We start from the raw sequence: 60,948 nt of genomic DNA on the forward strand, positions 1-60,948 counted from the left end.
AGAACATATCTGTTTGAACAAGAAATCCACGAGCATTCGCGAAGAGGCAACAACACTCCAGGCCGAGTTAAAGAGATTGAGTACCCTGGTAGTTTCACTGGTAGCTTCGCAGTTCCAGCAAGGGCTCGAACGACAATATCAACAGCCTCGACAACAGGCTCCAAGGATGCAGTTTGACCCAATCCAAATGACATATGCGGAGCTGCTTCCCATCTTGCTCATGAAGAACCTTGTCCAAACTAGAGCGCCTCCTCAGGTGCCTAACGTGTTGCCGGTTTGGTATCAACCTGACCTATCCTGTGCTTTCCATCAAGGGGCACCAGGTCATGATATCGAGCACTGTTTTGCGTTGCAGAAGATAGTTCAGAAGTTGATCCAAAAAAACCTTATACCTTTCGAAGAGTTTGAATTTGAATGTGCAAGTTAATTCCCTATCAGATCTTGGTATCTAAGGTTGACACATGAAATGTTTAATCTGCAATCGGGTCGTTGCTGATGTTTATTTCTATTACTCATCTGTTCAATTAATATGTTTGTTTGTTGCTTTATGTTTTTCAAAAAAAATCCTTTCGTCCCACCCGAGATGGAAGTGAACTTGTTTAGGGCTTTTTGCTTTATGTATTTTCATCATTAAAAAAGTCGCTTTGATCCCGACTTTGTTTTTATTTTGTGCTTTTTTTCTTGGAAAAAATGGTAATACAAAAAACCAAAAAATTATTTTTTTCCTTTAATCATTTCCACGTATCTGCATAATCATAATGTTTATATCAATAATCAAATCATGCATTAATAAACCCGTTGAACACATTAACCATGTACTCTCTTCCAACTGTGAGTTCCCTGTGTCCGAAGCTGAAGAAGGAGAATGAAGAGATTCCCGATGAGATCTCTCACATACTGGGGCATCTTAGCCATTGAAGCTGCAAACAAAAGGAGATTGTCCAGAAGATGACTTTCGATTACAAATACTGGCTCGGGGTGCTACCATTCGCTTTTCTCAGATATCGTACTTCAGTACACATTTCAACAGGGGCAGCCCCCCCTCCTTCCCCAATATGCAACATGGAGGTCGTGCTTCCCGTGAAGATCGAAGTCCCGTCAATAGGAGTTCTGATAAAGTCCAAGCTTGATCGAATTTAAACGCATGACGACCTTGTACAAATATATCAAAAGAGGTTTGAAACAAGCTTCTAACAAAAAGGTCCGTCCCCATGAATTTCAAGAAGGGAACTTTGTACTACTTTCCAACCAGACTCCAGGGGCAAGTGGATGCCTAGTTATGAAGGCCCATGTGCAATGACTTTTACAATTATGGACGGCAACAAACTCACACGTCCTATGAATGCCAGTGCAGTCAAGAAATACTCTGTCAAAAATATGAGCTCGATAAGTCGCGAATCTAAAAAGGCGACTTAGGAAAAAATGAGCGTCTCGGTGGACTGAAAACCCAAAAGGGCGGTCCAGGCAAAAATTAGAGAAAAAAAATGATGATTTATCCTGATAGATTGAAAACCCGAAAAGGGCGATCTATGCAAAAGTTAAGGATAATGACAAAGTAACTGCATCAGTCAGGCACAATCCACTTGGGGCATACATGTTATCAAAGAACCTCCGATTCGAAGCATCTGCAAATCAAAGACTCGAAACAGGGGCATTCAAAGTTGTTTGGGAGTATAACGGTTATTGTGTTCAATGTACCTTCCAATATATTTACCATTTTCCAAATTTTTCAAAGATCCGTGGAGCCATGCCATTGGCAGGTCCCCACTCAATTCATCAAATTTGAGCCTGTGCCCATTTATTTGGAACTCCCGTTTATTCTATTTGCAAAATTTCTTGTATTTTTGATGGCAATACTTGAAGCAAAAATTTTCAAAATATAAAACTTTTTTACATCTTTTGAAAAGTGTGAACAACAAACACGCTCTCTTTGAACTTATGAGTAGGTGAAGCGTACATCAGCATCCGCCTCGAAAACGGTTACACTCCGAAATAGAAACATGGCTAAGCAATGTGGAAAGGACCTCTGCTTTGAGCAAGATGCTATCACAGTCCAAAAATACAAAAATTACAAAAATAAAAGCTCGCTAAGTTGAAAACCTGAAAAGGCGACTTAGGCAATAGAGAGCGTCCCGGTGGACTGAAAACCCGAAAGGGCGGTCCAGGCAAAAATTAGGGGCATAAAAAAGGAATATACTCCCGGTGGACTGAAAACCTGAAAGGGCGGTCCAGGCAAAAGTTAGGGATTTTCAAAAAAAATATACAAAATATGACTGTTGAAGCATACCAGTGGAAGAACACTCCGCGTCAGTTTACAAAATGGCAACTTCTTCCAGATTCTTTTGGTTAACAATGGGCTTTATCCCAGGAGACATCTGTTGCTACCTTGTGCCTGACTTTACCTCGTCAACGGCTCGATTGGTTCACAATAATATCATCTCCAAGGAAGTTTGTCGAGTGTTTGTGCTGCGATGTCAGTCCGCCTCCTGTCTTACCTGTCTTGTCTCGTTTCATCAAGTCACCTGTCATATACACTTCATACAGTCATACGAATTACATTCATACATTTATACATTCAGACATTCATACACTAATACTTTCACATATTCATACATTCATTCATACCCAGCATATACACAACATCATTCATACATAACCGCATTGGTCACCCATAGTCTTGTTTTGTCGTATCCCTTCAGTTCGATCTTCCCTCATGGTGCGTCAAGAAAATAGCTTGCAAACCTATTTTGTTACCTTGGTGTCAAGTGGATAGCTTGCAAACCTATTTTGTTACCTTCGTGTCAAGCGAATAGCTTGCAAACCTCTATTGTTATCTTGGTGTCAAGCGAATAGCTTGCAAACATATTTTGTTACCTATGAGTCAAGTGAATAGCTTGCAAACATCTTTTGTTACCTGCGTGTCAAGCGAATAGCTTGCAAACCTCTTTTGTCATCATGAGTGTCAAGCGAATAACTTGCAAATATCTTTTGTTACCTGTGTGTCAAGCGAATAGCTTGCAAATATCTTTTGTTGCCTTTGTGTCAAGCGAATAGCTTGCAAACATCTTTTGTTACCTGTATGTCAAGCGAATAGCTTGCAACCCTCTTTTGTCATCACGAGTGTCAAGCGAATAGCTTGCAAATATCTTTTGTTACCTTTGTGTCAAGCGAATAGCTTGCATGCGTCTTTTGTTACCTATGTGTCAAGCGAATAGCTTGCAAACATCTTTTGTTACCTGTGTGTCAAGCGAATAGCTTGCAACCCTCTTTTTGTCATCACGAGTGTCAAGCAAATAGCTTGCAAGCCTCTTTTGTCATCACCAGTGTCAAGTGAATAGCTTGCAAAAATTCTTGTCTTATAAAAAGTGTCATCCCCAGCGTTAGCTGTTCTAGTGATGTCACTAATCAAATCAATGTCAAAAGTGTCATCCCCAGCGTAGCTGTTCTAGTGATGTCACTAATCAATTTCAATTTCAATGGTGTCATCCCCAACATTAGTTGTTCTAGTGATGTCACCGGTCAATTTCAATTTCAGAGGTGTCATCCTCAGCGTTAGCTGTTCTAGTGATGTCACCGGTCAATTTCAACTTCAATAGTGTCATCCCCAGCTTAGCTGTTCTAGTGATGTCACTAATCACTTTCAATTTCAATAGTGTCATTCCCAGCTTAGCTGTTCAAGAGATGTCGCTAAAAGTCTTGTAGACAATCTTTTCCCCAGTGAAACTACATTCCCTAGCGGAGTCGGATCCCTTTCTTTAACAAACTTGGGTATCCCGTTGTTGTTTCTCTCCCCAGTCAAATCATCTTTGTCGTCTTGCATTCATACTTATATCATGAGCATTTCACAGCATCTTAGGTCCAAAATTGGTGTACTTTTGTATTTAAGTCTCTTCGTTCCGTCAACTCGAAGATTCCATCTTCAAATCTCCGGACGAAGAAACTTAAATAGGGGCATCTGTCATACCCCAATTTTTGACCTAAGGTCCTACATTCATGTGCCTTTTGACCCTGATTAGTCTCTGACTTTTCAAGGAAATTTCGGTAGAGGGGTACTTTAAAATACCTCATTTTTTGTTCCGATATTGGGCCCTCTTCTCTCCTTTCTTTTTTATTAGTAAAATTTCCATCTTTTATTAATTTTCTTGTAATTTTAATTTTAATTATTAGTTATTTTTATTCTTTTATTTTAGTCACTTTTTTTTTCCTTTTTTAAATGTCCAAAAGAAAATGTCCAAAAAACATAGTACAAGTCTTGTTTACACGCCACTTTCAAAGGCACAATCTCAGAGTCAGAAACTTTTTTTCCTATTATTTTCCATTTTACCTTTTTTATTTTTAGTTTAATTACTTCTATAAGTTTTTTTTATTTTTTATTATATAACTTTTTTTAATGAGTCCAAAAATAAAATGTCCATGGTCCAAAAATTTTCAAGTCAAGTGTCAACTTTCACATTCCTCTTTTAAAATTCACCATTAAACACCATTCAAATCACCATCAAAATCCATTAAACCACTTTTCCATTCTCATCAACCTCCTCACCTATAAATAGAGCCCTCATTCCACACTTCAAAAGACACCAAAAGTTCTCTTGAGTTGTCAAAGAACTTTTCTCTCTTCTCCCTCATTTAGCTTGTGTTGACGAGCTATTCTTTTCTTCTCTCTCTTTTTTCTGTCCCTTCGGAATAAGTCCCTTCGGAATTTTTTCCCTTCGGTAATTTTTGTCCCTTCGGTTCTCCCTTTCTTTTATTTTCTTGCATTTTATTTATTTTTAGCATTTTAATTATTGTCATTTATTTTCCTGCAATTAGAATGTATTTAGGTCCAATGTAAATATAAATAAGAAAAGTGTGTGTGTGTGGGTGTGTGTCTTTTATTTCTTTATCGCTTTATATATATATATATATATATATATATATATATATAAAAATACAAAAAATTAGATTAGGGATTTTGTGGTGACCCAACGTCACCACAAAAATCCACGCGCTTTTAATTTTATTGCTCCGTTAGTTTAATTTTCATTTATTATTCCAAAAACAACAAAAACATTCAAAAAATCAAAAATCACAAAAATATTTTCATAATAAACCTTGATTTTCAATCAAGTGATCGTTCTTTTTTATTTTATTTCTTAATCAAACTTCAATCAATTTAATCATACCTTGAGTCCATTTTTCTTTCAATATAAAAAATACAAACCAATTCTCATTTGCCACTTGGCTTTTTATTTTAAAACCTTTTTTCAAAACCAATAAAAAACACAAAACAAATCAAACGTCATTTGTTTAACCCCGAACTACGAGGTTTTGATCCCTCACGGGTACGTAGGCAGAGGACACTCGTCCTTCCAAATCAATAAAATGTAGATAATTAGGTCTTCCTTTTTTTTTAATCATTTCAAAGTTTCATTTTTTTAAAAATAAAAGCAAGCAAGTTTATAGCACAAAATGTTAAATAAAACCAAAAGGTTCTCGTAGAGTACTACGAATATTTAGGGTGCTAATACCTTCCCTAAATATAACCAACCCCCGGACCCCCCAATTTAAATAAATTTTTTCAAAGTCGTGAAATAAAAAGTGAGTTAAAAGCTAAACAAATAGCCTTGATCTCCAAAAAATGACGCGACAGCATGTAACACCCACGTCGTGGCTTTCGATATCCCGCTAGGTGGATACGAAAGGTTCCCGACCTACGGGGAACGGTTTAAGCCGCAAGGGACCCCCACGACAATAGTAGGAACCGAAACACATCGGAATGAGAGGGATCCGGAGGCCGTGTAGGTATGGGACTACATGGTTGAAGGAAGGCTTATAAGAATTGTTAGGTACTACCTATATCAACAAGATGCATCTTCTTTTCGGGAGCTCAATCCATAGGAACTCCACAGTTAAGCGTGCTTGGCTTGGAATAGTACTAGGATGGGTGACCTACCGGGAAGTTTCCCGGTAAGCATGTGAGTGAGGACAAAGCATGCTGAAAAGACTCGTGTTGGTTTGTAGGGTCAGTCGACAATCCTGTAAGCAGTCTGGGATGTTACACTTCTTCTCCGACGAGCTTCCTTTCTCCGACGCGGTGGTGCTCAGCCCAAACGGGCGGCGCTGCCGCGTCGGAATTTTTTTTTACATTTTTTTAAATTTTGAAAACAGATCCAGACATCCTTTTTTACCTAGAGTTCGAATCCGTTGTTACTTTTTTCAAAATAAAAGTAGAATTTTCTAGATCTATAATTTTAAACTCGGATTCAAACTTACAAAAAAAAATTTCAAAGTGTTTTAAAACAATTATTGCACATACATACTTAAACCAACAGGTGGATGATTGAGAGAAGGGGAATGGATTACCTCTTGTAGGTCGATTCTGACTTGCGAAAATAAGAAAACAAGCTGCTGCTTCCCTCCCTCTAAATCCGATCCGATTTGCTGTTATAGTTGAGAATCTGAAACCGTTTGTTGAAAGAAACCGGAGATTTGTTGTTGTTGAAAGAATCTGAGAATGTGATTGTTGTTTTGCGTATGAGATTCGAAGTTAGAATGGAAACAGTGTTGGATTCGAGTTTATGATATGTTTATGTGACTTTTGGTTGAATGTTCATCATTCTGGAAATTTTGTGTTCATAGTGTTCTTGAAGGATTCTGGAAAATAAATGGTGTTTGATTCAGAAAAAATAGAGAGAGAAATGGTTTTAGGGTTTGTTGATTTGATTGGTGCGGCTGCCAATCATTTGGGTGAACAGTCTCTGACAATTAATGCTGCTATAAATACTGCTATTTTTAGGGTTTTCAACTGATACAATGCAAAGACCATAATATCCCTGCAGCTGAAAGAATAAAACTTGTGCAAGAGGAAACCCTCAGACCTGTAAAAGCAAGACATGTGGACTAAACTTGGACCAAAATTGAAATACCAGGACTTAAAATAAAAATACAAAAGCTAATGATAAAATAAAAATGGAACAAAACTGTCACGTGAGTGACACTAAAAAACAAATAAAATATTAAATACTAAACACAAAAAAAGAAGATAATAACGAAAATACATGTCCCTTCGGTACCAAATGAGGTATTTTAAAATACCTCTCTGCCAAAAATTCGACTGAAACGGATAAAATAACGCGGTGCTTGTAAATGCGAACAAAACTCTTTTAAGGCGATTTGAATATACGGACAAAGAGGAAATTTTAAATTAAAAGCTTTTAAAGGAAATTAAAATAAAAACAAGACACTAAATATTAAAAAAAACGCGTAAAATATTTTAAAATGCCCACAAACAAAAGAAACGATTTAAATTACACAAAGCTTGGACAAAAATGAATCTCACTTCAAACTGTAAAATAAAAAGCCTCAAAAATTTTAAAAGACAACTAAAAGACTCTAAATAGTTAAAGCGAAAAAAGAGTTTGAGACGTTTTAAAAATATGACTAAAAAAAAGAAATGACTGGTCTAAAATTGGGGTATGACAACTGCTCAAGCTGCACATGAGATATCTGTAAAGGAACCCAATACTCAACCAACCTAGAGGAGTCAGACTTGCATCTGTTTGCAATATGACTTGACAATTTCTCCTTCGGTTGAACAACACTTTGACCATCAAGAGCAGCAGTAATATTTTTATCTTTCACAGTGCTATCCTGAAATGAGAGCAGAATTAAATAGGAAACAAAACAAATTTGAGTTTAGGGACAAGGCCAAACCTATACATCAAAACAAACGAACCTTAAGGTGTCCAGTTCCACTTGTGTTGTCACTCTTATCCTTCTGCTGCATGGTGGCCTCAACGTCATCTCTGTCCTGAAGCCAAAGAAAACATACAAAGAAATAAGAGACTTACCACAAATGAACATAAACAAATAAATGCACATGGATACATGTTGCTAATTTTGATTTAAGGGAACAGATTCTCTGCCTGGCCACCAGAGGATTGCTGATTAATTATTAACCAGCAATCCATGATTAGTGTTGCCGTCCCCATATTGATTTGTTTGAGAATCATAGCATTATAAGCTGTTTCGTAACAAATTTTAAGTAAATTGCGAGAGGGGGGACAATGTGGATAAAAGAAATCCAACCAACCTCAGTTGCACATGGGTCACGTGACTCCTTGACAGTAGGATTATAATCCAACCTGCAAAGTAAAGAACCAATCAATTAGATCCGAAAAACGCCTAATACGTTAAAGTGCCAATAAATCATCAGGAACAGATCAACAGATGAAGGGTAAATGGTATTATTCCTAGCAAAATACGAAATATTTTGTCACATTTTTATGTTTTTGTATGTATATATAGTTAATGAGTAGCTCTGGCCATGAAAAGTTACAAAAATTGGCTAACACTTGCCAAAATTATCCAACTTGTTCCATGAGTCATTTCAACTTGGAAAACATTTTTGTAATTCATTACGTAATTGAATCCATAAGTCTCCTTTTTCCTAGGTTCATTATAACATATGTGTGTGTGTCATGGAGACCTAATCATACTGAGTCAACTTTAAGGATCAAATACTTTGTTACATTTATTGTTGAAGAGGGGTAACCTTGGCGCAACGGGTAAAGTTGTTGTCATGTGACTGTAAGGTCATGGGTTCAAGTCCTGGAAACAGCCTCTTGTGTAAAAACAGGGTAAGGCTACGTACAATACACCAAATGGTGGAACCCCTTCCCGGACCCTGCGTATGCGGGAGCTTCAGTGCACCGGGTTGCCCTTTTTTTCTTATTGATGATTGTTGAAGTTATTGTTTTTAAACGAATGGAGAAGAGAAATAATAAGAGCTAGATAACCATTGATCTAAACTTGATAATAGCATGATAAAAAAGACTAAACACTAGTCCTTACTTAAAGTGATAGATAGACTTAATCCTAAATAAGTAAGGAAATCAGGAATCAAATAACAACAACAACAATAACAACAAAAACCATCAAGTGATATGGAAAATAATCCTAAGAGATAAACTAAGATACTATAATATATTTTCTTATATTCTAACACTCCCTCTCAAACTACTCCATAAAAACGAGTGGGTGTATTCTGGCAAGTCCTACATATAACTTCTTTGTGTAACTCGCATGGATTCCCATGTATGCTTTATCTTTTTTTCTCTTTCTCAACCTTGCAATCAAACATAGTATTAGTAGTGAAACTTTAGAGTTGCAGATGACTTGTGCCAAAGGAGAAATTATTTTCATATTAGCTCCCAAGAATATACAATATCAAACAAACATATCATAAAGGACAAGGTCAATATGATATATCAAGCAGCATGTGTGATATGAATGATTCAATAGAATAACTTTGTAACATGACCATGAATTTGAAAATTAAACAGAGAAGACAGAATTGTGTATATGAGCTTTATAGTAACAAAAGGAAAAAAAGATAAGACGGTTTGATATAGGGGGAAGGGAACATTAAAGCCAAGCCTCTTATGTCACTAGAATTGATTCCATTTACTGTCATTATTTAACGAGTACCTTATTCGTTTGGAACATGACTCGTTGCCACCTAGCTTTGAAGGGAGAGCATCAGGGATCAAGTTGCTGCTGTCTCCTTTAGATAATGTGGAAGAAATATTTGAATCCATGTTCACTGTGATTGCCTTTCTCTTAGAAGGTGCCAATCTTTCACCCCTACCAAGGCTAGCATTGTTACGGACCAAGTCCTCATCATCTAATACAGAATTTCCTGACACTAATGTTGGTAATGAACCGGGAGTCGCACAATTTTCTGCTAGATCTGTCATAGGCCCGCTCAACCTAGAGTCAATTCTGGTCTCTTTTGCTTTGGCATCTTCAGATGCAAGAGTACCATTCTTTGAAACTTCTCCATTGTCTGCACAACTTCCTTTAGACAATTCATCAATCTTAGCTTCACTACTATTGTCACCTTTGCTTTGGCACCTTTTCTCGTCAATCCTAGAGCCAACTGTGGTCTCTTTTGCAGTGGCATCTTTTTTCGTGGTCTCTTTATTATCTGAAAAACTTCCTTTAGACAATTCATCAATCTTGGCTTCACTACTATTGTCACCTTTGCTTTGGCACCTTATCTCATCAGTCCTAGAGTCAACTGTGGTCTCTTTTGCTGTGGTCTCTTTATTATCTAAAAAACTTCCGTTGGTAAACTCATCGATTTTAGCTCCACTACTGTTGTCGCCTTCCTGATTTGACTTGCTATTATTATCCAAATTCCTTAGACAATCTGAAAATCGAGCAATCAAAAAATGGATAATTTAAATAATACCTAACAATAATTAGCATGCCTTTCTCTCAAAACAAAAAAAAAATAATTAGCATGCCTTATTGGGAAAAATCCAAGTCCCACATCGGATAGATAAGACTCATGATAAGAGTTTATATAGAGGAGGCAATCCTCACCTTACAAGCCGGTTTTGTAAGGATGAGTTAGGCCCCACCTATTAATCCTAAACCTATTCACCCACCAAGAGGGGGGTGTATTGGAAATTTGTATCAACACAAAGTAGTTATCTTGTCGAATTCAAGGGCCGCCTAAACCTATTCACCCACCAAGAGGGGGGTGTATTGGAAAAAAAATTAAGTAATTTGTATCAACACAAAGTAGTTATGTATCAACACAAAGTAGTTAAACTTAAGTAAATCTTAGTTTTGTATCAACACAAAGTAGTTAAACTTAAGTAAATCTTAGTTTCATATAAAGATAAAAGATTTATTATGAATATTAATATTATAAAAGATTTATTATGAATATTAATATTCCTATTCACCCACCAAGAGGGGGGTGTATTGGAAAAAAAATTAAGTAATTTGTATCAACACAAAGTAGTTAAACTTAAGTAAATCTTAGTTTCATATAAAGATAATATTAATATTCATAATAAATCTTTTATAATATTAATATTCATAATAAATCTTTTATAATATTTTAAGTAAATCTTAGTTTCATATAAAGATAATATTAATATTCATAATAAATCTTTTATAATATTAATATTCATAATAAATCTTTTATAATATTAATATTCATAGTATTCATAATAAATCATTTATAATATTAATATTCATAATAAATCTTTTATAATATTAATATTCATAGTAAATCTTAGTTTCATATAAAGATAATATTAATATAATATTAATATTCATAATAAATCTTTTATAATATTAATATTCATAATAAATCTTTTATAATATTAATATTCATAGTAAATCTTAGTTTCATATAAAGATAATATTAATATTCATATTATAAAGATTGATAAATATAAAGATTGAAAGTAAATCTTAGTTTCATATAAAGATAATATTAATATTCATAATAAATCTTTTATAATATTAATATTCATAGTAAATCTTAGTTTCATATAAAGATAATATTAATATTCATATTATAAAGATTGATAAATATAAAGATTGATAAATATAGTAAATCTTAGTTTCATATAAAGATAATATTAATATTCATATTATAAAGATTGATAAATATAAAGATTGATAAATAAAGATTGATAAATAATACAGAAACTATATTTTGGTGTAGAGTAACAGAAACTATATTTTGGTGTAGAGTAAAGATAATATTCATATAAAGATTGATAAATAAAGATTGATAAATAATACAGAAACTATATTTTGGTGTAGAGATAAACTATATTTTGGTGTAGAGATAATAAAGATAATATTCATATAAAGATTGATAAATAATACAGAAATTAAATTTTGGTGTAGAGATAAAGATAATATTCATATAAAGATTGATAAATAATACAGAAACTATATTTTGGTGTAGAGAAAAGAATTATACCATCATCCAAATTCAGGTGTTCCACCTCAATTGGCTCTTCTACTTGAACACCTTGTACTCTTTCGGGTTGCCGTTCCTCTGGAAAAAAACAAATATTTTAAGTAATTAGTATCAACACAAAGAAGTTAAACTGAAGTAAAAGTAAATCTTAGTTTCATATAAAGACAAATGTACAAATACAGAAACTATATTTTGGTGTAGAGAAAAGAATTATACCATCATCCATTCATATAAAGATTGATAAATAAAGATTGATAAATAATACAGAAACTATATTTTGGTGTAGAGAAAAGAATTATACCATCATCCAAATTCAGGTGTTCCACCTCAATTGGCTCTTCTACTTGAACACCTTGTACTCTTTCGGGTTGCCGTTCCTCTGGAAAAAAACAAATATTTTAAGTAATTAGTATCAACACAAAGAATTTAAACTGAAGTAAAAGTAAATCTTAGTTTCATATAAAGACAAATGTACAAATACAGAAACTATATTTTGGTGTAGAGAAAAGAATTATACCATCATCCAAATTCTGGTGTTCCAGCTCAATTGGCTCTTCTACTTGAACACCTTGTACTCTTTCCAGTTGCCGTTCCTCTGGAAAAAAAACATATTTTAAGTAATTTGTATCAACACAAAGTAGTTAAACTGAAGTAAATCTTAGTTTCATATAAAGACAAATGTGCAAATACAGAAACTATATTTTTTTTTAAAAAAAAAACTGTAGAGTTAGAAACATACCAGGTTGTGGTCTTTTACGTAAACAACTTATGTTCCAATGTTTGATATATTTTTTATGACTTTTCTTCTCTTGCCAATTTTTCCCCTTTCGACCACATCTTGGGTACACTTTCCATTTGAATCTGAATCTTATATTCCCAGCACGTGCATTAGAATAATGTTTTTTAAATTTATGGGGTTGAAATAATGCAACCTCATTAAAGTTGTTGAGGTAGGTATGTTGTAAGGTTGGTTTGCAACAAACCCTTCTTTCCAACTCGAAAGTTGAATATTCTTTCAGTTTCGGGAATTGAATATTATCATATGGATTGTAGTTAACCTACAAATGCAACACAATTTTCAATTCCTAAATTGATTAAAGCAAAAACTTCAAATAAAAATACTGGTCTTGTTAAGTTACAAGGCTTACCTCTTTAGCAGTCATTGTGTTAATTAAATCGAAATAATCTACCTTTTTACATTTGTTCAAGGTAAACTGTTCTAAAAGACATGACCAATCATTGATCAACGAAAGTTGTTTATTTGCGAAATTCAGACTTGATAACATGAGCAAGTCCTTGATCTTTGTCAGATGTAGGAATACAAAGACCTATCAAATCACAACAAAAAGAAGTGACAGTTATTTCTCAATTGTTAAAAGGAAATACTTTTTTAATTGGAGAATGGAAATATAAAATAACTTACCTGCAGGGAGAATGCAATCCCGTGCAGATGCTTTAAACCCTTTTCTTTAATTTTTTTTCATAGAACAATATAGGTGTGCAAGAGCAGCAGCACCCCAGGCATAATCTTTTATTTCTTCGACATGATAAAGCAATGGAAGATGGAGAGCATCAACATCCCCCTTAGAAGAACTACTGAATAAGGATGAACCTAGAACATAAAGAGCATATGCTCTAGCATGTCGATCTAGTTCAACTTCAGATGCATTTGGTGGAACTTCCATAAATTTTTCTCTAAGAACAGATAGCTTGATGGCTCCTCGAATTCCATTTTGTTTTTTAAAGGTCAAATCTTGTCCAAAACATTGTTCGGACCAAGAAGTCATGTCACCATCGATCCCAGTGACAGGCTTGCCTGTAATGTGCAAGCCTGTAATGTTGAGCACATCTTTCAAGCCAAAAACTATTTTTATATCACCAAATTCAAATCCACATGTCTTTGAATTGAAATGGGATACCACACATTCCATAAGCTGGTTATCATGTTGACATTTTGCAAGTTCGCTTAAATGTGAAAAACCTGTATCTTCTAGACGAATTTTAATTCTTTGGTCTAATGTCCAATTTTGCAAATTTTCCAAGTGCTCAGTGCAAGTAAGCATTTTGTTCTGAGAGAGTAACAAGTTTCAATCTCAAAATCAACCACAATAAACAATGAAAACATCAATTAGAAATCATGAACTAGATCACACATAAAAGGTTTAGCCAAAAGTTAATCCTGCTTTGACTTTTGTGAAGTGGTAACAGAATTGTCATATTCTTTATGCTTAAGACCACCTTAGCCAAGCTCATCCATAAACAAACACATACAATGATACAAATGCAGAGAAACTTTGATCATGACACGGTTTCAATCATAAATCCAATTTGATCATAGCAGAAAGAATCATTCAAACCCTTTTGAAACTGAACATGATAAAACTAATTTCCAAAGAAGAAAAACAAATATTTTGAGAAAAATAAAGTTGGTATCAAAATTTGCATAATGAAACACCCCAAATTTGCATAATATATAAGGTACACCACACTAAAAAAAGTACAACGACAAAGATTATAGTCTCCATTTCTCAAGCACCAGACACTTCTTTGCCATACCAGATCAAACAACTTTTTCATATCCAAATAATTACTACACTGGAATCAAGCATTCCATTTGAGGTCGACGTAAAAACTTGTACATAAGCCAATGAAATATGAACTATAATAAGACTAACTCAACATGACAACATTAGCAATTCATATCCAAGAAAAAAATCAAAATTTCCCAAATTCAAATCAATCAATCAAAGAAACAAATCAAAATTTCCCAAATCAAAGTAGTTAAACTGAAGTAAATCTTAGTTACCTAAAACCTAAAAAACTATAGAAATTTATCTCAGTCTCAACAATTCATATCAAGGGGTCGAGCGGAGTTTCATCATCTGAAATTGAAAATAAGGGAGCAAAGAAGAGAGAGGTCAACGTCGAGCAGAGAGAGAGATGGGTGGGGGGAACGGAGGCCGGTGGCAAGTGGTGTGGTGCCAGTGGTGGTGGTCGAAGGTAAAAAACTATAGAAATTTGTCTCAGTCTCAGCAATTCATATCAAGGGGTCGAGCAGAGTTTCATCACCTGAAATTGAAAATAAGGGAGCAGAGAAGAGAGAGGTCGACGTCGAGCAGAGAGAGAGAAAGAGAGAGGGGGGAGAACGGAGACCGGTGGCGAGTGGTGTGGTGGTGTGGTCGAAGCTTTTCCGGTGGTGCCAGTGTGGAACTTTTAAGCGTAAAAATATGGTGAGGTTTAGTATGGGAAAAGGGAGTTCTTTCCCTTCATGGGAAAGTTGAACCACAATCAACTTACTCATCCTCCAACTCAATATAATCATTACCATCACCCTCAAACTTACTCATCCCCATCAAACAGATAACAACAACAACGAGCAGACAGTAGTGATACAAAGTGTAAAAAAACATTTTCCAATGGTGAATATACTTTTGAGTTTCAAGCAGTAGTGATACAAAGTGATGGGTGTCAGCAAATATGGACCTCCTAACTTTTACTTTACCTAGCAAATTTCCTACATTATATGCCATTCAGAATATACAGTTACCACCAAACCATTACCCGGTAAAGCGTTTATGGGCTCATCACCTATAATTGCATTGCAGATGTTCAAGGCAGAGAGGTCAGAAATGAGGTGATGCAGTGTATTAAAAACTAATTCAATGAAAGTGAATATTCACTTTTTCATATGTTGCTAGCGAATATTTACAGTTGATTATAAAAAATTTACACTTTTGTGCATTGAACTTGATAGCCATTGTGCAACACCAGAGACCCATGGACGACCTTAAGTTCTGACTCTTCACCTTAAAGAAAACTACAAAATTTCAGTTTCTATGGGAATCTTTGGTCTTAGTTCCTTTCACATCCAAACTTTTCAAGGTTAAGGTTTTCCTTTATTTTGACCCAGTTTGAACTTTGAACAACACAACAAGGGACACATCCTACATTAAGTCTAATATAAGAATTAGATTGACAATTGGGTTGCAGTGCCTATGGTCAGTGAAATGTGTGATGGCAAGAGGATGAGATGAGACTCTTCCATAGGTAGTCAGTAAGAAACAAGAATAGCAAGCAAGACATCAGGGGAGACATAACATAGCCAGTGTTTTACTATCCCAAGCAAACTTTTCCTCAGAAACTTATTTTTAAAATTTAAACTTAATAACAATTCACAAAAGAAAAATCACAAAAACTAAAGGAAAAAGAGAATGACAAGAAACCCTAACCAATAATGTGCTGCGATGAACGGATGCTGCAATTTGAGAACTGAAAGGATGAACGATTTGAAGAATGTGTCGCGACCAATGCTGCATGCAAGAGGATGAACGATTTGAAGAATGTGTCAAAACGGGGAAAACCCGTCAAATTGGGTTTGGTTCGGGTGGGTAACCACGGGTATGAGTTTTGTTATCATGCCTAGAAGTGAAGAATGAAGGAAGTAGTTGAAGATCCAAGCCTTTTTATAGTCTGTAATCAGTCAAGTACAGTCAAATAAAACATCAAAACCGTCCAAAAATGCATTAAAACTCCACTAACCGGTCAAACCTTTGGTGAAACGCCACATTCCAAAAACTACTGAGGGTTTCCAGATTATATAATCCGGAATGCATGAAATTTGTCCGGAATATAAAATCCGAACGCATCAGACCCTATATTTGGAGCATTTTCCTGCAAATGGCTTGGAGAAAAATATAACAAAGGTACATACCATAAATAAAAACAACCATAATGAAGAAATGCAAGGTGTTTCAAGAGGATTTCTTTGAGTTAGATCATGTTGTCTTTGCCAAATGACATATTCATTTGGCAGGTAGTAAGATCTAACTCATTAAAACCTCTTGATGTTCATATCTATAGATCAAGTTCAGAAGCTTTGTATCTATCCATCTATCTATATATTTTTGGCAGCATGCTGAAGATCTTCATAATGCCGTCAAATAAAGAGCAATCTATTTGCAACAACACAATGACAAAAAAATTTCATGGTTTATTTGGTGTATTTGTGTGTTTTTGATGGAAATGAAGATGAAAACCGGAAACACTTATTTATAGAGGTTTATGGATGTTGTGGACCACAAAAATTATCTGTGAAATGTGGTCCTCACAAAAGAATCTTATGCTGAGGCATTCCGGATTTTATAATCCGGATTGTACTTGCACCCTAAAAAAAGTGAGTCGAATTCAGACTATTTTAGCGTTTAAATGAACATTTTTGACGTAAATTAAAACATAATGAAATTTTAAATAATAATAATATATATTATTCAAAACATAACGCAACAACCTAATTCAACAAACATATAACTAATACGTAACCACTGTCTTTTGGTAATGTTTCACGAAACAAGCCGACTTTAAATAGTTCATCTATCTATATACTATTTATTAAATTTGATGTCCTATGAATTTCCATTTTTGCCCCTAGGAGGGGCAATTTGGTAATTTCATAATTAATGGATTTGGTTGAGTGCCAACTCACCAATGGCCTATGAAATTCCATTTTTGCCCCTCACCAATTTTTTTAATTATTTTCTAATTTTTTTTATTTTTAATAACTTTTAACTATTTTCCAATTTTTATATTTTTAACTATTTTTCAATTTTTTCTCCCAAATTCAGTTGCTTCTACATTGCCGTTGTGGAAGATTAAGGTATCGTTTGACCCGACTTTTCTCCAACTTCTCTACATTTTTAAGGAGAAGTTAGGCCAAACACAATATCAATTAATTACTTACTAAAAAAAGTATTTTTTTTAATGCATAAAATTGAATGGAATGAACTTTGGCTAAAAGTTGTTGAATGTTACTTTAAAAAACTACTTCTCGACAATTTATTTCACAAGCACCTCTTTTCAACCCACGCTGTGAACCTTTTCTTTTATTTTTTAATATTATATTTCAATATGTTTTTTTCTTCCATTTAACTTTATTTTATTTTATTTTTTTGAACCGTTCCATTTAATTTTTTTAGGAGGTTCCATTTAATTTGATTATCTTTTTTTCAAAGGAATTTTATTATCTTTTTATCACTTATATATTTAATTTCAATATCGTTTAATCATCACAACCCCAAAAATATTTTTATTCACGTTGTCATTTAATGATACCAAATATTTTTATATCCTTTCTTCAACCTCCCGAATATATACACACTCACATTAACGTTTAGAGTAATATTTTATGTCTGTTTGTCTGTTGTTTTATTACGCTGATGCATATAATTTTTTTTAGTGTTGCTTGGTCGAGTGCTACCTCACTGATTGTTTTTAACTATTTTCAATTTTTATATTTTTAAATTTTTTCCATTTTTTTATTTTTAACTATTTTTCAATTTTTTCTCCCAAATTCAGTTGCTTCTACACTGCCGTTGTGGGAGATTAAGATACCGTTTGACCCGGTTTTTTTTCAACTTCTCTACATTTTTAAGGAGAAGTTAGGGCAAATACAATATCAATTAAGTACTTACTAGAAAAGGTACTCTTTTTAATGCATAAAATTGAATAGAATGAGCTTTGGCCAAAAGTTGTTGAATGCTACATCAAAAAACTACTTCTCAACAATTTATTTCACAAGAATCTCTCTTCAATTCACGTTGGAAACTTTCTTTTATTTTTTAATATTATATTTCAATGCTTTTTTTCTTCCATTTAATTTTTTTTGAACCGTTCCATTTAATTTTATTACCTTTTTTCAAAGGAATTTTATTATCTTTTTTTTATCACTTATATATTTAATTTCAATATCATTTAATCATCACAACCTCACAAATAATTTTATTCACGCTTTCATTTAATGATACCAAATATTTTTATTTTCTTTCTTCAACCTTGCAAATATATAGACACACACACACACACACATATTAACGTTTAGAGTAATACTTTATGTGTGTCTGTTTTTTTGTTACGCTAATGCGTATATTATTTTTTTGCGTTGCATAATGCGTATGATTATTTTTATAAAATTTTTATTTTAATTAAAAGTAAAATTGTAGATGTCTTTTCTTCAAAAAATGTCTAGATGCCTAAAAAAGTTATACTTATATATATATATATATATATATATATATATATATATATATATATATATATATATATATATATATATTGCACCTGTAACAAACTATGTAACAAATATAATATCATATAGTATATCTCTTTCCATGACACCAACAATGTAACAAATATAATGTCATATAATATAAATTCTTATATTTTTTAAAGACACCAAAAGTATGGTATTCTTATAACAAAATTTGTTATAGAGTATAATTGAAATAGAAAAAATCAATTATTTTGATATTATTTATGTTATTATTTCAGGCTCCTTAAATTGTTTCTCGTATTCAAATATTTAACAAGTCATTTATATGATGATACAAATTTGTACTCATATTACACAAAATAAACGTTTTTTTTTTTGAAGGATACACAAAATAAACGTTATTGAGTAAATATAGTATTTGTAAAAAAAAATTTATTTTTTAACATTTTTAGCCTTCAGAAAATATTTTAAACATTTTTTATTTATTATGTTAATTCATAATAAATTCAAAGTTTTGTCATCGTAAGCTTAACTCAGTTAATAGGAACAATGCATAATATATGCCAAGTCCGGGGTTCGAACCCCGAACACCATAAAAAAAAATCAATGTTTGTACAATATTTTCCCAAACAACATTTAACTTAAAATTGGCTTTAAAACTAAAAAAAAATAAAGAAACCAAACAACTTTAACTTCTTTCTTAAAGGCTTTTATTTTAACTTTGTTTTGAAGTAACTTTTAGACCGTAAAAAACCTTGCCCAAACAATATCTAAGTTTAGCTGGGAACACTGTTTCACTTTCTTCTTCATAAGAGGTCATTTTCTTCCTTTTTTCATGGTTCTGAGACCATGCATGACTTGAGTTGACTGATTTTTATGGCTTGAGGGGTTCATTTTTCGACACTGTTTAAATTTTTGCTTCATCATAGGTGGTTTTCTTCCTTTTTTTCAGGATTATGCATTTTAAGTTTTTTTTTGTTTTTTTTTTTTCAATTGTTAGTGGATTATGTACCAGAAATTGTTATGTTGCATGACTGTAGAAAAATCTTTCTTTGTTATGTGGAGTATAGTAGAGGTCATGATAATTGAATTTTAGCTCATGGTAAGGTTTTAACACAATTGTTGTTTTAGCTTCTGGTACTGTAGTTGATTTTTTTTTTTTTATGCATGTGGGTTATTTTAGTTTTTGTGAGTAATCCTAAAGCTGTAACAGTTTTATATTTGGTTTATTCTTTCCTATATCATTGAGCCGTACGAAAGTTGATTGGTGTAAATTTGTTTTGGTCATATCATTAAGGTCCAGAAAGTTGATGATACAGAAATTTGTGCATTTAAGATCAGGTTATTTGATGATATAAAATTGATCACATAGAAATATGTTAGCTTCTTTCGATATCAGAATGAACAAAGAGAATAAAATTAAATGATGTATTATTGTATTTCTATATAGGACTTTCAATGTCAAGGGATTATGACTACATTAAGGATCTCAAAAATGATTTGGACATTTGGAAAATAGGATTTGGAATGCTGGATTCTTGGATTGTGACTGATAGTAATGAGAATCAACATATAAAGCTCATTATTTGTGATGCAAAGGTTAGATGAGTTAGTTAAGATTTGTTGTAATTTCTTTTATGATTTATCAATGTTACTTATTAGTGTACATTTTGATTTATTTATATTTTTTGGTTTCTTTCTCGGATTTAGGGTGATCGTGTTCATGTAATAACTTGATATAGAGAAGTGGAGCATTGGAAGGCTTTGATAGAGGAAAACAAGACTTATACTTTCTATAATTGTCATGTGTTTGATAATGACAATGCATTTAATCCCTTTAAGGTTGTTTTTGGTTCTGGTACAAAGGTACAGAATGATGACAAGTTAACTAACGTTCTTACTCATGAATTTCGCTTTAAGTCATTTAAGGAAATTCAAGATGGAAAATTCAAAACTGACGTTTTATATGGTATAGTTATGTGCTTTAATTTATTTCTGTGTTTTCTCCGATTATAATGTTCTTATAGATGTATTTTTTTTTTTTAAGAAATCACTGGGCTTCTTCATGAGATTGTCAAGACAACGCCAATTGGGACTGGAAAAAAACCGTGTACGAACATTGTGTTGAAAGATAAAAGGTATTATTTTCTAATTTGTCAGCATCAGATGATAGGATTTTGTATAAGTTTGATAATGACCTGAAAGATGTCTTTCCTTATGCAGTGGGAATATGGTTGATGTAATACTATGGGAAAAATACTTTGTAGTTTTATCATTTACCATCCATTTACCTTGTGTTCTTTGCTTCCATTTCGTAGTCAATGGCAACCCAAATATATGTAACAATTAGTCAGGTTCGAGGCTGCTCATCAACCTACATCATCCGGTTGTTGAGAAATCTAAGACTTAGTAAGTTTGCATTATGATTTCACAATACAGTGTTAAAGTAACTTATTATTTCGCAATCTGATTTGATTGTTTTTTGACCATGTTTCTTGAATTGTTGTTGTGACCTTAACACTTCTCAAGCTCATAGTCAAAGCTTCAGTCAGAACTTAATTATGAGTTCGGCTTATTCTCAACGTACTTCGTACAACAATTTTTCCAATCTGTCTCAAGTTAGGCCAATTGCTGAATTTATAAACTTAGTCAAGGTCTGCTTTTTTTTATGCACAAACATATTTTGAGTTTTTTTACGCACAAATTAAAAATACATATTGCATTATTCTTTATTTCAGGTGCATAATTTGTGTTAGGATACATACTTTGCATCACTATTTGAAGAACAACTAAATTCAATCCTAACCAGTTTGGATGGTATTATGAGAGTTACACCAAATTTTCGAAGACATCAATGTCAAATGGTGCTAGCTATAGATGCACATGTGGGAGTGATGCTTAATTTCCATTTGTTTCAACAATGTTAATTGGTCAACGGACTACATATAATCCACATGCATGCATTTATCTAGACTTTATAGGAAGATAATAGGAAGATAAATTAGAAGTCATGGTACATTTTCTTTAGCTTAAAATCAGTTATGCTACCTTCATTTTATAAATTATATGTAACTATATTTGCATACATTATATCCATGTTAATATGCATTAGACTAATATTGCAGTTATTTCCCTGTTTAGCATTTCCCAAACGAGGTGTCAAGAACAATTCTGAAAGGAAAGCGCATAACAACAACTCTCATTGATGACCAGACACAGATAAAGTATAAGTGTTGCCTCATTACCGCCAAAAGAACAAGCTATGAAAAATACTTGGGTGGGCAGTGATTCAATTTCTGCAGAGAACATGTGATGGAAGAAGGTGGTAAGCTCATCTTTGATCTTGAAAAGTCATCGAAGAACTTGCACGTTCGAGTTGTTCCAAAGTAGATCTTTGCTGCTAAACTATTTGAACTTCTACTATTTTGGCGTATCGCTTTGGACTGTAATCGTAAACTATCTTGACTTTGGGATGTCATTTGTTCTTTTCATTTTATCTGATGTAAATATTGGCAAAAATCCCTTTTTGGTTAGTCTATGACACTTGCAGTCTCTTTTATAAACCTAACTATTATGTAACGTTAATCTGCACGTTGTTGGTTCCTTCATTGGTTCCAATTAGTATCATATTAATTATAATGTTGTTTTCCTAATCTCCTGAACAAAATAGAACATGCTCTTTTTCTACAACAAATCTTTATAATGCTTTGGTAAATGTGTCAGAAATGTACATATAGCTGAGATTTGTGCAATATGCTTGCTTGATTTTCACATTTATGAACGACAACAATTTCTTAGAAAGATGCAGCTCTTTCCCTTAATTTGCTCATTTCTCCTTTATAACAAAGATTTTTTTAAAAAAATACAGTATTCCGGCGTCCATTTTACATCTATAGTCCTTGAAACATTTTGACAAATATTTCTAATGTTTGTGTAATATTCCTTAATTTGCTCATTTTTTCTTTGAAACAAATTTTTTACAAGATACACTACTGAACCCGTGCGAAGCACGGGTTTGTAACTAGTTCATAATAAAAATGAATGTAGGTTGGTAAAATACCAATCTTTCAACTGTTTCTACAATCTCATTAACTCTTTCACCTTTGTATAGTTCGCTAGTGACCAAGTGATAACTAGCAAGATTAGGTCGGGCACCACCTTTTACCATCACAGCTACTACACTTTTATCATCTTTTACCTCTCCTTTGGTAACTATATTAAGAACATAAATATTTGGCTGAATGTATTTTAGTTGTAGAAAAAGATCGATCTCAAAAGAAGGAACACAATGCTTTGATCGGTGTATTTTAGTTGTCTAAAGAAGCTAATATGCTTCGTTAAATTGAGCAGGAATGCAATAGCCATAGATTATATGATGATGTGACACAAACAGGCTCGATCTTGTTAACAATCATTTCAGAATATAAAACACAGGCTTGGTTTACAAGTCTATCTTTGCAGAGCCTGAATATGATTTTGTTATACAAATATGATTTTGTTATACAACGAAACGACAAGAAAATCTTGTTTGATATCAATCTGCAGTAATAGTGCATATTCTCAACAATTGTATGGCTCTTTGAGTTTCTCCTCAATGACATAAAACATTCATGAAAACTTATAACTATCGGTTGAACTGAAAACCACCCTTAAGTATGATGTAATTGTAAAACAACATTACTTTGAAAACCTCGCCTGTTCGACATGAAGCTTTAAAATGATCATTCAAAACGGAAGTACTAGGACGATGACCGGTGTTGATGGTTTTAGGGAAAAAGAGAGAAAGCTGTAAAAGATGTTACCTTTTTTAGAGTGGCAAGTGATGGGGATTGACCTAGTATGAATGTCTATGTAAACATAAAGCTTATGAGATTGAGATTCCAATTGTTGAACAAAGGAAACAACAGCGTCATAGTAGCCCGTATTGAAAACATAAAGCTTATGAGACTGAGATTCCAATTGTTTGAACAAGGGAAAGAACAGTGTCGACTAAGCCTGTATCGAGAACGGAAGATAAAACGGTGTTGTAGCGAGATATGGAAGAGACACGTTGAGAGAGCAAGATATCGAAATCATTCATAGCAGCAGCAAGGAGCTTGATTTCGATTGGAGGAAATAATAGAAGAAAGAGAAACATGACCACAAACACTAGCACATCTTCTTCTGAACATCGACAACATCGCAACCAAATCTAATAAGAGAGAATTGTCGGCAGCCGATTGTTTTAGGGAACAGAACACTTTGAAATTATGGTTCTTTTCTTTTAATGGAACACTTCGTAGGGGAAGCCCTTGGGGAAGATATGTTAACTGATTTTTGTGTAAAGTTGATTATTTGAATCAAACTTGAACCCGCCTAGTTAACTGATTTGGACAGTTAAAAAAAACTGAATCACAATATTATACGGAGGCATATATAGATATTTGAAACAGAATGTAATGAAGTTTCTCATTAGATAATATCAAGTTTCCCACATATAAGCTATTTCTACATAAAAAACTGAAGGATATTCATGATAGGAAAAGGATCATAGAAAAAGAGTAAACCTTCAAAATAAAATTGATAAAGCAAGATTCATATCACCAAATGACTTCTTACTTGATAATAACTATGATATGTGTTATTGATAAGCCACTTTGCATACAGATAGAAATCATAAAAACTATAGTCATATACCTCATTGTAGAAAACTAGAAAAACAACTAATTATTAATTCCAACAATCGAAAAAAGGCTTTCTTTGTAAATTCCCATCCGAGCATATTTATCTCCTTTAACCCCAATCTCATCAATTATTTGGGTGCTTAAATCAATCCAGACTAATTCGTCATTTTCCCGTTTGAAGCAAATGCCACCCTTCTTCCCAACTCCAATGGGGCATTCAATGGAAGGTATGGGTCCAACAACAAAGAGTTTGATCCATGATTCCATCACACCGAGTTCACCCAAAGTTGAAATGTGAAAAGTTGTAGCATGAAAGCAATTTGAGACCAAAGCAATTGAGTTATTTAACACCACCAAGCGTCTCTCTGTGATTTCAAAATCACATCTTTCATCTATGTATAAAAGCATAGGTGTTGTAAACAACACCTCATTGCAACAGTCAAATGACACCAAACAGCCGGTTGAATTATATAGATCATTGTTACCCCACCAATGACACACTCCATCAATGTACACTCCAGTACCTAGCCACGGTCTATCATAATTAAAATCAGCAATGTTGACATCGAGTATCCTCCAAGAGTTACTTTTAAGACTATATATCTCCAGCAAGGGGTCATAAGATCTATCTTCATCTGGAACTTCTTCTTCTTCGTCAGTTAGATGGAAAAATGACATATATCGTATCACTTTATAGTCATCTCTATCACGGTCATAACCAAATCCATGAAATTTAAAAAAAGGGTCCCGATAAGGTGGTACAGACTCATCAGGACTGGGAGGAATGACCATAAATTCCGTGGTAGCTGGGTTCCATAATACAGCTCGGAAGGTATTTACAATGCCATTATGTCTATCTTGGCCAATACAAAAAATACCATTAATGCTAACTGAACTTAAAATATAAGGGTTAATGGCATCCTCTTGAATCGGAGGTGGCAAATCTAATTCGATCATATTCTCAAACCTCTCGTTGGGGAGCAAATAGAACATGGCGTGGTGACGTGGTACATCCTCATCTAGGAGGAGAAACGTATCACCACAACCGTGATCGGAACCGGAATGGCTATTAGATAAGAAATGAGTTCGGAGCATCTTCATGAAATGAGAGTTTTCAAATAAGAGAGACCATGGTTTACGTACGCATCCAAACCGCTTTAAAGATTTGAGAGGTAACTTCGATAAAATTGAAAAGGCGAGATCATCATGTATATGAAGATTGTTTCTTACCTTTAACTTCTTTTCAGCCACTGACACAGAATTCTCCATCTCTGACTCCAATTGGAGATTAGTGAGTGATGGTTTTCTGATTTTTCAATTTTGAGAGGAGAGAATGAGAGTTTTTACGAAACAAGTATATGCATTCATCTTGGGTTTTCACATTTAAGAGTAGTTAATTTTGGGAGAGTGAAATCATATCTTATTTTGTAATGATAATTGTTTTTAAAAAATTACACAAATAATTTGTCTAGTAACTTAATTTCAGTTAACATTTTTTTATTTAATGTTTTATGTTATAATCAGTAACACTTTTTTTTTTTGAGAGAATAATCAGTAACACTTTTGTTATTTATCTTTTTTCTTATGTCAATATTGTTATCTTTTTTTATCAAAAAAAAAAACTCAAAAAATACTTCAAAAAAATTCATCAAACTCATAAGCAAATTCAAATTTTCATCATACAAACATAAAAACCCAAATTATATTGGAAAAATCCCATAAAAATGATATGATATTGATATTTTATAACATAATGGATTACATCAAAAAAATAAAAATATAAGAGACGAAAGTATTACCTGAAATTAAGTTAAACGACGGATTGTGTAATTTTGCCAATTGTTTTAATGACTAATGTTAATTACTAGTTTGTTAGACTAATATTTATTTTTTCGTTCAAATTTGAACAGAAAACTTAACTTTTTTTCTGTTAGCTCAAAACAATTAAACTATCCAAGCCCCTTTTAAGGATTAAAATTTGCAAAAAAAACTTATGTTCACTATATTCTTTTACATGAGCCAACAATTACATGCTCGATAGTGTGCAAGCCTTTTGAGTGGTTTTAACTCTCAAACTAGGGTCCTTAATTAGTAAATTAAGAGGTCAAAATCCTCAAATTGTATGCTTGATTTAAGAAATGTAAAAAGAATGATAGGTGTAGAGGAACGTTCCCTCGAAAAAAAAAAGTGTAGAGGAACGAGTGATACCATTGTCACTATCCTAGTTAAAATTTTGTCTCGATCAAAGCCGTTATCGAATATCACTAAGAAACCATGTCATGTACTTGCTACAATACACCTTCATGTTGTAGATTTTATGGAGAATCAAGTCACAAAACAAATAAAGGATCAACGGAGTAATACATTTCTGCTATGCGTATTGTTGGCTCTTGGACTATACAATGACATAGAAGCACTACATCCAAGAATATAGTGAGGAACTTTTTTAATTTGATTTTTCTTGTCTTTTTTATTCTACAAGGGTGGGTTTATGTCCCGTTAGACATTTGTTTTTCATTTTTCATAATATAGTTTGTGTCATTAAAAAAAAGAATTTATATGATATTTGTTATTGGTTAGTAGTGGAAAGACGGGCACCCTATCAATCTTTCTACTGCTTAATTGAAGCATATCAAATACTTTTGTCGAATAAGCTTAAAATGATCTCGTGTCGTTCATATTGTAGTGGAATGAGGTTGTTCCTACATTTTCTATTCTCATAAACATTTTATACTCGGGAATAAAATTTAGTAAACTTATAACAAATATAGGCGTACATAAACATTTTATACTCGGGAATAAAATTTAGTAAACTTATAACAAATATAGGCATACATATTTCTAATATAATTTGAAATATGACTTGAAACAAACGCCGCATAGATATTTATTAAATTAATAAATGTAGATGATTGAATTTTAAATACTTAAGTATTAATCGATATAAATTTGTTTATGAATTAATAATACAATTTTATGTCATTTTACATTTTCAGCTAGTTCAAATGCTACAAACAACACTATTTTGTATTTGGTCCATGTCAACAGCAGTCATGCTAGTGAGGTTCGAACCGCAAACAATGAGCTAAAATTGATAGTTGCTAGTGAGGTTCGAACCGCAAACATTGAGCCAAAATTGATTAATGAAAGCTAGGGTGAGAGAGGCTCAAACTCTCGACCTCAATCACTCAGTAGCTATAAGACCTACGCGCTAGCCAACCGTGCCACCACCCTAATTTACCAAATAGTTTAATTAACTTATCAAATATCTGCTATCACTCATAAACTTCAATAATATGTCATGATCTATAAACTATCAATAATCGGTCATCGGCTATCGATCATCAATCATAAACTATCAATAACCGGTCTATCCGTTATTTTTTACTAAAGACCCAGTATGAAAAAATTTATAAGCAGATTGGGTTTATTATTATTGTACTTTGAAGTTTGAACACAATTTTTTTTTTCGCAAGTTTGAACACAAGTTAAGACTTAAGAGTGGCTCTGGCTACGGTAGGCGAGCTGCATGGGTCATGTACCATGCATGATCTTTGTTTTATTTTTTTGTTTGTTGCAAAATGAATTTGATCCATTTAGATATACTATTAATTTAATGAATGGATGTGATCTATTTGAATTGTGACCTGCTAGTATTTTATTTTTAAACATATATAGTGATTTTAAAAATGCAATTGAATTTATAATCAGATTTAATAAAAGGATGTTTTCGGTATAGTTGGAAAAATTGTGAAAATGGTTATTTTGATACAATTAATAAAAACATTAAAATGAAATTTTTAATAATTTTCATTACACCTTTCAAGGATTAACTATCATTCTATGAAAATATTTCGAAGACTAACTTCCATTATATGAGAATTTTCTAAAGACTAATTTTCGTTCTATCAGAATCATTTAAAGGCTAACTACCGTTTTATGAGAATCTTCTAAAGATTAACATACCGTTCTATGAGAATCTTTCAAAGACTAACTATATCATTCCATGAGAATCTTTCAAAGATTAACTTCCGTTTTATAAAAATATTTCAAAGACTAACTTCCGTTCTATGAGAATCTTCTAAAGACTAACTTCCGTTCTATGAGAATTATTCAAAGGCTAACTTCCATTCTATGAGAATATTCTAAAGGCTAACCTCTCATTCTATGAGAATCTTTCAAAGACTAACTATCATTTTATGAGAATCTTTCAAGGACTAACTTTCGTTTTATGAAAATCTTTCAAAGACTAAATTTCATTCTATGAGAATTTTCTAAAGACTTCTGTTTTATAAGAATCATTCAAATGTTAACTTCCGTTCCATGAGAATCTTCTAAAGACTAACCTCTCATTTTATGAGAATGTTTCAAAGGTTGACTATCATTATATGAGAATATTTCAAGGACTAACTTTCGTTTTATGAAAATTTTTCAAATACTAACTTCCACTCAATGAGATTTTTCTAAAGACTAACTTCCCTTCTATAAGAATCATTCAAAGACTAACTTCCGTTCTATGAGAATCTTCTAAAGACTAACATCCCGTTCTATGAGAATCTTTCAAAGACTGACTATCATTATATGAGAATCTTCTAAAGATTAACTTTCGGTCTATGAAATTTTTTAAAAGACTAATGATATATGTGGTACATATTATGAACCACATGCTTCATTATTTGAATAAACCTAAAAAGTAAAATTTGCTTATAATTAGAAACAGAGGGTGTATCATATAAGATGTTGTTTGATTCGTCTCGATGAATATTTTCAAAATATTAAATTTTCATATTTTTTTTAAATAGGTAATTAAAGATAAAAATATGCATTGGTATGTCTGTCAGAGTCAACTAGATTATCTAATAAGGGACGGAGTGAGTAGATTTTTAGTTATAATCCAAATCAAAATTTCATAAAAGAAAAACGGTTAATAATTTTCAAATGTTATCGCAATAAAAATAGCGGAAAGACGAGCATGTGAGTATTCGTTTTTTCGCTAGTATTTATAAAGACGAAAAACATATTTAACCTTTAATTTTACATGAAAAAGAGATATTATGAATTAATTTAAAACGGGAGGAGTGTATTTTTATTCTTTTCTTGGTGCATTTTGAATGAATTAATATGTTCAAAGCAGTGAACAGAACAATTAATAAAAAAGTGGCTTTTATTATAATTGTTTAATAGCTATCGACCGGCTCATGCCTTTTTTTTACATCCTTATTTATTAATTTTGTTACACCTGCAATAACTTAACCTAATTTTTTCCCTCTCATTTGCTTTATTATGTTTGCAATTATTTAACCTAACAAATTCCATCTAAAAAAATGCATCACACCAATTTCATTCCTATCCTCTTGCCTTTTTTTTTTGACAATATTTTGTACACTTATTTAAAACTAAAAAAATGCATTGTTCTTATCCTCTTGCCTTAATTTTTTGACAATATTTTGTACACTTATTTAAAACTAAAAAAATGCATCTTTCCTATCCTCTTGCCTTTTTTTTGACAATATTTTGTACACTTCATAAAATTTCATAAAATGCATCGTTCTTATTTACCGAATTATTGATAGGATTACCGAATTTTCTCTTATAATATTTTCAGATTTCATACATTTTATGAAGTGTTTTATTTTGTCTACTACGGATTATCACGCGTTATTTTTTTCACTGTAACCAATTATATATTGCATTTTATTATTTGTATGTCAATCACTCATGTGTTATAAAATTGACAATTGTTTGTTATGAAAGTGACTGAGTGTGCAAAAAAATAGAAATATGTTGGAATAGATTGTAGAATGTCCCTACCACCTGAATTATGCTCACTGAACTATGAATAGATGATTTATATAATTATTATAATAATTTTTTTAAGGATAATTATTATAATACTTTTTTTAAGGAATTATTATAATACTTATTACCTACTGCTATGTGTAAGACATAGTACATGAACCGACAATTACAGGTAAGATCACTTTTTCAAAAAAAAAAAGAAGGTAAAATCACGTCTTGCACCGTGCATGACCTACTAGCCTTGCGCACGCTAAACGGCGCCCAAATATATATACTACATATTGTTACCATGAACAAACTTGTTTTATGCTTTTTTATTGTTTTATCCTTGGCAATGAGTGATGCTGCTCATATAATTAAATTGATCAAATGCTAAGGAAGAGTAACCTATATTAATAAAATAATATGAAAATACTGTTTTTTGTGGAAGTAACAAAATAATATGGAAATATTGTTTTTTGTGGAAGGGATATGAAAATACTTAACAATCTTTGTCGGTTGTATTGAGGGGAACAACACAAATATGCAACATAAAATCGGCTGTTAAAAAAGTAACATGAGTTTTTCTTTTGTGCTAGTTTTTTGTGAGTTTGATATGTGGCTAACGGAGGTAAAATAGGGTTAACGGAGACGATTAGTGACATGGATTAGTAATCCACATGTTATTTTATAATTGGCTAACAATAAGAACAGTTCATAAGGAATTGTGTGTAAGTTTTCTCCTTAAATTAAATTTATTCTTATCTATTTGTTACATGTGTTATTTGTATTTAAAATTAAAATTAAAAATTAAGGGTATTTTTGGAAAGAAAATTCCAACCTAAAAGTGTGCTGAAATGGATAATTTTCTTTATATATGGTATAGAAGAAGATATATTTTGTGATAACACTTCGATTTTTAGAGGAATAGAGTCTTATATTATTTATTATATAAATATAAAAGTAGTCCGTCAAAAAAAGAAAAAAATAGAACTAGAAGTACTTTATTTTGTTTAGTCAAATGATTGATGAATTTCCATAAACACAAATGATTTGGGAACACTCAAGTTCATGTATTCATGGTTGGTATGCCAAACTCTTAATTATTAGGGCCCCAATCTCTTAAGAACAAAAAGATTAACAAAACAATAAAACATAATTTTTTATTTGTTACGAAATCTTCATCTAAAACTTGTAAAAACAACTATGATATCATGAATTTGAATCCATGTTTTCTTAAAAAAAAAAAAAAAATGAATCCATGTGAAAGCCTATAACATAACACAATTTCAACATTTGCCACTTGATCTTACTACAATTAAAAAACGACATATATTTATTTAAGAAGAAAGCACAAACGTGAAAAAGAAAAAAAAAAAGTATTAGCCATCAATAGAATGCCTTGTAAAAAAAACATCAATAGAATATAATAACTAGGGAAATGCTAACCGGTGCCTTCGGGGCACTGGTTAAGGATATGAAAAAGGAAATTATATAGTAATTAATGCATTAAAATTGTGTAATTAATTTATAATAAAGTCAAAAACAATTTCCTTTTATTGTAATAATTCCCTTTTATGGTATGCTTAAACAGTGTCCCGGAGTGTTCCGGAGGCACCGGTTAGCAGGACCCTAATAACTAATAAGACCAAAAAGGATATAGCTCACCCAAGACCAATAAAGATATAGAGAATCCAAATATTTACGTTAAGTTTTTATGGTACATCTCTTATAAATAAGTTTTTTTTGTTTGAAAGAATCTCTTCTTAATTAAGTTATCTCACACACATTAAAATCCCTTAAATGTTTAGACCAGAAAAGCAATTACTTTAAATAGGATAAAAGGTAATATAATTTTATTCTATGATCTTTTTTTAGAGGTATTCTATGATTACTTGTCTATTAAGTTATTAGAATATTTAGAATTACTTATCTATTAAGCTAAGAAAATATACTTTGTAAAAATTAATTTTTATGCTCAGACAGTGCAAAATATTTTATACATGAATCAAATCAAACTACACACCAAGATGATTTTATTAAAATATTTTAGGTACTATTTTTTTTTTTAAGAAAGTAACAAATTTATAAATGTGGCATATCATGACATGTTTTTGTTGGATATATGCATGAACAAATTTATAATGTCGGTGTATACAAATTAAGGTTTATTTTATAAGATTTAATTATATACATTGAGACACTATAGTGTGAGACTAAATTGGATGCAGAACTGAACTTTGTATTATCAGGACTCATTTTTTCTAAGAATCGAAGTGTTAACAAAAAAAATTATTTTTTTTGAGAATCGAAGTGTAAACAAAAAAAAATTGGATGCATAAGAGAATATTTTTACACCATCAATGCATAAAAGTCATTCTTTCTATAATGTCGTTAGTTAATAAAATAATTTTTAGAATTAATTTTGTTTAATCGAAGTGTTAACAAAAAAAATTATTTTTTTTTAGAATCGAAGTGTAAACAAAAAAAATTGGATGCATAAGAGAATATTTTTACACCATCAATGCATAAAAGTCATTCTTTCTATAATGTCGTTAATGAATAAAATAATTTTTAGAATTAATTTTGTTTCATGAATTTTAAGAATTACTTAGCTGTTAAGTTAAGAAATAATCTATTTATATATGGCATGGCTAGTTCTCTCCTAAAATCAAAAAATGAAAAATCACAAAAGCCTCACTCACTAAACATCAATCACTGTTCTTTTTTATCTCATTCCAATTGCAAGCAAAACTCGTTTCTTTGGAGTGGGAGATGGAGAAATCTGTATCAGTGGCTGACAAGAAGTCAAAGGTAATAAACAATCTTCATATTCATGATGATCTTGCCTTTTCCATTCTGTCAAAATTACCTCTTAAATCATTGAAGCGTTTTGGATGCATCCGTAAAACATGGTCCCTTTTATTTGAAAACTCTCATTTTATGAACATGCTCCGCAACCATTTCTTGTCTAATAACCGTTTCGATCACAGTGATAGTCATACGTTTCTCATCCTAGAAGAGCATCCCCTGTTTTCGCTCAGACATAGATATGTTTACCAAAGCTCAATCTATTTGCTCTCTAGTAGTGATAGGTTTGAGAATGGGATTGAATTAGATTTACCACCTCCATTTCAAGAGGATGACACTAATATTTTTGTTTTAAGTTCCGCTGGTATTAATGGCATTCTCTGCATTAGGCAAGAGAAGATAAGAGGAATGGTACATGTATTATGGAACCCATCGACCACAGAATTCACAGTCATTCCAACAAGTCCTAATGAGTCTGTACCACCTTATCAACGCCCTAGTTTCATGTTTCATGGATTTGGCTATGATCGTGTGAGAGATGACTATAAAGTGATTCGTTATACATCCTTTTGGCATGTATACGACAAAGATGAAGATGTGTCATAAGAAGTAGTATCTTATGACCCCTTGTTTGAGGTATTTAGTCTTAGAAGCAATTCTTGAAGCATACTTGATGTCGATGTGCCTAGTGTTCGTTATGAACTACCACCCGGAGTGTACACAGATGGAGTGTGTCATTGGTGGAGCAAAAGTTCATCACATGATGTTGAAGACTGTTTGGTGTCATTTGACTTCATCAACGAGTTGCTTTTCACAACACCTATGTTGTTAGACGTGGATGAAAGTTGTGGTTATAGATCCATAGAGAGATGTTTGGTGGTGTTAAATGAGTCAATTGCTTTAATCTCAAATTGTCCAGATGCTACTACTTTTCATATTTCGATTTTGGGTGAACTCGGCGTAAAGAAATCATGGATCAAACTCTTTATTGTTGGGTCCATACCTTTCATTCAACATCCCATTGGAGTTGGGAAGAAGGGCAAAGTTTGCTTCAAAAAAAAAAGATGATGATCTGGTCTGGGTTGATTTAAACACTCAAATAATTGATGAGATTGGTGTTAAAGCTGAGTATTGTCATATAGGAATTTACAAGGAAAACCTTCTTCCGATCGGAGGAAAAAATTAGTTGTTTTTCTTTGTTTAAACCCAAGTGGTATATGACAGTGGGATTTTTACTTTGTAAACAAGATCATAATTTTGTCTATGAATATTCATAATTACACATCATCTGCGTACTAGGTTTTTCCTTTTTATACATAGAGATAGAGCCATGTTATATTATTTTACATTTTTGATTACTGATAGGTTGATATAATAGTTGTATGAACTATGGAGCCATGATATATATTACCAATTAAACTCATTCTGACACTATCAAGTGGTAACTGAAATATATTTGGCTAAACTAAATAATTAACCTCTTATTTGCCATCCAAAAATGTAAGTCAATATATATAATTGTACCAACTAGCAATGTCTCAAGCATTTTCGTTGTTTTTTCAATCACTAGTGACTGGCTTCTTTATTGGATCATAATGGACACAGAATTGAATCATTTTAATATGAAACCATTGAGTGTCAAAATGAATTGCTTTGGTTTCATGTTTTAAATCAAAAGAATGATGAGTTGTAGGAAATATAGTTGCAATCTTTATCCAACAAAATACACATGGTCTCAAATGCACATACAAGCCAAATATTTATGATTTACCTTGTTTGTTGAAAAGGACTCTTCTGTTTGGACTAGTAGAATTCCTTCGTACTATATTTTTAATTCATACGATGTAATTATTGATGGTGGAACAATATCGCCAATGAAGATTTTAACTAAAATTTTGATGAATGGTAGATGTTTTCTTGAGCTAGCTGTTCCACAAAGGATTTCAAAAGGAAAGGACCACTCTTATAATTATCACCATCTATTTCTATTCCCATGATTCTTTCATATAATGTCATTAACCGGCTACCTATTTCCTTATCTTCCATCACCTTTGCTATTCCTTCTTCAACATCCTTTTCACCAAACCCATTGAGTCTCAAACCAACTCTCCATACCTCAACAATATAGGCACAATTCACAAACTGGTCTCCAGCCACAGGGTAACACAACAATTTCTTTTGGAATTGTAATGCTTCCAATGTAGAATTCCAACCACAATGAGTGATAAAACAACCTACAGAATTGTGTTGCAAAATCTCTTTTTGTGGGGCCCAAGAAACAACCAAGCCTTTCCCTTGCTTGAAAACCCTCTCCAAAAACCCAATTGGTAATCCTTGACGCCAAGAAGACCTCAAAACCCAAATGAAAGGTCTCATTGTAGCCTCAAGAGCCAATGCTAGATTCTTCAAATTTGATTCACCAATTGGATTGACCCAACTTCCAAATGAGACATAAACAACTGAGTTAGTCTTTTGGTTTGCTAGCCATTTCAAGCAACTCAAATCTTGTTCCCAAAAGCTGAGAGTTTTAGTGAAATCATTAGGCCTACTACAAATAGGTCCTATAGGCAACACACTTTGTGAATGTGAATTACTAATACTAACTTTGGTTTCATTCGGAAAGGAATTCACCAAAAGCCATTTAAGGTTTCTTGATCTTTCTAATGTTCTCATCCAAAACTTAAATCTTGCTTTCCTTGCACCAATTGTTCCAATAAGCCATGGTAAATCTTCTGTTGAAACTACAGGCAATGCAGGTACAAAGGTAATTTTCCCTTCATGTTGGGGAAGCCCTACCAATACCAATACATATAACATCATAAATATATGTTGATAATTTAAAAGGATGTAAATTGTACCCAAAAGAAAGAACATAAAATATTTTTACTTTTTTTATAGATAGATAATAGGCTAAAATATGGTATTGGTCCCTGCAAAATAGGTCAATTTTGGTTTTAGTCCCTGCAAAAAAAATTTATAGTTTTTGGTCCCTGCAAAAATAGGCCATTTTGGTTTTAGTCCCTGCAAAAAATATTTTTATAGTTTTTGGTCCCTGTAAAATTTTTGTTTTTGGAAATAGTCCCTGACCCCAATTATTTGATGATTTGTCACTTTTGTGCATATGTGGCATATGTGCTTACTTAATAAAAAGAATATTATTTTTTATAATTTACATAGCAATAATTATTTTTTAATTAAAAAATGATAATAAAATAGATACAATAATTATTTTTTAATTTATAAAAGTGACAAATCATCACATAACTGGGGTCAGGGGTTATTTCCAAAAACAAAAATTTTTGCAGGGACCAAAAACTATAAAAAAAAAAATTGCAGGGACTAAAACCAAAACTGGCCTATTTTTGCAGGGACCAAAAACTATAAAAAAAAATTGCAGAGACTAAAACCAAAACTGACCTATTTAGCAGGGACCAATACCATATTTTAGCCTAGATAATAATACTCCTTTAATATCAACCCTTATGACTAAACCTACTCCTTCAAATACTTCCATTTTATTTCTTGATAGACAATTGTGAAAACTTAGGCTAGCAAAATATGTTTTGTTAATCTTTTTAAAAGTTAATCAAAATAAATAATAATTCTTGAACATTAATAATTGGCAACAGAGATAATATCGATCACACATGCATCTTTGACTTTCTGTGGTATATCCCTATCGATATATAACAAATAAAATTTTAAAGGTCAATATGCTAACAACTATATTAATCACGTTTCTTGTTAAAGAAAATATTAATCACGTTATAAAGTGCATATGCCAAGGGCTATGCACTATAGTTTTGGTTGCTCCACAGGAATGCAAACTTTTTAAGCATGAAAAAATTAATTAAAAATTGATGTTTATTTGTTTTGAAGTTAAAATGCATAAAAGGTATGACATAAAAAATGAATCGCTTTTAGTCGGTCAAGTTGAATGATTGATGAAATAAAAAAATATTCAAATATATTTTTCCATTTGGGACAATTCGAGGAACTAAATGGACGTTGACTTAAAGTATATCTATATAATGAATGTTTTTAAAGATCATGGGGTGTCTATTTTCTTTTGCATGATTTTTTGGCCACTAATTTTTCACGTTGAAGACATGTTGAGAGGTTTAGGTGATTTCAACAGGTAGAGAAAAGACTTGTAAAACATTAGATATTTTTTCAACAGGTAGAGAAAAGACTTTATAAAATATTAGATATTTTTTCAAAAGAAAAATATTTAGGTATTAATGAGTTTGATCAAAATATGGTTTATGATAGATTTCTCTTATCTCACTTAGTGGGACAAGAACATTACTTAATGAGATAAAATTTGATCGTTGTTGTTAAATAATGCTAACAACATACTCACTAATACACACTTTTTATCATCTTTTTATTGATTAAATATTATGAGTTTCATTAGATTTATTCGCGACACACATGATTTGATTGAGCGCTAATATGACTTTTACAAATAAAATAAAGGGTAAATTACATTCACCTCCCTTGAGGTATTGTTAAATAGCACTAACACCCCCTCTAGTTTTCAATTAAACATTAACCTCCCTTAAGTTTTATTTAAAAGGACAAACATCCCCTCCTTCTAACTACCTGTTAACACCGTTAGTTTGTCTTCGGTTAATTAACTTCTCATTAATTTGTTCATAGTGGTGTAATTAACTTTTTGAGGGAGTGGTGTAATTAACTTCTCTACCTTTTATTTGCTTTGATCCAAGATTCCATAGAAAATTGCAATGAACTCAGTAAAATGGTATTGAAGAGGTAGTGTTCTATTTAGTTAATCAAGATCAACATCCGATTAGCAAACATAGGGAATAATACATTTAATTGTATCACAATTCAACGTGGATAGATACAAGAATAAAAAGGACCCGGAGAGAAGGAATCCAATTTAAAATCATTTGAGTAATTCAAATTCATTTTCACTTAAAGAGCAATCAGAAATCTGCCCCAATTTTTATGCTATTTCTCCTCCCACTTCTTCTTCTATGTCTCAAGAGAGAGAGACTTAAAGAGCAAATCCATCAGCAAATACATTTCAATTTTCAATTGAATTTGACTATGTTGGCTCCGTAACTTCTTCCAATTTTGATGATTTTATTTCTGATTAAGTTCTAACTCGGCGTTTATCTCAACGATTCTGTCTCATATTCAGTTCCGTTTTGGTTATTCATATAGTCACTACCTAATTTCATGAACAAAAAAAATCTCCTTAATTGTGTAAACTATCAACATTCTGATTTCAAACAAGGAAACAAGGTGCTGCTTTTAAAGAAAGGTAACGATAACAAAAACATGATAATATTGTTGAGTAAGTGAAGAGGGTGAGGTTTTTGAAAGGTTATTTAACTGAGAGCTAACGGTGTTACATGGAGGGGAGGTTAATGTTTAGTTGAAAACTAGTGGGGTGGTTAGTGTAATTTAAGAAGACCTCAGGGGAGGTGAGTGTAATTTACCCTAAAATAAAAAGTGTGCGTAGTATGTGTTAAAGAATGTGATGATGTCATTACTTGTTGGTGTTTACCTCCCATGGTGAGGATAAGGTACATAAGGATTTGACTAATATTCGGTAGTCTTAATCATTTGGGAAGCTTGAAACAATTTTATCTTCTTTTTTTAAGGAGTTTTATCTTCTTTTCGTATTCCTCTTTTTACTTTTTTTTTTTTTTTTTAAGTTCTCTTTATTACTTAGTTGCAAACGAATTTGATTACCTCTAATATCATATTTTCATTTTAAAAGAAATTTAAAAATCATTATTAGTATTAAAAAATAATTTGAAAAAATAAGCGTATGCCCGTAAATTTGGCAAAACTATATTGGTACCGTAATTTTGTTGAGCTCTCCAAAGTATAAAGTATTTATATCTTTTTTCAAACCCAGATTGATTCACCATAACTCAAAGAATTTCATCGTCAATCTAAGTATGCATGAAAATGAGTCCCCACAATAAGGAAAGAAGTTTTAATTGGTAGATCAAGCAACAAACCTGTATCAGAGATGAGTCCAGTCCGAAGCATCTGAGGTATGGCTGCAATCAAAAGATATGATGCAAGCATGGCTGGCCAAAACCCAGCAGTAGGGATACCAAACTTGCTTGCCACTTGTATGGCCCAAGATGCCAACAAGTCAACCACCACCAAACATACATCATCAAGATTTTGATTTTGAAGGAATTCTTCAAAATGGTTTGGCATTATGGTCTCCATGGATGATTCAATGGCAAAGAAATCTGGTGTTGTACTATCCTCTTCCATTCCATCTGCCAAAGCAACCCACTTGATGATCTTATTATTATCATCATCATTATTATTATTATTAATCTTCTTATGAACATGTTGAGGGAGGACTATCACAGCTTCAAATCCTTGGCTTGCAAAGACAGAAGCTAGATTTTGCATGGGACTAACATGTCCTTGTGCAGGATAGGGAACAAAAACGATTATTGGCTTCTTCATATTCATAATTAATTAGTAATTGGGTACTTTCCAATTCTTCTAAGCAACACTAATGTATATATATAGTACATAACATGTTTATATATGTCGACTGGGGCAGCAAGTATATATACATGTGCCTCAAAATGTATAGTATATTCGGTCGATATTCAATTGGTGGATGACTTGGTGATATCCGGTTCACACTATCTATAGCTACCTAGCAAAAATACTAGAATGTACTCGTTCAAGTTGGAATATATTATTATTATTATTATTATTATTATTATTATTATTATTATTATTATTATTATTATTATTTAATTATATTTGCAATCCACAACAATAGAAACAATACTGGAGACTATGAAAACTCTTTATTTTAATTTTATTATTAACATTTTTTTTTTCAATTTTACCCTTCACTTCATTATTTTTTTACGGTACTATTTTATCATTCATTGCCAATAAAAACGGAAAGATGGACACATTTACACTAGTCTTTATAATAATTATTTGAGATATTTATCAATCATGAGAGTTAATTGATTAGCATTACCGGATAAAGATACTATATTTCTAATTCTACAATTAATTAATTATGTCATATGAGCTTAAATATGAGTGAATATGTCCATTTTAAAAATAATAATAATAATAATAATAAATAGTTTTTCGAATGAATTGAATTGGATTTTAGATTAGTTTTCTAAAATTGAAATAAAGTGAACTCATTAACATATTTATAAATTAATCTGACTGAAACACACAATCCAGACTTTAATATCTAGAAGAAATTTTATTAATTATGAAAGAAATTAAGACCTCCGTAAATAGATGATAGAACTGATCTTTCAAATTAATCGATCTATGAATCGAATATCAAACTTTTTATTTAAAAAATAAAAAAGATAAAAGAAACTCCATTAGTACAAGCCGTACCAATAGATGATAGAATATCAAGAAAGACAACAACAATACAAAAATAAAAGCTATACTAAGTCACTGACCAATATTCAATGAAACACACTAACCACGTGTCACAGTTAAGCTTGTTTTAAAATAACAAGAGCTCGCATAGGCATGTTTAGTTTTTCTATTGTGTTTAATCGTGTTCTATTATCATATGTGTGTATAATTAATTTTGGTAAGAGCAAAATAAGCTCTTGTTAGATATTAATATTATTCATATTAGAGTGAGATTGTTCATATTTCAATGGGGTTAAATTGATTCCTTAAAAAAAATGGAGTTAAATTGATTTTGTTTAAATAAATATTTAAACAAAATTATAAAAATGATAAAATTGTAAATAAATATTGAAGAATGAAAAGTCAGCTCAAAATTATATTGACTTGGCATTTTTATGAAGAAAAAAAATAAAATAATGAAATGCACGTTATTGTTACTTCAAATACAAGGCACTCTCAGATCAAACACAACAGATTCAAATTCATGTTACCATATGTATTTGCTTAGTCCACGCTTAGCGACATTATAAAAGACCTTATTATGCTTCAAATCCCTTTCAACCTAACTTGACAACGAGGTTCTCATATTGATCTTTGATTAACTCTTTGTCTAATAAAGATTTATTCTTTATTCGTCTTGATGATTTAGTCTTTTATTTTTTATTAAAAAAACATTTTATTTAACTAAATGATTATTCTCGTGTGGTTAATTAGCAACCCTAAGATGAATTATTCGGAAGAAACCTGTTTTGATTTGAAATAATTTTTCACCATAGATCTTCTATTTCTTTTTCTTTTTTGGATGTGAGACCTTCCATTTCTTATAAAAGGATGAGATACAAGATTAATTTATACTAAGCTTTATTTATTTGATTCTTTTGGGTCAAATATACGATATTGCTATTAAATAAGTGGTTTTGCTAACAAGCATTCTAAGGAGACAAGTTTGAGATTAAAAATGGAAGTTTTGTGTTGATTTTTTGTTTAACTTTCAAAAGTTTGATTATACAAGTTAATGTGTCCAATTAGGGCACATGTTAGCTCTAAAATTAATGTAAGGATTTTTTGTGCAGTAGTAACTGTATTTTGGAGTACACGATCCAATTAAAGTATTAAACATATTGTTCGGACTATTTGTATTTTTTTTACAAAAATCGGACTATTTGTATTTGTTAATATTGAATATGACAGAAATAACTTCTAGTGAAAGTTAAAATAGCAACGAAAATTTAGAGACGGAGAAAAACATAATCTCTTTCTAATAATGTCGTTAAGTGTTAGAGATATAGGAATTGATGATTAATTTTATTTTTTTGGTCTCTAATTTTCATCATTATTTCAGAAAAAGAATAGTATATTGTTTGGAAAAAAAAGTAATTACTTTTTTTTTTTTATGTTTGGTGAATGTCAAGTAAAGGAATGTTTATGCATCCTTAAAAAATAAAAAGTGTTTATGCATGGTATTATATATCGATAGATACTTCTGAATTAGCAAGTAAGACATTAAGAACATATTTTACATCTTTTGAAAAGCCAATAAAGGAAGGCTGCCCGCCCAACCCATGATGAGCTAAGGTGATTAAAAAGGGTAAGTGATATATGTCCTTTTGGTCTGTGCTTTCTTAGTGGGAATTTGCCAGAAATTATACATGACAAATGCACGTGTTTACCATGCAATGCAAATAGTTACATCATATTAGACTCGTGCGTCTTCTTTTAGGCAGAAGGAATAAAGACGAGGGTGGTCCTGGAGGGAAGTAGGACATCAATTAATTAATTAGTGAAAGAAAATCGGATATTGGCATACTAGTACCAATAATTGTTGGTAGCTAGAAGCATTCGATTTGAATACTAATTTTTTCGTGTGTTACCAATCTACTACATTACTTAATTTTTCTCCTATTTCTTTTTCTCTGTGTGACCAAAATTTTTGTATCCACGTAATAATGAGTTGCCTTTTTTTTTGGTTGTATCCCAAGAGTCTATTTTATTTCTTTTTCTTTAATAGCCAATTCAAAAACAAAAAAAAAACTACACATATACCAAAGCTTCGTGTGAATCAACATTTGTAAGTTGTGTCAAGCCGGGAAAAGAAAAAAAAAACAACTTTTGATATTCATCATGTGTCGGCCTTCCAATAAAAAATCAACGGTTGATATTTCTATTTTTACTTTCTTATCTAGTGTCCTTAACATTTCCCTTGTTTATATTCGATTTTGCAAGGGAAGAATTTGAATCGTCTGGTTTTCAATTAACGAATGGTAAAAAAATGACTAGATGTTCGCATTGGAATGGTATGAATTTTGTTCAAAAATAAAGTTTTAAACTGAAGTGTTAAGAGAGTTTTGGAAAGAGTGTTTCTACCTAGCACTCCACAATCAATAATTAGGAAAAGGTGAATGTACCAAAAAAATATTAGCACTCACCCTTGGAAGTGGGAAAAGGAGAAGGTACTAACATATAAAAACACGGCAACAAAATGGAAGCCTAACATTTGCAACATGTATTTGTGGCCATTTCTTGAGGTGTACCTTCGGATAAGTCTATATCAAGGGTCCCCCCCAAACATTTGGCACCAAAAATACAAGAAATGACAATCCTACATGCATGTCCATGTCAAGGGTCCCCATAATACACTTCATACAGACAAATACATGAAATGCCAAGTCATTCATGAGCAAAGTGTTCAAAAGTTTCTGGATAGATTCGTGCACAAAAATCTTCTTAGAAAGATTAAACAGAGAAGTACCCTAGAAAATACCTGTTTTATCAGCCAATATACAGAACAGCCCTCAATTTGAAAAATTTGTGTATGCTGCCAACAGCAATAGAGGCCAGTGCTATATAGAAGAAATGTGTATCTCCAAAATATTAATAATGAAAGACTTAGAGAGATTGCATATGCATTGCTTCATGTAGATGATGCAGGTATAACAAGTTACAAAATATAAATATTATGAACACAATCGCCTCGACTAGTTTAGAGTTAGAGTAACCTCAATCTGACACCAGGTTGACAGTAACCCTGTACGCATCAAACAATAAATTTCATCAACAATGGAAAAATCACCTTCACAATTTGAAGTGCATTAAGCACAGTTTTCAGGTTATGACTGATTCCTATAAGTTGGTGAAACAAAGTGCAAGTGCTATCTACTCCACTCCACCGGTGTTGTATTTCTCTGACACATTTTTTAATTCAGGATTCAAACGTTAGTTTTTGCTTCCCAGCTCAACCTTTATACAGAACTTGGCACCCTCAAATTAGCCCCATACCGTATACAAACTATGATCCTCTCGCTCCTCTTTGCCTCTTCTCTTCCAATGCAGCTGCCTCATTTAACATGTCAGCTGCATCCTTGTGCATGTTCAGCTTTGCAAGAGCAACTGACTGCATGTAGAAAGATGTGGGCCAGTCTGGATAAACACATTGTGCTTGCATTGCATCTCGTAGAGCAGGATCTGGTTGATCACATAACAGATAGCATAGGCTACGCCTTGCAAAAACTGTAGGTGAGACCATCGTTCCCACATCAATGAACTGCACAAAAGCAAAAAAAAATCTCAGAATAACCAACAAGCACACAGCTAAGTTACAATCATTGAACATGCCAAACTACTGCTGAATTGAACCTGGGAATAGTTATCAATGGCCGTCTTAAAATCCTTGTCACGGAATGCATAGTCTCCACGCTTCCTTGCCTCCAGCATATCTCTCATCTGTTGAGTCCACTCTTGGAACGACAACTGAACCAATCCAAATTCAAACCTTATAGCATGTTATCCAACCAAAAGTAGTAAATTCAAAACAACTGCACCATCTCAGTTACCTCATTAGTCCCTTCGTCATCTCTGTAGTGGGTTGCAACCAAGATCTGATGTATTGCAGTGAGGTCCATTCTTGAGCAGGCCTCACCCATTGCTGAAAGAGGGCGCTGTGGGGTTGATGGAGCTTCCTCTTGCTTTGGAATTCCAAGCATGATGTGAGAACGAACCTAAAGCATGCATAACAATAATAATCAACTAAAAGTATTGTTGCTTTTGATTTCTTTTAAACACCTAAATTGTCATTTAACACGGATATGTATTCATGAAGTAGAGAACCCAATGTGTACTGTTATTCGCTCATCTCCACTGAGAAATATATGCTATGGAGAGAAGACATAAAAATAGTTTCATACACGCCAAATAGATAATAGTTAAAAACCATAGAAGAGCATTGTTTAGCCACATCCAATACTGCATAGAATTAGCTTGGCATTTGCATTAAATCAAATGAATATATTCTTGTAAGATAAGCATAATTCCAAATTTAAAATTTATGATAGACAACAATGTTTTATCCAATGGCAATACGAAGATCAAAGCCTTCAATGTAATGAAATGGCATATCTTATAAACACTGTCCTGAGATTTTCCAAGTTGCTAATAGAAGTATACTCAAAGTAACACTGGCCTCATCAAAGTCAGAAGGCAGTAAAAGGCATTAAACATATAGAACTGGCAGCAATCAGTCATTCAATCAGGCGTAAGACATAAGCTAAGAGCTTGGAATCATCAAGTCTAACAAGTGGGTCATACTTATCCAAACGAAAATGTCTTTATACAATATATAAAGCTAATAGCGCATACAATTTACATTTTTCTGATTGAACTTTATTCATATAATTCTTAAACAGGTACCAAGCCAACAAACAGTGACCAATCCTTTGCTAAGTAGACTACAGGAGAAGTCGGCTAGAATCATACACAGATTATTGGGCTATTTGAGAACTTAGACCAACATATTAAACATGTCCAACACATCTTATTCTACTTCACAAAAACCCTTATCATATGTTATATGGTTTCAAATGAGTAGAAATGTCGGCCATAAAAATATTCTAATCGGAGTCAAAATGAAATTATGCAGACTTCCCAAGTTCAACTACATTTTTACCGTGTAAGAATTGTAATAATTATACGGAAGGAATACAAAACCAACCACCACCAAAGCCTTATCCCACTTGGTTCAATAGGTGAAATTGGTGGATGGATCAAACAACACCATAATGTTCTAGTCCAACGGAAGACCATTTAAATATGAATCTCCCAAACGGTTTGACCTGTGGTTTTTCGTAATCTTCCTAAAATTCTAATTATTGAACTGTCCTCCATTTGGTCGATCCTACTTATTCGTAATTCTTCATTTATCGCCACACATGCCGAAATCATCTTCGATGAGAATCTACCATCTTTCCTGTAATAAGGGATACCTAAAGCATTTGTGTCCACTGTAAGATTCGCCTCACTGGAACACTAAGCTTAGTCACTTGTTGTTTCTTTATCGCCTAACATTTAGCCTCATACAAGGCCTATAGCTTCTGTGGTACTTTTCTTTCACAAATGACATGCGAGATATTCTCAATTTCATCCACCCTGCTAGGCTCTTATGGTTTCATTTCTCTCTATATCATTTTGTATGATGGAGTCAATGTATTTGAAGCGTGAGAGTTACACCGTGATCTTTTCAAAAAGGAGACTTACAACATAGTATGTTTTTCCATTTCACATCTAAGCTGGGATTTGCATGTCTCCAAGGCTTGTCTCAATGTCAAACATCACTTATTTCTCCTCAAAACTCTCCAACTAGGCGTCTGAAAGAGCTTGTATGGATTTATCTTATATAATAAACACTGACATAGATGTTTGTTTAAACTTATTAAAATAGTTCATAACCTACCTATTAGCTCTTTGAGCTTATTCCAATAAATTCCTCAAATCAGCTAATTTAGAAAAAACAAGTAATCTAATTACAAGTTATTTTGGCCCGACAATAATCAATTTTGGCCCAAAGGGTGTCTACATAGCTAGGAACGAATTCATGTAGGGTGAACCAACAAATCTAAGATAAGCTCATAGCATCTTAGAACTTGAATTGAGCCTAACTCAACCTTATAAGACAAACTTGTAAGGTGAGAGGCAATTCCACCACTAATTAACACTTTTTCAGACCATATCTTATCCAATGTGGGAATCTCAATGGTATCAAAGCATAAAAAGTCAACTTAGCTTGTGGTGACAAAGAATAATGACACTGGGACCAAAGATAGAACATGACAAATACATCAAATACAAGGTCTAGGCTGCAGTTGGGAGAAGAGAGATCAAAGATAAGCCATACTTCACGGGACCAGATTGCATATAGAACTGTTGATGGGAGTCAATATACAAAAAGACAGGTGGGAACAAATCTAATATATGTTAGCAGCCAACACTCAGTGGATTTAGTCCCACATCGGATAGATGGGATTCTTGAGAAGAGTTTATAAAGAGGAGACACTCCTCACCCTACAAGCCGATTTTGTAAGGATAAATTTAGGCCCCATATGGAAAGATGGGCTAAAACGTACCCAATCTGTGGAAAGACATGCTGGGCTGGAACAGTATTACTGACATGCAATGGAAGGTATTACTATACTGACATGCAATGGATGCAATGGAAGGTATTACTATATGCAATGGAAGGTATTAACCAATGGAAGGTATTACTTTACTATACTGACATGCAATGGAAGGTATTAACCAATGGAAGGTATTACTATACTAAATTACGGAAGGTATTAACCAATGGAAGGTATTACTATACTGACATGCAATGGAAGGTATTAACCAATGGAAGGTATTGCTATACTAAATTACGGAAGGTATTAACCAATGGAAGGTATTACTATACTGACATGCAATGGAAGGTATTAACCCTAAATACTAACATGCAATGGAAGGTATTAACTCTTCAAATGACATGCAATGGAAGGTATTAACTCTTCAAATTTTTAATTGCATTAATCATTTCTTTACCACAATGCTTCAACTGACATGCAATGGAAGGTATTACTATTTTCAAGGTGATAATCAAGTTCCATGAACTCAACAACTCAACACATACACTCATGTCCTTGATTTATAACTAGTATACTAACTAATCCTAAGTGATAATCATACTAACTAATCCTAAGTGATAATCTACACCCTCCGTCCCTAAATATAGACCCTCTTGAGAAAATATTTTGTCCCTTTTATAAGACTCTTCAAATTTTTAATTGCATTAATCATTTCTTTACCACAATGCCCCTAATTACTTTAACTCATTTTCTCTAATCAACAAGTAAACAATAAATACTGTTATGGAAAGCATAAATTCATCATCTCTCGTGAAAGGGTAAAATTGGAAGAAAAAAATACTATTATCAAGTTTCTTTTTTTTTTTTTTTTTTTTTTTGGTTTGTAGACAAAGTGCCAAGCACACCTAGAAACTCACACACATAAAGCGGAGATCTCGGGTTCAAACCCGGATAACCACGGAAAATGTCCAGCCTAACAGTCTCGGCATTGCCAGTCGAGCTAGGCCTTACAGACTAAAATCAACTTTCTTAATCTCCATGATGTTGTCTAGGTTGTCCTTTATTTAGGGACGGAGGTAGTATGAGATAAACTCAAGATAGTATGGGATATTTATATCATGCATTCTAACACTCTTCATCAAACTAAAATTTTATTAAAACCGCAATTGCCAAAAAATGATAAAATTATAACGAAATGGCAAGGAAGAGCGCCTGGACAAAAAAAGACATGGTCAAACACCGTCAAGATAGAACTGGATACAAGATAGAACAGAGATTGACCAGATTGCATGAAGGATCAAAAACAAGCAACACTGCACCTGGGACCATAGACAGACTACATTGAATCTAAAATCTGTAGTAAACTGTTATTTAACTTCTGGATATTGAGCAAGATTCAGTTTTGCAATCAGCAATAAAAATAACAATATTTAGCATTAGAAGTCATATAATTTGAATATTAGACACTGAAGAACTTAAGCATCCAACATAATGGTTTAATTAAGTGATGGTGGAATATTATGCAGGCAACAAAGGTTTGATCTCTGGATTAAGTAAATAATTTGTTGCATTCTTTTATAAGAGAAAGGACACATACATCAGGTTTTGTATGCAACGGAGCAAGTGTTGTGACCAAATCCTTTGTATTAGGCCGCTCTCGCGGTTCATATTGCAAACATTTAGAGGCAAGATTGACAACTACTGTTGCCTCCTCGGTAGAAAACTTCCCCTCCAAATGAGAATCCATCAAGAGCATGTTGTTTTTTCCCTGTATCATATCAAGTGCCTGCAAACAGAATCAGATAATTCGATATGGCACCAATAAAAACAAATGAACAAATCTGAGTAAGAAAAAACACACCAATGTTAGGATAAAATTTGGATAAAGTTGCTTATATCATTATCATCAAACTATCAAATCAAATAATGACATGTGGACATTCTTTTAACATTAAATAACCTTCATTTAGAATATGTTGTTGAATATCAAAGAACTATCCCACGTATTATTTTGAGTTGAGAACTTGATGGTAATGATATAAGAAACTGGATGTAAATTTTGTCCTTTATGTTAAGCTTAGATACATACCATAGTAATTGCAACTTCAAATATTATTAGGGTAAATTGTACTCGCTTTCTTGAAGTATGCTTAAATAACACACACACGCGCGCTTTCTATTTCTTTTTTAAAAAAACATAACCACATGACCCTTATTTGTTGTAGAAATTGCACTGAACTTCCCTCAAGAATGTTTAAATCACTCCCCGACTCTATTTTTACAAAATTGAGGAAAACTGGTGTAGTTAAAGGAAGGTCAGTGTCTTATACAAAATAGAGAGGGCGTATGTGTTATTTAGACATATATCAAGGATGAGTGCAATTTCTCCATATTAATAAGTATCAATCTAACTGAGAATTCCATACCTCAAATTGTAGTTCATAGAAAATCATATTACATGTATTGAACAATGGTGTAATACCATTTATGATGCATTCATAACTCCAATGCCACAAAGTAAATAAGTCATAACAATAAAATTTATAGGCAATGTACTGGAAGTAAGAATTACATATTTGAGACAAAAAAAAATCAGGAAAAAAAAAATCTATTACTGTTTCCAATGACATATGGGATTCAGACGATAAAAATCTAAAACAGCAGGGAGCTTTCAGTCGTAATTTTTAATCAGTTCCTTTCTCTATGTTATGTAGTTAATAAGGAGGCTTAGTGAAATAATTTGGTACTGAATGCTAATGGGTTTGGATCTCACTCTCAAAATCTAGTTCAGAGGATGAGGATTCCCGAACAGATATATACATTGCACAGCCCAGGAACTTTGGCAATGTGGGGCTCAAATCCAAATTCATTATTGACATTCAACATAAAGTAGAAAAAATGCATAGCTAGAAATTTCATTCTTCATATGTTAACCCCATGAATTGGTTGCGGCTAAATACATTTTGTCAAGCAATTTTGCGAGGGAAAGTATTACTTTTCCTTGAGAGAAAAGTAGCAACTAGTTTGCAAAGGAGGAGTTAAAGAAACTTACATGACTGGGAGGGATGTGCTTGCCACTGAGTAGGTCAAGAAGAACAGTTCCAAAGCTGTAAATGACACTTTCAGGGGTAACCCTTCCTGCAACAATAAAGGAAGATATTCATAAGAGAGAATGCAATATTTATTAGTGCGTGATAAAACAAAAAATGAAAGAGAGAATTAGTAAAGAACCATTTCTTAAATATTCAGGAGGTGTGTAAGCAAGGTTTGTGCTATAACTTTTCCCATCCCTACTGTTCTTCATTAAACCAAAACAAGAGAGACGCGGATCACCTTCCTGTAACAAATAAATACACATGCATGATTCATTAATTCCTTAATTCCTTAGTGAGTCAAGATTAGAATGAATACTAAGCATGAAGCAGCAAGAAGAATAGAAAGAAGAGTAAAAACCTCATCGAAGAGAACGCGATAAGCATTCAAATCATGGTATAAAGGGCGTCCCTCAGAAGTACAATAATGCAAAGCTTGTGCAATATAAAGAGCAACTCTTAAACGCATGGCCCACTCAATAGTTTGATTTTCCCCTGAAATTAAATGATTCATTGATTGATTCAGCAAATCATCAACAACAAGAAAATAGAAATTAATAAAGAAGATAAAGAACATAGCATAGCATATTACAGTGAAAGAGGTGTTTAGCAAGGGTATCATTAGGCATAAACTCAGCAACAAGTAATCTCTCATCACCATCACAACAATAACCAATCAAATTAGCAAGTCGAGGATGACGCAATTTGCCAACACCAGAAGCTTCTTCAACAAACTGTTTTGGATCCGGCCAAGCAGCTTTCCCGAACTTCTTAACAGCAATCCAACGTTTCTGATTCTGTAACCTTCCTTTGTAAACTAAGTTAGGTGCCTTTTCACCGCTCTCAGAAACTATATATTCTGAGCTGAAATTATTGGTAGCTGCTTTGAGGTCTGAAAGTGAAAACTCTGAAAAAGTGAAAGATGAAGGATCTGGTGATGATGATTCTTTGTCTTTGTCGGTTTCATTTGGTGTTTGATTCAGCAGATTGTTGCTACTCCTCAGGTGTTGAAGTTGATAGGGTTGTTGTTGTTGTTGTTCCTTCTTCTTGTGATTATTCTCACTTCCTCCTCTTCCTCTTCCTCTTCTGAACAAAGAGGATTCACAACAACCCATTATTTTCTCTTTCTCTTTCTATCTCTAACTCTTTCTCTTTCTCTTTCTCTTTCTCTTTCTCCAATTGAGCAACTAGCTATAGCTATAGTAAGTAATTTCCAAATGATGTTTTGTTTTGTTTTGTTTTGTTATGTTATCACTTACAGATCATACATGACAACCTTTTTGATTGCTTTGTTTCACTTTGCTTAATCATTATGTGTTGTCTAATTTTTCTTAAGGTAAATGGGTCTTAGTGTTTCCGAGTTTAATCGATAATTAAGTAAATTTGATCAAAAATTATTTCATCCAAGAATCAAACTCCGAGATTCTTAAATTATAAAGGGTAATTTGTTGTGTTTACATTGTTGGTTTGTTTATCTTCTTTTTTTGCAATTTTTCGGTTAACTTACCCAAATCTACTATGTAAAGTTGTAATTAATTCTTACATGACGCTATTTACTTTTTTTGACTTGGAAGGGGGACCCTACACACCAATCTACTCAGCTCCTGATTGCAGTAATAATAATGATATCCCAAATTAGCTTATTACTACAATCTTATCCCCTTTTTGTTTTCCTTTTATTTTCAATCTCTTTTCTTTTCTACCTCAACTTAACTTCTTTAACCATAATTTTGTGTTACCAATCTTTCATGAAACATAAAAGGAAAAAAACTACAATTTTGTCTAGTTTAACTTAGGAGAAAAGATAAATGCGTGGATGTGGAATTGAGTTTGTTCAATGTATTTTATTCTACCTAGATTTCATGAAAATTGTTAATAAAACAAGATTGAGTATAGGACCCTTCGGAAAAGAAAAAAATTTGAGTATAGAAAAAAAAAATTAAACTCTCACAACTTGACGAATTAAGATTTGAATTGCAAATACGACAAAATGCTCATATTTAATGTCTGACGCTCCTCAAATAAAATTAATTTATGAAAGGATTATAAACAAAAAATTATTGCACTCTCATAAAACAAACAGTTTGTTTGAAGATAATTTTTATATTATTGACATTTAAAATATTTTCTTAAAAATTAAGAAAACTCTGTAAATTGTTTAAAGTGTATTTATAACCTAAAAATATTTTCTTAAAATTAAGAAAACTCTGTAAATTGTTTAAAGTGTATTTATTACGTAAAAGACTTTTTTTAACCTTTATTTAAAGTTTTTATTTTTAATATTAGTGAGTATATTTAATACTTCACAAATTTCTACGAAGGTATATCTGTAAAAACATTCAAAAAGTTGCAACAATTTATGATTATCTTGATTTTAACGTTTTTTTTTTTTGAAGGATTGATTTTAACGTTTTTTGTTTTTCTTCTTATATCAAGGACCGGAGTGAATATTTTATTTACTATATTTAAGATTACAAAATGGAGATTATATTGCAAGTTTGACAATGTGATTGAATCAAAGTTTTAAGAAGATATGCAATTTCATCTTTCAAAAAAAATTAAAATACAATTTAAAGTCTGTACCCTGTTGTGAATTCAGAGATAAGCTAAGAGCATCCACATCCATACCACCTATATGGGTGGTATAAATGGGTTCCACGTAATACAATTTATTACTTCACACTTCCCAATTATTTAAATCACTCAACTACATTTTCTAAATATTCATACCACTCTTCCAAAACTTTAAAATAGGTCCCACTTATCTTACAATATACTTTATATTATATTTTTTTAATCATTTTAATTCAAAAAGTAACATCAAAAGCACTTTTTATTATAAAAGAACAATAAAATCAGACAATGCTACCGTATCAATGCAGTGCTACGGGATCAACTATTTACAACCCAAAAAACTCAATTAGTGGTGTTTTTCCTGACACGATCTGTTCACATATACATATACTACGACCCATATTTATGCTCTAAAAGGTGTATGAATGAGGTTATATATATTGACCTCTAAGATGGATGTTTCATAAGAATTAAAACGTAATATGCACATAGAACTAAGGACAAGTCTCAACTATTTTATTTGACTGGTAATTATTTATTTTTGACAAGGATATTTAATTAGTTTATATAAGTTTTTTTTTATGTTTAGTTTATATAAGTTTCAAGTTTGACGACGAGAATCTCAAGTCTTCATCAGTTCAAAGATATGCACAGTAACCTGCGAATTAGGCTATATATATATATATATATATATATATATATATATATATATATATATATATATATATATATATATATAAAGTGAATACAATTTTTTGTCCTCGTGAGCTTAGCTCAGTTGGTATGGACAATGCATAAAATATGCAAGGTTCGGGGTTCAAACCCCGGCCACCACTAAAAAAAGAATACAATTTTTGGATTGGATCATTCATTATTTGAGTTATATCTTTAACAAATTTGCTTTTAAGAATGTTATATTATTGGTAAAAGATATACTTAGTTTTTTTTTTAAGAATAAACATAGTTTGTTAGTACAATTTAAAAGTCCACGTGAGTTTAGCTCTGTTGGTATGGACAATATACTTAGCTCTGTTGGTTCGGGGTTCAAACCCCAGCCACCACTAAAACCACTAAAAAAAGAAATTGGATCATTCATTATTTGAGTTATATCTTGAACAAATTTGCTCTTAATTATTTGAGTTATATCTTGAACAAATTTGCTCTTAATTATTTGAGTTATATCTTGAACATTTGAGTTATATCTTGAACAAATTTGCTCTTAAAAAAAGAAAAAAGAAATTGGATCATTCATTATTTTTCATTATTTGAGTTATATCTTGAACAAATTTGCTCTTAAGATCTTGAACAAATTTGCTCTTAAGAATAAAGAATATTATATTACTGGTAAAAGATATACGTAGTTTTTTTGATATACGTAGTTTTTTTTTAAGAATAAACATAGTTTGTTAGTACTATTTAAAAGTCCTCGTGAGCTTAGCTCAGTTGGTATGGACAATGTATAAAATATGCAAGGGTCGGGGTTCAAACCCCGGCCATCACCAAAAAAAGTACTATTTAAAAAAAAGTACTATTTAAAAGTCACGTACATTGATTGATACATATAATTTTAATCGTGTAGTCACGTACATTGATACATATAATTTTAATCGTGTGTCGGCGCAGTAAAAGTCACGTACATTGATACATATAATTTTAATCATTTTAATCGTGTGTCAGCGCAGTAAAAAACAGTATTTAATTTGACTTTTCATATTTCAAGACAAGTTAGTAGTATTAATTACGGGCATGTTTAAAAGAAAAAATGCACCTAGTAATTTGTATGGGAACTTATATTTGAGGACGTGACTTTTTTCAAAAACGACTTAATTAGGGATGAAGGGGGGCATATAACCTTCCTTAAAAAAATGATTATAACCTAGGAAGAACATTATTAAATTAGTATATTCAAAGTTTTACAATGAGAACTTTTATATATGAAAGTTTCACAATGACATTAAAACAAAGCTCTAAGGATAATACAATTCCAAGCCTTTAGTGTTTTGGCAAATTAGGTTTGTGAACTCAAAGTTCAAACTGAAGGTACTTTAATTAGGTGGAATATTATTGGCCTCTAAAACGGATGTTTTCGTAGGAATTAAAGTATAATAACTAAGTTTTACTTCAAAAAAAAAAAAAAACTAGTAAGTGTTAGACTCAACCCTTTTATTAACACATGATTTTAATGTTTTTTCTGCTTGCTACTTGTTTTAAGGGTAACAGAAGACCAAAACATAATCAAGAGGAGTATCATTTCGTTGCCACGAAACTTCCCAAAGTCATTATGGGTCGTTAGTTCCAACCCACCCACCTGATGCGCTAGGTCACTTTTGCTTACTAAAGCTACAACTTATACTCCTTCAACTTCAACATGACTTTTAATAATAGCATTTGATTGACAAATTATTAACAAATATCTGACTGAATTTTGTTTAATATCATATGCATACTAGAAAGGAATAAGATGGCATAAGGGAAGAATCATACATGATTCCACTTATAAGGGCAAGACTAAAGATTTCAGGATAATAGACGATACCTTATTTCACTCGCATGTCAAACACTACGTACGTTTAATAATATTTCTACTACTAATCATCAGGGAGACAGGACATCATTAAACTGAACTCAAACTCACCTCCAACTTTTTTTTATCACCACCATAATTAGAAAATTACTGAGATATCCCACAGTTTTGACCCTGTGTCAGCTATAAGATTAATAATAATGAATTCATAACTTAGTCTCACTCACAAGTTCAACCTGTATTATCAACTGAGTCACACCTATTTAACTAAACTAACTCCTTACTCCATTGCAAAGCCTATTGCAGATATCATAAACTAGCTTTCGTTGCCACCAATGACTAAACTAAATCCGTATTCCATTGTGAAGCCTTATCCAGGTATCATAAACAACCTTTGGTCACAGAAGTCGACCACCAAAATTATTGTCGAAAGTAGCGCAGTTACCTGAATCCATTTCGTCATAAGATTGGTAGTTGTTGGAACCTACATTTTCGTCCCATTTCATAAATGGAATTCTCTATCGTTCTTTCAACAGTTATCAGCCATAACAACAGAGGATGAAAAATGACACTTTATTCCATGTGTTTCCATTAAAGCTGGCACAGTGTCAATAGGTAACCTGTACAATAATTTAATTAAGAATATTTTTTTGTAAGAGGAACATAATTTTATACAGGAAATAATAATGGTCATGCATTCAGTGACTTGCGCCACTCGGAGAGACAGCTACCATGTTCATCATGTGAAGAGAGACTTGTCCAATTGCTCATCAGAATTTACTTTCATTTATAAGCTCATTATACTGCTTCAGTTTGAGCACCCTTCATTGCAGGATTTGTGCAGGGTAAGGCAGCTGAAAGTTAGTCCATAATCTGAACACATTTCTGCTTTCTATTGAAGAAAGAAAGAAAGACCCTCTGGATGTTAAAATAAAGTGTGTAGGATCTTCTGTCTTTTCTTAGCTCAAACAGTCGAAGCCTGTGCGCTTAGTCAGGAAAACTTCCCTTGTTCAAACTGCCGAGTACCCAAAAAGAAATTGTACAACTCTGGCCTCCAACTTACGAACCCAAAAGAATCTCTCGTCTGACAACAAATTCCACTGTCCCATCCCGCATCTAAAGCAAAATGCTGCTTAGCATATTGAAAGATTTTCGTTGAACTCTTTTTTCAAAACATGCATAAACCACTGCCAGGATGCAATAGGAATGTCAAATCCAACCCCTCCTCCCAAAACTGTGTTGTAAATAAAAGCAAACAGCAGGAGAGATTCTATTCTTCAAAAATGGCGAGGATATGGTTTAAACTTGCATCAAACTACAACCTTGGGAAACTCATTCATGATTTCGAGGGGCGCTTTCTTCTTCACTCCGTTGTAGCAGCTCCTCGTAAGCTCTCAAAGATTCATTAGTAAATCTCTCCATTGCCTCAAAAATACGCTGCAAACTAGCCTGTAGGTTACTGCTTTTGTCACTCTGAAATATGATATTCTCAGAAACTGAGAGACCTTTACCTTCCCCAGATGTCATGACTATCTTCCGCTCTAATGCCTGAATTTGCTTCTGCAGCTTCTGGTCATCTCTGTCTATATTTCTCACTTTTCTCTCAAGGTCCTTGTTCTGTATCAGCTGCTGATGTAATTCTAGCTTATCTTGTTCCCATATATGAAGGACACTCATAGTAAATACATGCATGGTATCAACAACTTCCTTTTCAGATATTCTATCCAAAGCTTGAGACCACTGATTACATATTACAAATATTTGTGGGGCACCAATCCTACCAGGGGAAAAGGGGACTATGCCATCAGATGTTTCTTCAGGTTCATATAGGAGACATTTTAGCAGCCAATTATTCAATGCTCTGACATAACCTTTCTGGGCACTTACCCAGCCAGCGAATTGGAAAGTCCAATTGATAAGCTCTTGTTCAAGCTGCTTGGTAGCTAGAAGATGACTATCACCACTTTTCTTTCTGGATGCAACTGAACCCAGAATTCTGGCTTCTCGAATTGCTTCGCATTGACTACGATGGCACTCAAGCATGGATTTCCACATTCTGCTAAACCTGAAGAAAAAAAATATTTTATATATACTTCTTATATACCAAACATTATGCACAAACACTCCAAATTCTATGCTTGGATGAATGAATATCACATGCATGTTTGGTCATATATAAAAAATGAGAACAATAATTGAAGACAAAAATAAAATGAACAGACATGGCATGTGTGATAACATTACATTTACATATAAGAACATTGGTGACAACAAGGAGTATTTTACATTGGGTAACTGGATGGAGCACTAAAAGACTATGAATTCAATTGTATAATCCAACCCACTCATTCAAGGATACACAGGTTATATTTTAAGGGTCCTCTTGATGATTGGGGAGTAGCAAATTTCTAGGTAAAGCTCTAATGGGGTTTACATCATTTCTTTGTAAAAGATAGTTCATCTGGCAGGTAGCACAAGTGCAAAACTATGTATAATTTGGACAGATGAACCACCAAATTATATAGAAGTTATGGTTTGAAGTTGAAAATAGACATCATATAAATAAAAAGAACTGTCAGAAATGATCTCAGAAGATGAAGAAATATTTGTTTCTATCAGAAATTACATGTATAGCAGATGGTTCATAATAGTCACTTCACCCTGGTTTCAAAGAATTATGGACCTTGTGCATTAGTACTTCAAACTCATTTCATGAGAGTTAAATATAGAAGAGATATGCTGATGGAACAGAATCTAAATAACCAAATAATTCCTTCCACTAATTTTTTCTCGAATGTTTTATGGGGTCAGGCGCATAGCTCAATTGCTGGAAGAAAATCCGAACTACTAAAAGTGGGAAGTACCCCAGGAAAGAATATAATGCACGACTGGCTCATTATAAAACAGAAATAAAGCCACAATTCTTGAGTCACGAATATATCTAAAAATGGCTTAACTAATAATCCTTTTTTATCATAATTATGAAAAGCTGATGACTACAAGCTGAATGATCAAAATAAGTTTTTAATGGGGTATTGTTTTACCACCACCTCAATGATTACCAAGATTGCAATAACATCAAGCAAAATTGTGTACAGAAGGCACATAACTTAACCTTTTCTAAATATGAACAATAATATTAAGTACATAGTGGCATTATATAGTATATAAAAATGATCAGGAATAGAGAAAATTTAAGGAACTAGTACAAACAAGATTGGAAGTTGTTAAGTTAACATACCCCTGGATCAATCCCTTCAGCTGCGGCCACAGTTCTTCATCCCTTATCTTATTTATCGTCATAGAAATCTTGTCAACAACATTGATTGCCATACTTATTTTTGTGGAGAGATCTCCAATCACAGTTCGAGTTAAACCAACTTTATCAAAATCAGCACCTCTTTCTTCTAAACGCTTTAGTTTGCGACACTTCCTATCATGAATGACCCGCATTTTTTCCTCTGCCTGTAGCCAATAAATAAACATTGAAAAAGCCTTGTTATAGAAACTCATAAATATGTACTGATTCGCATCGACAGAGAACGGAATTAGTTTAGAACACACAAGAACGGAAATGAAAGCAGCAGTAAAGCAGATAAATAAAAAACCTCAGGAAGGACAGGATAGCTAACAGTAGGAGGAACATTTCAGACGGTAAATTATTACTTAACTTAATAGTGTGATTGGATTTCATATTGAAAGAACACAAACCAAAAATCTGTCTCTTAGTGTATTGACTCTCTTTTAGAATAAAATGATTGGAAGTGAAACAAACAAAACCAAAATCGAATCGGATTGGTGATCTAATTTAGTGACAGGCATGGCATAACATACCTTAACTTCCTGATAGAGTTTCTTCTCCCATAGATATAGCTTGTGGAGCGTAGAGCTAAGATTGCGCGACCTGGTAGTGAGTTCAACGTCAAGATCCACGCTATTAGCATCAACGGGTTGTGCATTTCTTGAAGCAGAAGACACCACAGACGATGAAGGAGCAACCAGATGCAACATCTTGGAAGTAGCTGGTTCACATGTACAAGTCAATTAAAGTCAAATCAAGTCAATTCATCATGTCAGGAATGAGAAATATAATGTAGGGTATCATGTGAAAGAATTGAAAAATATAATAACAACCTTTGTGATGATATCGAAGCTTTCCAACTTCGAGGATATGCGCGATATGTGAACCGGAATCAGAAGCCTTCTGAAAAAGAATCTGAATTTCTCTGGCAACCTCAAGAGGGTTCCTGTTACCAGGCCGGAACGCGGAATTGGGCTTAGCTTTGGACTTGAGCTTATCATCATCATCATCATCATCATTAACAACTTTCTTATCTACAACATGAACTTCATATTCAACTTCAGACTCATCATCTTCATCCTCAAGATGACCATGATCATGATGATCATTGGAATGATTAGAATTAGGTGGGTGAACAAGCTTTTGATCTCCATGTACCTGTTTAACAACTTCATCCTCGTCTTCCAAATCAGGAATCCCTTCTTCCTCCCTCACATCCTTTGAATCCCGGCTAGGTGTAGCCGTGGGTGTGTATTGCGTCATCTGTGGATAGTATTTCTCGTCGTTTTCGAAGAAATTGAGGAAATCCCAAGTAGAAGTTTTTGGAGGAGAAGGTGGAGCTGGAGGTGGCTTTGAAGAAGGAGCTATAGGAGGTGGTGAAGATCCATAGAAGGAAGAAGAAGGAGGAGGATTTGAATAACCGTAATAGTCGTTGTTATATGGTGGATATGGATATGGTGGTGGTGGTTGTTGATAAGGGTTGTAATAAGATGAGGAAGAAGAAGATTCACCGACATAGACAGTTTGGTTAGTGATAGGTCTGTGTTCGTAAACGATTGAAGAAGGTGGAGGTGGTTTGTTCTTAGCGAAATTCATGTGAAATTGATGATGTGGCTGTGAATCATTGTAGTAGTGGTGTTGTTTGTGAGGAGGTGAAGAATCGAAATCATCATCATCATGATCATCGAGGTGGTCGTCATGGTGAAATTGGTGTTCATCGTCGTCGTCGGAATCAGAGTGGAAATCAAGATGACCGGAATCGGAGTGAGGTGGAGAAGGGGAGGAGTGTTTGGTGGTGGAGAGGTGGTGGTTATTGGTATTAGTTTTAGGAGGAGGAGGAGGTGAAGAAGTGGCGGCGGCGGTGGAGATGGTAGAGTCAAGTTGAATGAAGTGATGTAAAGAATGACCAATAGAAGTGAGAGAATTGATATAAGAAAGATGAGAAGCAGCAAGAGAGTAACGTTGATGAATAGCTTCATCTAGAAAAGTACAGCGTTCCCGGCATAAAGCTACCGCCGGGAGATCGTCCAGCTTCGAGCTGGTACAACCCATAATACCATACAACAATTCCAATCTATCTATCTAACTACTTTTTTTTTGCTGGATGGATAGATAATAATAATAATAATGAATGAATGAATGGATTATTGAACTTTTTAATTTAGGGTTTGTATTGTATTGTAGGTAATTGAACAGTGGTGGTGTGTGTTATTATTATGTTATTATTATTGCTATTGCTATTGCTATTGTTAGAGAAAGAAAAAGAAAAGATGATATGATAGCGGAAGTGGTATAGTACAGTTACTGGGTGGGGGTGAGAGGATGAATTGAAATGAAAAGATGTGAATTGAAGAAGAGAGAATCTTATGCCAGCATGGATATTTTCGTCCGTTTCTCTCTTTTACATTTCTATTTCTGACTCTACTTAACTTTACCATTAACATATATACTACTTACTTATTCATTTTAATTACTAGTACACCACTCACTTTCTCTGTCACCGCGCTCCTTCTCCCTCTGTATCAAATCAAATCAAATCTAATGCTCTTTCTAACTTTCTTTTTCGGTGATCGATCGATGTTAAG

The 60,948-nt window shown here is 32.7% G+C and overlaps 6 protein-coding genes, 1 long non-coding RNA gene and 1 pseudogene across 9 annotated transcripts in view; 1 reads left to right on the forward strand and 7 right to left on the reverse strand.

The window, feature by feature from the left end:
• The window catches only part of LOC146925572 (uncharacterized), a 7,003-nt gene extending 6,809 nt beyond the window's left edge, over positions 1–194 (reverse strand). The window contains exon 1 of the mRNA XM_085711992.1: positions 85–194. Coding sequence (XP_085568118.1) covers positions 85–194 — 110 coding nt within the window. The remainder of the gene's footprint in view (positions 1–84) is intronic.
• Positions 195–7,419: 7,225 nt separating this feature from the next.
• On the reverse strand, positions 7,420–10,210 carry LOC146925573 (uncharacterized). Its single transcript, XM_085711993.1, has 4 exons — positions 9,469–10,210; positions 8,072–8,123; positions 7,715–7,789; positions 7,420–7,629 (listed from the first exon to the last, which is right to left on the reverse strand). The coding sequence occupies exons 1-4, from the start codon at positions 9,735–9,737 to the stop codon at positions 7,420–7,422; spliced, it is 606 nt and encodes a 201-aa protein (XP_085568119.1). The 5' UTR covers positions 9,738–10,210.
• Positions 10,211–12,074: 1,864 nt separating this feature from the next.
• LOC146925574 (uncharacterized) lies at positions 12,075–13,097 on the reverse strand. Its single transcript, XR_015011061.1, has 3 exons — positions 12,922–13,097; positions 12,513–12,831; positions 12,075–12,152 (listed from the first exon to the last, which is right to left on the reverse strand). It is a non-coding gene; the product is annotated as an uncharacterized LOC146925574 (long non-coding RNA).
• An 11,306-nt stretch (positions 13,098–24,403) lies between these two features.
• Positions 24,404–25,688, reverse strand: LOC146925575 (F-box/kelch-repeat protein At3g06240-like). The gene has a single exon (XM_085711026.1). The coding sequence runs from the start codon at positions 25,580–25,582 to the stop codon at positions 24,521–24,523; it is 1,062 nt and encodes a 353-aa protein (XP_085567152.1). The 5' UTR covers positions 25,583–25,688; the 3' UTR covers positions 24,404–24,520.
• Positions 25,689–32,911: 7,223 nt separating this feature from the next.
• LOC146925576 (F-box/kelch-repeat protein At3g06240-like) lies at positions 32,912–34,357 on the forward strand (annotated as a pseudogene).
• Positions 34,358–34,681: 324 nt separating this feature from the next.
• LOC146925577 (UDP-Glycosyltransferase superfamily protein) lies at positions 34,682–39,623 on the reverse strand. The gene is made up of 2 exons (XM_085710455.1): positions 39,073–39,623; positions 34,682–35,862 (listed from the first exon to the last, which is right to left on the reverse strand). Exons 1-2 carry the CDS (start codon positions 39,545–39,547, stop codon positions 34,958–34,960), a joined length of 1,380 nt encoding a protein of 459 aa, XP_085566581.1. The 5' UTR covers positions 39,548–39,623; the 3' UTR covers positions 34,682–34,957.
• A 3,711-nt stretch (positions 39,624–43,334) lies between these two features.
• On the reverse strand, positions 43,335–51,165 carry BSK1 (BR-signaling kinase 1). Of its 2 annotated transcripts, none has more exons than XM_085710457.1 (8): positions 50,557–51,165; positions 50,326–50,459; positions 50,104–50,209; positions 49,925–50,010; positions 48,470–48,640; positions 44,320–44,484; positions 44,123–44,236; positions 43,335–44,030 (listed from the first exon to the last, which is right to left on the reverse strand). In XM_085710457.1, the coding sequence occupies exons 1-8, from the start codon at positions 51,077–51,079 to the stop codon at positions 43,776–43,778; spliced, it is 1,554 nt and encodes a 517-aa protein (XP_085566583.1). In that variant the 5' UTR covers positions 51,080–51,165; the 3' UTR covers positions 43,335–43,775. The 2 variants fall into 2 exon arrangements, with proteins under 2 accessions (XP_085566583.1, XP_085566582.1); XM_085710456.1 differs by having other exon boundaries at positions 48,470–48,658.
• A 4,456-nt stretch (positions 51,166–55,621) lies between these two features.
• Positions 55,622–60,697, reverse strand: LOC146925579 (uncharacterized). Of its 2 annotated transcripts, XR_015010618.1 has the most exons (5): positions 59,197–60,697; positions 58,897–59,084; positions 58,304–58,527; positions 55,794–57,127; positions 55,622–55,682 (listed from the first exon to the last, which is right to left on the reverse strand). XR_015010618.1 is itself a non-coding variant. In XM_085710458.1 (4 exons), the coding sequence occupies exons 1-4, from the start codon at positions 60,413–60,415 to the stop codon at positions 56,395–56,397; spliced, it is 2,364 nt and encodes a 787-aa protein (XP_085566584.1). In that variant the 5' UTR covers positions 60,416–60,697; the 3' UTR covers positions 55,622–56,394. The 2 variants fall into 2 exon arrangements, 1 of the variants encoding a protein (XP_085566584.1); XM_085710458.1 differs by having other exon boundaries at positions 55,622–57,127.
• Positions 60,698–60,948: the final 251 nt, after the last annotated feature.

Source organism: Medicago sativa, chromosome 5 (genome assembly GCF_051527215.1).
Source record: "Medicago sativa cultivar Bolivia chromosome 5, Bolivia_mono, whole genome shotgun sequence".
In the NCBI taxonomy this organism is placed as follows: Eukaryota; Viridiplantae; Streptophyta; class Magnoliopsida; order Fabales; family Fabaceae; genus Medicago; species Medicago sativa.

Coding starts and splice junctions, on each gene's coding strand:
- LOC146925573 (XM_085711993.1), bottom strand. CDS start 9,737: ATGACAGATCTAGCAGAAAATTGTGCGACTCCCGGTTCATTACCAACA. Junction 8,124..9,468: donor TCATGTTCCAAACGAATAAG/GTACTCGTTAAA, acceptor TTTACTTTGCAG/GTTGGATTATAATCCTACTG. Junction 7,630..7,714: donor GTGGAACTGGACACCTTAAG/GTTCGTTTGTTT, acceptor CTCTCATTTCAG/GATAGCACTGTGAAAGATAA.
- LOC146925575 (XM_085711026.1), bottom strand. CDS start 25,582: ATGAAGATGCTCCGAACTCATTTCTTATCTAATAGCCATTCCGGTTCC.
- LOC146925577 (XM_085710455.1), bottom strand. CDS start 39,547: ATGAATATGAAGAAGCCAATAATCGTTTTTGTTCCCTATCCTGCACAA. Junction 35,863..39,072: donor TGGACTCATCTCTGATACAG/GTTTGTTGCTTG, acceptor TGGTATTGGTAG/GGCTTCCCCAACATGAAGGG.
- BSK1 (XM_085710456.1), bottom strand. CDS start 51,079: ATGGGTTGTTGTGAATCCTCTTTGTTCAGAAGAGGAAGAGGAAGAGGA. Junction 44,237..44,319: donor ATGACGAAGGGACTAATGAG/GTAACTGAGATG, acceptor GGATTGGTTCAG/TTGTCGTTCCAAGAGTGGAC. Junction 44,031..44,122: donor CCATTGATAACTATTCCCAG/GTTCAATTCAGC, acceptor GCTTTTGTGCAG/TTCATTGATGTGGGAACGAT.
- LOC146925579 (XM_085710458.1), bottom strand. CDS start 60,415: ATGGGTTGTACCAGCTCGAAGCTGGACGATCTCCCGGCGGTAGCTTTA. Junction 58,528..58,896: donor AACTCTATCAGGAAGTTAAG/GTATGTTATGCC, acceptor TATTGGCTACAG/GCAGAGGAAAAAATGCGGGT. Junction 57,128..58,303: donor CTGAAGGGATTGATCCAGGG/GTATGTTAACTT, acceptor TTTTTTCTTCAG/GTTTAGCAGAATGTGGAAAT.